At 44.7% G+C, this 71,065-nt stretch overlaps 2 protein-coding genes and 1 long non-coding RNA gene across 3 annotated transcripts in view; 1 reads left to right on the forward strand and 2 right to left on the reverse strand.

Moving 5' to 3' along the window:
* Nucleotides 1-12,163: 12,163 nt before the first annotated feature.
* Nucleotides 12,164-20,004, forward strand: LOC123637797 (F-box/LRR-repeat protein 21). The gene is made up of 6 exons (XM_045550845.1): nt 12,164-12,242; nt 13,106-13,236; nt 14,391-14,754; nt 15,220-15,342; nt 18,316-18,487; nt 18,830-20,004. The coding sequence occupies exons 3-6, from the start codon at nt 14,392-14,394 to the stop codon at nt 19,471-19,473; spliced, it is 1,302 nt and encodes a 433-aa protein (XP_045406801.1). The 5' UTR covers nt 12,164-12,242; nt 13,106-13,236; nt 14,391; the 3' UTR covers nt 19,474-20,004.
* A 4,283-nt stretch (nt 20,005-24,287) lies between these two features.
* Nucleotides 24,288-32,459, reverse strand: LECT2 (leukocyte cell derived chemotaxin 2). Its single transcript, XM_045550846.1, has 5 exons — nt 32,405-32,459; nt 31,074-31,175; nt 29,476-29,572; nt 27,403-27,548; nt 24,288-24,592 (listed from the first exon to the last, which is right to left on the reverse strand). The coding sequence occupies exons 2-5, from the start codon at nt 31,117-31,119 to the stop codon at nt 24,426-24,428; spliced, it is 456 nt and encodes a 151-aa protein (XP_045406802.1). The 5' UTR covers nt 31,120-31,175; nt 32,405-32,459; the 3' UTR covers nt 24,288-24,425.
* A 37,519-nt stretch (nt 32,460-69,978) lies between these two features.
* LOC123638849 overlaps nt 69,979-71,065 on the reverse strand; it is a 1,721-nt gene continuing 634 nt past the window's right edge. The window contains exons 2-3 of the long non-coding RNA XR_006735492.1: nt 70,232-70,889; nt 69,979-70,030 (exon numbers count right to left, since the gene is read on the reverse strand). This is a non-coding gene — a long non-coding RNA (uncharacterized LOC123638849). The remainder of the gene's footprint in view (nt 70,031-70,231; nt 70,890-71,065) is intronic.

A 71,065-nucleotide genomic window follows, 5' to 3' on the forward strand; every position in this document is an offset into this window, starting at 1 on the left:
TAAAGCTCAGACTGGCTCTGCTCTGCTCACGTGCCTGCCCTCTGGACCCATCTCTGTTGCTAGGACGGGGCACCATTGCTGGCCAAGTGTGGGTCATTTGTCCACCGCCGAAATTGGCCGGGGAGGGATCTTCTTGGTTCCTGCTCTGTTGTCCATTTTCTGGCTACAGAAGAAACTGGAAAGAGTTGGGGTGGCACAGGTGAGCCCCAAGCCTTTCCAGACAGCCTGTTTCTCCACGCCTCTGACAGATTAAGAGACAGAACCAGAGAGGCAATTTCATCTTTAAAGCAAAATTATTGCCATGTGCTTTGCTCCTCTATCTGCCGTGTCCTAGGGGATGACAGCAAGTTTCGTTACTTACTAGGAAGGTTTCTATTTCCCAAAGCCAAAGTGACATGGCTGGATTGTGACAAAGTGCGGGCTAAAACTTACACCGACTTCTCCCACCTGGGGTCCTCTCCACACCACCACGCCGTCTTTCTTCTGTCGAGCGGAGAAGGCTGATTTGTCACTGTGGTGCCTGCGGTCACAGGGCTACTCCGGCTTAGAGCAGGTGACAGGTTAGATCTGCCTGGGCCCAACTCAAAACCCTCCTTATTATTCTATACGATTTGTATTCCTAGAATGTGGGCATTTTTAAAGCATCCTGGCCTAAAAGCTCAGGCAAATATCACTGCTTCAGGCTAGGAGGAAGTGCAGAATGATCATGCCGAATTCCAGCAGCTTTTGCAGGTGTTATCTGGCCATTTTCAACCACACACAAAAGTTAAGACGTGGAATCTGTACTGAGATGCTCACAGTTACCACAGGTCAACAGTTAACTTTCTGGAACCTCGATTTGTTCTCCTATATAATGGGAGAGTTAGACTAAATGACTTCCAAGGTCCTCCAGGACTCTGTGACCATGATCAAGGCATGTCAGAGTTCCTTTCAGACTCTAGACCTGTGGTGCAGAGTTTGTTTCAGTAAGTAGAGAAGCTACTTGCTATGTGTGGAGATGCTTGGGGTGCCGGGGTTGTGCGTGTCTCTCCTACTCGACTTCATCTTCAGACGTTGGCAGTCAAACTTCTGCCCCCCCAAACACAGACACTAGGCCTGGCGCGGTGATTCCTGAAATTTCACCGCAGACTCTTCACTGACTTTGCTTCTGGTTTTCATCTCTCCAAAAAGACATGTAACAACCTTGGAAGCAGCAGCTTGTTTCAGCTGTGATCAGAGGCTTTCCTGTGTGCTAGTTTGGAACGGAAGCAGAGTAACGGTTCTGGGCACCTGAAGAGGAGACTTAGGGTGGTAAGGGGCATGTCCTTAGGAGACCAGGGCACCAGAGCCACACGCTGGTCTGAATGTGCCCAGTATGCGAGGGCTCAGGCTCACGAAGAACACTTGTCTTGACACGGTAAGTGTGGTCAACACGGCGCACTTGTGTCATCACACTATGACCTCAGGAACACACTGTTGGTTAACCGCCAAGAGTGGGCCCCACTTCCTCTCAGCTCTTTGCCCGAGTAATCTGCTCAACCGTGACATGCCCACAGAGACAGGAAGGAGCAAGTGAAGTCAACTGAGGTGACTGACTGGCCCAGGGTCACCGTGGGACTCTGCAGATAGTCTACAAGTCATTCCACTTTTTCCTTATGCTAATAAGCCAGGCAACAATAGACTTTCCAGGGCGTCAATGACACCCTGTAAATGTCAAACTGCTACTTGGGCTTATCTTACATTTTGGGTTCCAATACAAGCGTGTCAAAAGCCAGTGAGGTCTTGAATCCATTAAGCCTTCTATTGCTCCCTGTTATATAATAGTGATGCAGAACCACATGTAATTACTGTGCTCTTTTTTGGTAACACATTTTAAGATGTTCGAATGAAAGGTATTATTTAATACTTAATTTCTGAGAAATATAAAATGTATAATGATTATATGCTGTCTTGTAGCCTAAAGTGGGAAAGTTCTATCTGTAATTCTAGGTGAGTACTTGTGCTGCTTTACCTAGGGGGGACTGGCTAGGGCAATGGCAGTGACAGGTTACACCTACCCGTCTGCCCACAGACTCTATCATCCGTCCATCTGTCTGTCTGTCTATTTCTCTCTCTCTCTCTTTCTTCAGCAGTGAACAAAACAGACAAAAACACCTGCCTGCCTGGAGCTTTCCCTCTAGAGGGAGGGACAGATAAACAAAACATGCGGTTGAATAGTGCAGGGGTCTCCAACCTATGGTGAGTTGCCTAATTATTTCACTATATATTACAATGTAATAATAATAGAAATAAAGCGCAGAATAAGTGTAATGCACCTGAATCATCCCAAAACCATCCCCCACCCCACCCAGTGCGTGGAAATATTATCTTCCATGAAAACGGTCCCTGGGGACCGCTGATATAGTGGCTAGTGCCAAGGAGAAAATAAAGCCAGTGTCATTTGAGTAAGGCGCTGAAGGAGGAGAGGGAGCAAGCCTTAGAGACGCCTGTGGAAAGAGCATTCCAGGTGGGGGGATAGTGAGGACAAAGGCCCCAAGGCAGGACTGCACCTGGAGGGTTTCAGGGACAGCAAGAACAGGCCCCCATGGCCGGCACAGAAGGAGGGAGGGAGGCAGGAGGTAGCAGAAGATGAAGTCAAAGGAGCAGGAGTGGAGACGAGCTTGGGGGAGGCTTAGAGTCCTTCTGAAGACTTGGCTTTTACTCCGGAAGCTGTTGGTGGGTGTTGAGCAGAGGTGTGACACGAGCTGACAATTGATCATGACTCCTAGGGGGAAATTGAGAAGATACTGCAAGGGGCAAGAGTGAGGCAGAGGCCAGTTGGGAGGCTGCGGCACACTCCGGGTGAGACAGGAGGAGGACTTGGCCCGGGACAGTGGTGGTGAGGGGGAAGAAGCCTTCAGAGTCTGGACGTGTTTCGAAGGTAGTGCAGAGAGGCTTCGCTGACCAATGGGAGACAGAATGTGAGAGAGGACAGAGGAGTCAAAGATGATTCCAAAGTTCTGGACCCAAGCAACTGAACACGTGGAATTGCTACTTACTGAGATGGGAAGACAGCGAGAGAAACAAGTTTTAAAGACGATCTGGAATTCTCTGTGGACCTGAGGATGGGAGGACTCTCAGAAATCTAAGAGAAGCGGAGTAGAGAGTTGGATGTAAACCTCTGCAGGTCAAGAGAGAGGTCAGGGAGATGTGGGGTTGGGAGTCAATCACATAGAGATGGGGGTTGAAGCCACGAGATGGGATGGCGCCCCAAGAGAACGAACACAGAGAGAGAGAGAGAAGTGCTCCTCAGATGAATCCGGGGGGTGCTGCAGAATTTGCAGGTTGCAGAGGGGAAACCATCAGTCAAGGAGAAGACTGGCTAGAGCACAGAATTAAATAGTGCACCCCAAAGCCATTTTAGATTAATTGTACTCTGTTCAGAAGAATGGCTATGATTTGGCCTGAGAGTTAGGCAAAGCCGTGCTAAAGAGGATTACATTACATCATTCAGTCACGGAAATCTATCTGGGTATACCTCCCATTATTTTTCTCCTTTAAAAGAGGCTGCACACGAAAGTTTAAAATTCAAAGCACTTGATTTAAAAACCATTTGGAGATTTTTTCTGTATAATTCAGGAATATAATAATTATAATTCTCGACATGTTTTTTTAATGGAATAATACTGAAAAGAGTTCTGTAGGAAATTTAGGTTATGGGAAAATACGTTTTGTATGATTTTCAGAATGTAAAGGATTCTGAATTTGTGAAAAGGATCTTTTGCTCAAATTTGTTACATTTTGTGATTGAGTACGCTCCAACTCAATCAATTAAAGAAATTGAGAACAATTAGGAAAAATACTAGAGACGCTATGGATGTTGTATAAGCAATGCTGTGATATATTCATTAAGTTTCTAGCACAATTTTCTGGCTAGGCAATTCAAAGAAATGCAACTGAACTATTAAAGTCAGGGGTCAATGAGGTATTTGCACATCATCACCATGGCTTATCAAAGACAACATATATATCTAACATTCTACAAGTTTAATGTTAGTTAATTTCCCTGCACTGAGAATGAAAACTCTGTTCCAAAGGAAAATGCGTCAGTATAATAAGAGTTTGGGTTCTCTTCTGAAACACCTGTATAATTATCCTACTAAAAGCAACAACACATTTTTAGGATATGACTCAGTAGCAATTTGCTCTTAATGAAACACACTTCATTCAATAAGGGACAGAATCATGATGTCCTTTTAAAGATTTGAACAGTTCCCTATAGGTAAGAATGTGTGGTAAGTGTTGATAAAGGGAAATGAACAACAAAGCTTTTAATAAAGAGAAAACCTACTTTATTAAATATAGGCCAAAAATGTTCAACAAGGATTTAGGGATCTAAAATATACTTTTTGACTATGATTCAACCCAAACTGAACATATATGCTGAGAATCTTCATTGTGGGAAGAAAACATTTCCAACTCTCACACATGAGATCTGGTCCCTCCTTCGGGGAAAATCATTGCCCTAAACACAGAGCGTCGCGCATACTCAAAAGACTGGAGTTTTCCCCGAAGCCCAGCGTAGCGCCCACATCTCTCCAAGGGCCAGATATTCAAGTCAGGCAGGTGGTCTCACTTAAATTTTTATCCGTGCATGTTCTTTACAAATTTTTATTTGTACATGTTTTATTTCTATATACCTCATCCGATTTTTCTAACGTTCAAATAAGAATCTTCATGAAAGATTTGAAGATGTCATTCTCCCTGTAAGTGCTGTTATCATTTTACTCAACACACGGAGTCCATATGGGAATTGTAAAAGTCAGACATTCTGTCCTCTATTTTCATCTATTTTTGTATTAACTGTAGCTACCACCGCCATCTAGAAGACTTAGTGGTAGGTGTACGTGTGTTCAGAGATGGTACGACCAGCAGTAAATACTGTTGCAAGCACCTCGCTTAACGGCACAGACAAGCGTGTGGCCCATAGTTTGCTCTTCTGCACTGGACTCTCTCCTGGATTGGCCTTGATTGTCTGTGGGTCTGTTTTCTTAAAGTCTTCTTAATAACTTGTTTACAAAGTGTTGCCCTATTTCTGTTGATACTTGATTGGTGTGTTTGCTGGCAGTCTACTACCGTGCTTGGCATTTTAAATATTGCTTCCATCAAGTATTAGAGTATTTTTTCTATTTCTTCTGACAATTATTCTACTTCATAATTTCACTATACTTGACTTGCAATACAATATATTCCTTCTATTGATAAAAATCTTTTTTTAAAAAGATCACTTTAGAACTTCCTCTTTCTAAACCTGGCAAATCAAATTAAACTACTATGAACTTAATTTTCAATCTTAAGATATGGCAGTTTTCAAAGATTGTGAATTAACATAGAAGAACTTGCCATAAACCATGAAATTAGAATTTAGTACCTTGAAACAGTTCCCTATTATTTGTAAGGAAAATATTTCAGTGTTAAAATTTTCCTTTTGTTCAAAAAAGTAAGACATTTTCATTTTTGGTAATGATTACTTTCTGAAATGCCCTTTAAAATGGTTGATCACCAGGACAACCGTAAAACATGATCCACTAACCTACTTTTATTAACGGATTTGAATGACTGATCCTGTTTCTCTCAATGATCCCAGATTTATGCTGACCACCAAAGTAATAACACAGAGTTTTGTCTTTCATAAACAAAATGCAGAAAATTATCTCTAGACTAACACAGTGTTCCTATGAAAATTTTAATTAAACCTGGCAATAAAATCATTTGCTTTTTAAACAAAATGTATTTGTAGAATTACTTTCCTTGAGTCGCAGCTTTTAAAACCAAGTAATCTACAAAGTTGGAAAACATGATTCAATGTTACATTTGATTTTAAAGATGGTGCAATGTAAAAGCTTTACTACAATAGTGAAAAAGCAACAGATTAAAAATCATTTTTCCTCCTCCTTTTAAAAAGTGTTCAGTTCAGATCCATGAGGCTATGTGAGACCTAGCTACATACATCGGAAGAGCGTGGTGTTAATGAAATCTTGAGCTCCATGTAATGCCTTTGATTTTATTCACTCTTCAAAACAAGGTAGTGGCCTTGAATCAGTGTTGTCAGTGATGACTCAGCCTGACCCATTTAGAGATGTTTATTTCATAATTCCCTATTTACGGGGCTTCACGTTGGGAATACAGTGCAAACGGAAGCAAGTTCTTCCACATTTAGAGACACAGTAGCTTGGATTCGTGATTTTCAAATGGATAGCCTAATCTTTGAGTAAAAGTAAATATTTCCTTTACTAATTTCCTTTAGGGAAAACTTAATCTAAAGGAATATAAAGTGAGAGCTGTATCTCAAGAATCCTGAGAGATTTTTGCATAGGCAAAAAAAATCTTGACTTATTTAAACAATAGGCTATATATATTTTAAAATAGTAAAAACCAAATTCTTAAAAGGAAAATACAATAAATCTTCAGATCATAAATAAGTTCATTGCAGGCTTAAATGGGACAAACCAGAACAAACGGAAATCTTAGAGTGTCTTTTTATGCCAGCAATGTGTTTATTATATTAATGGCCAAGGGGAAACTGTGGAAAGTATACTCGAACTTTTCTCTGGGAAGTAGACAATGTAAATATTAAGCCAAATTAGATATACCTCAAGACATATTGCGGGTTTGGCTCCAGACCACCTCAGTAAAAGCAAATACCATATGGAAGTGAGTCACACACACATTTTGGTTTCCCCGTGCATGTAAAAGTTATGTTTACGCTATATTGTAGTCTATTAAGTATGCAATAGCATTATGTCTAAAAAAGCAATGTACTACCTTAATTTAAAAAGACTCAAAGCTAGGCACAGTGGCTCAAGCCTATAATCCCAGCACATTGGGAGGCCAAGGCAGGCAGATCACTTGATGGCAGAAGTTCGAAAGCAGCCTGGGCAACATAGTGACACCCCTGTCTCTACAAAAAATTAGCTAAGTGTGGTGGCACATACGTATAGCTCCAGCTACTCGAAAGGCTGAGGCAGGAGGATCGCTTGAGCCCAAGAATGCAAGGTTACAATGAGCTGTGATTGCACCACTGCACTCCAGGCTGAGAGACAGAGCGAGACCCTGTTTTTAAAAAATAAAAATAAAAAGACTTTATTGCTAAAAAATGCTAATAATTATCTGAACCTTTAGCCAGTCATGATCTTTTTGCTGGTAGAGGGTCTTGCCTCGATGTTGATGGCTGTTGAGTGATCAGAGTGGTAGTTGCTGATGGTAGTGGACTGTGGCAGTTTTGTAAAATAAGACAACAGTGAAGTTTGCCAAATTGATTGACCTTTCCTTCCATGGAAGATTCTCTGTTGTATGTCAGGCTGTTTGATAGCATTTTATCCATAGTAGAATGTCTTTCAAAATTGGAGTCAATCTTCCCAAACCCGACAGTGCTTTACCAACTAAGTTTATATAATATTCTAAATCCTTTGCTGTCATTTCAGCGATGTTCACAGCGTCTTCACCAGGAGTGGATTCCGTCTCAAGAAACCACTTTCTTTGCTCTTCGTAAGAAGCAACTTAGCGTTCAAGGTTTATCATGAGATCAGAGCAATTCAGTCACATTTTCAGGCTCCACTTCTAATTCCAGCTCTCCTGCTATTTCTACCACAGCTGCAGTGACTTCCTCCACTGAAGCCCTGAACCGCTCAAAGTCATCTGTGAGGGTTGGACTCAACTTCTTCTGAACTCCTCTAAATGTTGGTATTTTGACCTCCTCCCATGTTTCACAAAAAAAAAAAAAAAAAAAAAAAAAAAGTATGAAGGGGTCTGTGTGTGTCTATACGGAACTATGTCCATGACATTGTAGGCAACAGGGGAGGTTCCAGAATGTTATGTATAGTTTGATCTCACAGTTTTAAAATAATTATCACTTTGTTCCTAACATTTTCTTTTCTCTAGCTTCCGTTATTGTAAGAATACAGCGTATGATACATCTTGTTAGGTCCAGCGCCGAGAGAGACACACGAAGCCCCATGTGTAGCAAAGTGTTGTTTATTTTGGGCATCTGGGTGCAGGTGGGTGGAGGCCGAAAGAGCCTCCACCTGGAGGTAGGGGAAGGCCTTGGGTTTATAGAGGGTTTCTCCGGGGGGAGTGAGTACCTGGGCCAGAACAGCCGCTGCCATAGACATTTTTTAAACCGCCAATTTCTGGGACCCCTGGGTCAGGCTCATGCTGCAGAGATAAGGGAGGGGGTAGCTTCGTCCTCATCAGGGGACAGGAGCGGTGGCTGCAGCTGTCTGTTAGGTTTACAAGGTCTGGGGACTCTCCTGACTCCTGCAGCCACTGTCTTACACACCGTAGTTTTCTGTTAACCGCACTCCGTCTATACGTACTTTTCGAGTTCCCACCTGGAACAAACCTAACACATACATGTAACATACAAAACATGCATGAATCGACCGCTCGTTATCGGTAAGGCTTCTGGTCAACAGTCGTCAAGGGACGCTGGGATTTTCTGCGCAGGGGTCACCGTCCCTAACCCCGCATGGCTGCTGGGTCAACCCTTTAGTGCGTCGCCAAAGGGGTGCGCGTCCCAGGGCGGTTAGAGTCTAGAAACCGGGACTGTTGTTCACCGTGTTTAGAGAGGACAGCCACCTGTCATAGGGGCGGGCAGGCTCAGGGAGTTAGTTGAAGGAAACCTGCCACCTGCCACCTAACTCCAGCCGGCGGTAACCTCACGACCCCAGCGGACTGGGGGGCTCCGGGGGCCCCAGGCGCGCGACGCGACCCGACCCCCTTCCCGTGGTGGGAAGCGGGCGCATGCGCAGAGCTGGGGGCGGGGCTGCCAGCGGGGGCGAGAGGGGGAGCGGGCGGGGAGGGGCGAAGGGGAGGCGGGGAGGGGAGGAGAGGGGAGGGGAGGGGAGGGAAGAGGGGGGCGAGGAGGGGAGGGGGCGAGCGGGGGCGGGGAGGGGCGAGGGGGGGCGAGGGGAGGCGGGAGGGGGGGAGAGGGGGGAGGCGGGAGGGGGGCGAGGGGGGAGGCGGGAGGGGCGGCCGGGCCGAGGGTCGCCCGCGGGCGGTGCGGGTCAGCGGAGCCGGCGCGGCGTCCTCCCTCCGTGCGCACCGCCGGGCTCGGCCGCGTGTCCAGGCGCCTCTCGCGCCGGTCGCGGCCCGACGGGACGGCCGGACTCCAGCCGCGCGGCCTGGGCGTGGACGGGCCCGCGCGTAATCGCCGCCCCTGGGCCTGTGCAGGTAGCGTTTGCTTCGGGGTGACGCCGCGGGCGGTGGCGCCGGTGGGGCCGGGCGGGCGCGCGGCGGGACAGCGCTTCCTGCGACCCGGGCAGGCGCGAGCCGCACCCCGGCGGCGTGGGGCCGTCGCGGGGTGGCCGGAGTCACCCGCAGCCCTGGAGCCACCGCACCCCGGCCCGGGGCGCCCCGGGGTCTGCTTGGCTTGGGGCGCGGGGGTCTGCGTGGCGGTGCAGCCCCGGGGTTGGTTGTCACCGTGTTGGGTTTTCTGCGGTGCGGAGCCCCGGAGCCAGGTTAGCTGGATTCATCTGTGGAGGGTAAGGACAGGGAGGAAGGCTTGGATGCATCCTCACCTCCTCTCCCAAGCCTGCATTTGTTGTTGGAAATGAACACTGAGGATAGTTTGGGGACAATGTGGAGAGGGACACTGCTGGCTCGGGTGCCCTCCGCTCAGGGACTTTGACAGATCGCCCGATTCAGGTGTGCGCCTTGCTCTCAAGAGGCATTTTCAATTCCACATGGATTTTGAAAACTTCAGTTGTCATAGGACTTATTTTAAAATGAACAAAACTATCCTAAAATTGAAAGTTTTCTTTTTATGTAGATATATCTTAATGCCACAGAGACTTGAGAGAGTTTAGAAAATTGCTAAACCAGTGATAAAATGTGAGAATACCAAAAAGATGGCAACCGCTGCTTTAGAAAAGATTTGTTTGACATACATACTTATCTTTTGTCTCGTTGGAAACTGTATATTTTTATTTGATTTTGATATTTGTAAAGAACTCTAGCTGTTAAACTTAGAACTAAGAGTCACGTGGGCTGCAGAGCACATGAGTCTTTTTGACAGTCTCCCCAACAAATTATGTTTTGTCCTCTGCTTGGATTATATTTAGTGGAATGCACAACCGATTCTTTCGTGTGTTTTGAAGCCACGTTCTGGAGCAAATCTTCAGCCCACCTGTGCAGTCTGTGTGTCTTCCTCTGCGTAGCACCGAGGACTAGGATTCCAGACCCCTGGCAGGGCCATCTGCCTGAGGCAGCAACCTGATTTCTCAGTATGCAGCTTTAGAAAGCAGATTAAGTAAAGGACATTTGATCATTATTTCTGTTCATTTATCTTGCTGCTTCTAACAAGTTTGGCCTTTTCAGAGTGTTGAATCTTTATTCTGTTATCTGTGCATTTACATATTATTTCTATTGTGACAATTGAAAACTTGAAACTTTTTAAAGTAAATTCTGTGTATTCATTTAACCAGTGTGGAAGAACATGGTGATGAGGTGGAAGATAGTTGCTTCCATTTCGGTTACTGGGTTGGCTTTGGTTGTTCAATCAGTCTTTTCGTCTATGTCTTTGATAATCTTGCCCTCAAGAATCCTGTGGGCGATTTCTTAGATACTTTTAGAGAATCCTATTCACAGGATCTACCAAACTAGTAAACATATCACAAAAGGAATTTGGATTAAGGTGGTTAGTGAAGCCACTAAGTGACCTTTGAGTTATCATCAATTCTTTGCTAAATGCAGATAAACCTGTTTCATACGGGAATTGTGCTGAAGACCAGGGGCCACCTTGCTCATTTCTCCCTTTTGGAAGTATGGCTTATCACTCGATGGTGTCCTGTGTTCTGGTTTTGTCCTCGACTGGTCCTCAAAATTCCATGTAATGACTCTGAGACAGCAATTAAGTTCCTTCAGCAACCAAGGAAGTAATTCGCCTGATCCTGAAGACTTTGATGAGCTGATTGAGATAGGTTACTTGTGCCATCTTCTTATCAGTCTTAGGCAGCAAGTCCCTACTTGCATACCCTTACCAGATTATGTCAGTGACCTCTAGCGTAAAGAATGGCCTGCAGACACAGAAATTAGCCATGTGTGTAACTCAGTAGAGAAGTTTCTGCAGTAAATAGAATTGTGTGTCATCTGATTGAGGGAATACAAGCCACTGGATTTGTCTTTGTCTTGTTTGGTGTTGCTGTGAGAGTGCCCCAGAGATCCTTCCACCCTGTTCCTGGAGTGTAGAGGAGGGAGAGCCAACCTTGGCATTATCTGGAAAACAGTGGTTTGGCCATCAGTGGATCGACAGGTGGCAGTGGGGAGACCAAATGGTGGATGCTGAGCCCAAATACCTCTCCCTTGTATGTCCTCCTCTGTTTTACTTTAGGGGTGAGATTCAAAGAGAAATTGAGAACTGGCAGGTGCTAGACAGTACAGATTTCAGAGCAGTTTTTAGCATATTTATAGGTTGCTTCGTTTACCTCCTCTGTGTAGTTGAGTTTGGTTTTAAAAAGTAGTAGAAGGTATTTACTTATTTAATTTTACATTACAACATGTATTCATGATGCCGAGGTCATGAATTTTATCCTGGTATAGACCTGTTACTCTTCTGTGTCCATAGACTTTGCTCCTAATTTTGCCTGAAATTTGTCAAACCTCAAGGAGAGTGTGAAGAATTAATGCCAATTCTATCAATATAAATGAAATTTTTTAAAAGTCAGAAGCATATGTTCTATTCACAGCAGACTAGACAAACCATATTCATATTGAAATGATAAAACAATAAAATTTATAGGTCTGCCTATTAATATAACTATAATGATGTTATGTGCTGCTAAAAGCTGAAACTCAAAGGTTTACACAGCCTATAAACAAATAAATATACTCACGAACTGCCTTACATTTTTTGTAATATTTCTCTATACTCGTTAATTAAAATGAATTTTCAGAGCCCTTTGTTTGATCCACAGCCTTGGTAGAGCTTCAAGTGTAATTTCTGACAAGTGTTGAAATATTTCCACTAACCAGGCTAGTTTTCTTATGGACAAAAAATAGTTTTGAAATCAATAATTTCCTGACAGAATCCTTCAGTGTGTCTAGTGATGTATAAATATCCTAAGGATAAAAATTATTGGATGTTTATTTGTATATTCTGATGAATGTGTTTTTGTGGTATTTTGCCAAGATAGGAAATGAAATCAAATGGGTGTGGCTGAGTACCCCGCAGCAGTCACGTCGTTCCGTTGGTTCAGAGTGACCCATAACTTGGAAGCCTTCCTTAGGTAAGACCAGGCTTGACAGAGAAATGATCAGTTCTCAAACAATCACGTATATTTAGACTAGACTGTTTATATCAACATTTTCAGCTAATAAAGATCAATTTGTCTTAGATTCTAAAATATATATTATGATACACATAGCCATAAAATTATTTTATATGAAGGTTATGATTTACAGATGAGTTTCATGCTCTAAAAATTAATGTATATGAGGAAAAAGAAAAAACATTATTTTTAGTAAATTATTGGTATTGATATAATATCCATTATTTATGGTGATTCTGCTATCGGTGAATTGGCAATTCAATGATTTTACTAAAAAATTTAAATCAATCCATGTTATATACAATGAAATTTAGTATACAGCACAATTCCTTTGTTTAGAACTGCAAGGCAGTGCTCTAACTCAGGATTTGGGTGAAGTCTTTGTTTTATGTTTGGCTTCACGGCTTTTATAGTGAAGGATTATATTAGGGCTAATTGTTTTGTAGTAACTCAGTGCAATTTTAACTATCCATTTTGTAGGTTACCAGATGAAACAATTAGAAGCAAAATGTCAAAACAAATGTGCTCCACAGCTGAGTTTAGAATCCAGCATCTATTCCTTACCATTTTAGGGAATTAGCATTATGGAGTAGATCAGCCCTTTTATAAGAGCATATCTTTGAATTGTTGGTAATCAATAGTTTCATGTATTCTACATTGTATTGCTAGACAAGTTCTAAGTTACACATGTAAGTGGTTTAGTCAAACTAAAATAGTCTTTAGTAGCTCTTTTGCCTGATGCTTGAGATACAACTTTGCAACTGTTTTTCCTTTCCATTTCAGTTTTCCAAACCCTAAAGATGACTTTTCATTTTGTTCAGTTGCTTTATAGGTCATTCCTGCTTCTGGGATCCAACTCTATGTTGTGGTTAAGAAATGTTTCACATCAGACAGAGTGAATTACAAAACAGAGAAATTTACATATTAAATAAATATTTCATTAGATTTGAAGGTATGTTTCAGTTATGACACTGAATCTTCCCTGTGTATATTGCTGATACTAAAAGGTGAAAGGAGGGTTAAATGGTTAAACAAAGTTAAAGTTCAGAAACTCTGTTACCATTATTTTGCCTTTCAAATAATTGTATACTTAAAATACTTTGGATTCTTACATAAAATATATGCACAAGATGACCATGTATATTTGGATATATCTGTACTTCAAATTTGTTGGAACACAGATCTGTTGTGTGTTAAGCTGGCTAATAGCTGGAGATTCATTACTTCTTTTCAGAGGGGAGGAGTGCTCATTCCTTTGCTGTTTTACTGTAACTGGAGAGGATCAGGTGTGTTACTTGCACAAAGACTTTGTCCCTGCCATATCCAGCCTCTCTAGAGCTCCTATGTTCAAGCTGTCATCTGAGCATGGTTGCAGATCATTTGAGTTTTTGTTAGAATTGTGTTTTGACTTAAGGAATGAAAATAGTTCAGAAAACTGCATTGGGCAATTTAATACAGCACCACAGACTGGAACATTTATTAAGTACTGACTATGTGTTGGCACTTAAAGTACTTTAATCCTCACAACAGCCTTATGAGATAGGTACCGCTTTCATCCCTGCTTTACAGAAGAGGAGACTTAATTTGCTCCAACAAGATTATATAGGTAGTGACAGGGCTGAGATTTATCCATACCTGTGTTTTTAATTGTGTTTTACTGTCTCCCAGGCCTCCCAGGACTTCCTAGCACAATTAAAAAGTGATACTTTCTCCAGTGTAGGAAATAGTAATATACGTTAATTGACCATGAAAAAACCTGGGACACAGACTGCTTCCTTGGATATTTCCTCTTGGAAGCCTCCCCTCCTGCCTCTTCCATGTGCAAACGCAATCAAATGCCGTCATCTTTTTCTTCCACTAAGACTTGTCCCAGCTGAGATCACAGCATTTATCACTCTATTTCACCATTAGACCATATAGCTCTTTGAGAGCAGGTTTGCACTCACTTACCTCTGTATCCCCAGCACAAAGCAGCACCTATCAATGCATGAAAGTGGGAGATTACTATTAAAATTGTATCAATTAAACTGCTTTTCATGTTCAAATGTTATTTTATACAATTAGAGCCTGAAAAAATTATCACGTAACATGTTTTAATGTTTACAGAATGAAGAGGAACAATTTGTCTCTTGTGGATAAAATTGTCCAGTCTTCACCAACAGCAAAACAGCCAAAACTGGTGTTCTACTCTTGTCTCAACCAGACTAAGACGTACAGTGTTCTAGACTGGGGGAGTTTGCCTCACCATGTGTTGTTGCGGATTTTTCAGTATCTTCCTTTAATAGATCGGGCCCGTGCATCTTCTGTGTGTAGGCGATGGAATGAAGTTTTTCATATCCCTGACCTTTGGAGAAAGTTTGAATTTGAGCTGAACCAGTCAGCTACTTCATATTTTAAGTCCACTCACCCTGATCTCATTCAGCAAATTATTAAAAAGCATGCTGCCCATCTCCAGTATGTCAGCTTTAAGGTAAGAAAAATAAGCATTAAATAGGAATAATGACTTACATTTGTTAACAACATATTTGGGTATCTATATCCTTATTTTAAGGCAGTCAATGAATTTTGCAGAATTTTTATCCCAAACGGTTTCCTGTTTTTCTGTAGTTATTTATATAGATTGAGGTGTAGAACTTGAGCTGTAATTGAATAACTTCAAATTCTGTTTCCCTCCTTTGTATGCCACTGTGAAAATTTAGGTAATTGTGGAAGACTTGAAAGTATGAAGTGCTTGAAAAGTTACTTTGTCATCTGTTTTTCACTTTAGAGTCTGAGACATTTTGTGTAAAGAAAAAATGCTCATTTATATTATCGCTTGAAGGTATAAATAAAACTTTGCAATTGAATTCTATTAAATATTAAATAATTATATTGCCAGTAACTTTAGATAAATTATTTTCAGGAAGTTATTTAAGATTAAAAATTATCTTTGCAGGTTGATAGTAGCACAGAGTCAGCAGAAGCTGCCTGTGATATACTTTCTCAGCTGGTAAATTGTTCTATCCAGACCTTGGGCTTGATTTCAACAGCCAAGCCAAGTTTTATGAACATGTCAAAGGTAAGGATGCCATGCCTTATTGTGAGCTGTACTAAAATCCTAAATACTGCCAAACTAAGCAAAAACTATTCTTTTCCTGAAGAGAGATTATTTCCTACTTGTAGTCAAAGTATTATTTAAAGCAGTTTTCTGTTAACTAGCACTTACTTTTGCAAAAATAGTTTATGCATGTTTTCATTCTTTAGATCTATGTTGTAATTTTAGTAGTTGTTTCCACAGGTGTCATTAATATAAAACTTAGATTTTTTTGCTTACTATTTTCAAGTGTTAGTTTATGTATTAGTAATTAGTTTGAATATAGAGCCTGTAGAGGCAATACTGGATGTTTTTCCTATGATTCTGTAGCCCCTCCATTGGAGGTAGAACAATGTAACATTCAATTAAATGAACTATACTAGTTAGAATGGTGTTTGGGTTTATATGGCAGAAACTCCAAAACAACAGTGGCTTAAAAAACATGATTGAAGTTCATTCCTTTTCATTAAAGAATCCATAGATGAGACCGTCCATAGCTAGTAGGAAGTTGTTAGGAACCTGGATTCCTTCCAGCCACTCCACTGTTTGCCAGGTGTTTCCTTCATTTTCATTGTCTAAGGTGGCTTTCAGAGCTCCAGCCATCACGTCCTTGTTCTAGGCACTCTCATGGAAGACGTGGAGCAAGAAGGGTGTGAGTTCTCTTCAAGGACCCTGCCTGTAATACCACGTATTGTTTCCCTTCACCTCGCAGCCTGTGGCCACACCAGATTTCAGGGAGGCTTGGAAACCTTTTAGCTGGGTGGCATTGTCCCTGGCTAAAAATTGAGACTGGATTACCGAAGAAGAAAGGCTGAATGGCTGTTAGGAAGCAAACGGCAGTTTCTGCCACAGAAACTAATAACTCTTTTCTCTTCATTTAGGCCTCGGCTTGAAAGCCATCTCCTCGGAGAGGCCTTCCTTAACCACTCTTGCTAAAACGACACTTCCTCCTGCAGTTACTCTACTATGTTGCAGTATTTTATCTTCTTTCTATCATTCCTTGGTACTTGAAACCCCCTTATTTTATTTATTTAACATGTTATTCTCTCCCCCCACCTCCCATCAAAACATAAACTGATTGAAGGTGTAGATTCTGCCCATTTTATTTACCATTATAAACCCAGAATTAGAATAGTACCTGATATATATGGTAAGCACTGAATGGTGGTTGTCGGTAAAACTGGCTGATAGTGGAAACTTTCCTATAGAAGACGAGAAAGGAATAGCAGCAGCATCTCTCGTAAACTGGGTCATGGCTCTCTTTTAGCCAGCGTTTCTGCTAGCCTGTTTATCTTTTAAAGAGATACGCTGAAAAGAAATGGGTCATTTGAGGATTAGAATAACATAAGTAATCAGATGAAAACTTAGTACTTCTAAAGAGTTATTTCCTTGTCTGTGAGCTATAGAATTAGATTAGCCTGCAATTCTTAGATTCTAAAACTTATCTCTGATGCTGGATGTCAGCTCCAGGGCCAGCTTCTAGGCCGGCTGATGCAGTCACCAGAGCTAGGTACCGGGAATTAGCAAGCTTCATTTCAAGCTCTGCCTCCACAGTTTAAAATGAGCTCTGTGGCTTCTGGCAAGGTTTGTGGATCTCTCCGAGACTCAGTTTTTTCATTTGTAAACTAAGTAAAAATAGGATAAAAGTACAGTATTTTGCTAAGCGTAAAAAGTGCTAAAAATATATTGCTATTATAATGAAATATGTTTAAATTTGTCCTTCAGGACTAACAGACTCAATTGAGAATTGATTAAAGGGAAAATAAACCTTGTATTTATATTTCTCTAATAATTTTGGCTCCATAAAATTTAGTATAGACATCTAGCCCTCTACCATTTGAAAATTTATAAAAAAAAAAAGCCAGTTTACAATTAGTATATATAAATGAATTTTCTTATAAGTTAATTAACATTTATTATCAATTGGGTCATTCTAATGGGGACAATAGAACCTTTGGTAGAATCCAAATTGATTTTGAAAAAGGAAAAATGATCATGCGTGAGTTTGGTTTCGAGACTTTCTATCCTTGCCAAAAATCACTGGATCTAAAAACTTGTGAAATCCTACTCATTTTGAAGTCAAACTATAAATAAGCTTTAGTTCGTCAGTCTTTGAGGCATACAAAGATTAGCATCTACTTTGGATAATTTGCTAGGAAAAGCATGCCGCTGAAGATTGTGACATCTTTTTATTCATTTATTCATTCAACAAATATTTATTCACTATCCACTGTGTGCCAGATACTATTTTAGGTACTGGAAATACAAGAGTGAATAAACAAATTAAAAATTTTATTTCTTCTAGGACAGGAGTGAGAAGGTCCAGACAGTAACTATTTCAGGCTTTGAGGGCCACATACTCCTGCTGCAGCTCCTCAGCTCCGGCACTGCAGGGTGAAAGCAGATGTAGACAGTACACAACTAAAGGGGCAGGACGGTGTTCCAATCGAACCTTATTTATGGACACTGAAATTTGAGTTTCCTGTAATTTTCACACATCACAAAATATTCTTTCAAATTTTTTTCCAACCATTTAAGAATGTACAACTATTCTTAGCTTGTGAGGGATACAGAAATAGGCTGTGGGTCAGATCCAGCCAATGGTCCATGATTTGCCAACCCCTGATCTAGGAGATACATATAATGGTAGTTTTATGCTTTTAATATTAAAAATCAATTCCTTAATATTGAAATAAATAGAAGGCATGTTTTTATGAAATCTTTGAAACTTTTTCCTTTATTATTGTTTCATTTATCAATTATGAAAGTATAAAACTATTCTTTGTCATCAAAATGTCTTCTGCTGGCTACTGGTTCTGTGAAAACCGTAGTACGTGAATTGCTCTTACTGTGTTTTCATTAGCATGTGTTGATACAAATTGCTTTAATGAATTCTTTGATTAAAGCTGTAAATTTTTAAATAATGTTTTCATGATTTTTTTCTTACTGCCATGCAAGTCTCATTTTGTGTCAGCACTTACAGTTGTTTTTGTCAACTCAAAATCGTTATCATCAATCAAAATTGAAGACACACCAGTGGATGATCCTTCACTGAAGATTCTTGTGGCCAATAATAGTGACACTCTAAGGCTCCTAAAAATGAGTAGCTGTCCTCATGTTTCATCTGATGGTAGGTTATGTTTTAAGGCTTGAGTAATTTTTTTTATCACAGTAATAGTAATAATGCAATTTCTTTTTTAAAATTGCATACTTATGAAACATAAATCATCACAGTAATTTTTTTTGAAAGAAGTCTTAATCTGCAAACTAGATATAGTTTAAATGGTTTCTCATGAGAGTATTTACACATGCTTTTTATTATATATAATTATATATGTCTTGGCAACCATTATCTCAGACATAATTAGATATTTATTTTAGCAAATAAGAACTGATATAAAATTTAAATTTACAAAATGTCATATTGGTATCAGTATGATTATTCTTAAGACACTTCCTCGGTCTTCCGCAGGAATACTTTGTGTAGCTGATCACTGCCAAGGCCTCAGAGAACTGGCTTTGAATTACTACATTCTGAGTGATGAACTTCTCCTGGCGCTTTCAAGCGAGACTCACGTTAACCTGGAACATCTCCGGATTGATGTTGTGAGTGAGAATCCTGGACAGATTGAGTTTCATCCCATTCGGAAACACAGTTGGGATGCACTTATCAAGCACTCCCCTAGGGTTAGTGTTGTCATGTACTTCTTTTTATACGAAGAGGAATTCGGAACATTCTTCAAAGAAGAAACCCCTGTTACTCATCTTTATTTCGGTCGTTCAGTAAGCAAAGCAGTGCTAGGACGGATAGGGCTTAACTGCCCACGACTGGTCGAGTTAGTGGTTTGTGCTAATGGTCTGCAGCGTCTTGACACTGAGCTGATTTGTATAGCTGAACGCTGTAACAACCTGACAGCCTTGGGCCTGAGCGAAGGGGAAGTCAGCTGCAGTGCGTTCATTGAGTTCGTGAGGCTGTGCGGGAGAAGGCTCACCCAGCTCTCCATAATGGAGGAGGTTTTGATCCCCGATGAAGATTATGGCCTAGAGGAGATTCACACCGAAGTCTCCAGATACCTGGGAAGACTGTGGTTTCCCGACGTGATGCCTGTCTGGTAACTGGCTACCAAAGGTTCCGAACTTTTTAAAAAATAATATTGGTCAAGTTAGCTGCTTTCTGTCTATGCAAATTTAAATTTTTAAGAGGCATTGCTGAAATATTTTAGGTCAAATATTTTATCATTTGCAAACTGTCTTAATGGACTGCTGCAGAAACATTTGAAAAAATATGGGAAATGTGAAAAGCCGGGTATCTCTAAAAATAGGGCACAGGCTCTGTATGTGGATGAGATGGTTGAGATGCCAAAAACTACAGATGGCTTCTGAGGAGATTCCTCAGCCTTCCTTGAAGGCATACTTTAGCTTGCTAAACGAAGGCGTAATACTGAACCGGGATCCCTTAAGTTATATCATTTATCATGTTCTATTGTTTTAACTCTATTTTATCTTGATATCAATATATTTTATAAATTACATAGTATTAAACACTAAGTGTAAAATCAAGGTTCAGAGACAGATTTACTTAATTACAAAATTTTTAACATCATATAAGATCATGTTATGATTTAATAAATAACTCCTAATTGCCAATGTACTTGAATTCTACTCTATTATGTTAACCTGGGAGATAATGGGCACTAGATTAAAATTTTTAAATGCTAATTCATTTTATAAAGATACTCATATGACAAGAAAAAAGATACCCATCGTGATTGTTAATTGATGAAATACACGAGGCAGATTTTGCAGGGTGTGTTTGGGAGGGAGTCAGCGTCTACTGACCTGCGGCAGATCTGGGGCTGTGCCGAGTCCTTTGCTCAAGTGACCTTGTAATTTAACTAGTGGCACAGGTGGAGCTCTTCAGTGGCTGCCTGTTGTCTTCAGGAGGAAGATACATCCTTAAAATGACCCACAAGGTCTGGCTTCTCCCTGCTTCCTCGGCCTCATTTCCACCGAGCTGCCCACAGCCCTTCTGTTCCCCCAATGTCACCCTGCACCCCTAGTCACAAGGCCTTCCCGCGTACTCTTCTCTCCACCTGGCTTACCCTCTCTGCTCCCTCAGGTCTTTCCTCTCCATGTCACGTCCTCACGGAAGCCGTCCTTGACACCTGGCACATTCCCTGTTCCTAGATCAGGTCCCTGTTGTGCGTATGCTCAGCACTCTGTGGCTCTTCTCTGTGGCACTGATCACTGCTGTGATGTGTCATTCACTGGTCTCTGACCCGTTCTTCCACTGCACTGGGAGCCCCGTCCATGCAGGGTCACTGTTGGTCTCTGTCACTGTTACGTCCCCCGCATCCAGCATGCTGGTTAGTTAGCATACAGTAGGTACTCAGTACATTTCACTGAAGTACTGTTTTTCAAACTTGTTTCCCTACGTCCTCCCCCAATATCTTACATTTCTAAGAAACCAATTAAACTAGAAAAAAAAATAGAAAATGAAATATGTTCATTATTTTCTAGTTTTTGTATTTCACCTATTAAGCAATTAGAATACCTTGTGATTTGTAAATGGTTTTTTAAAAGTAGCACCTTCAGTCCCTTTATTTAGACTGTGTTGTGCCTACATTCTCGCCACGGTGCCGGACTTCTCACTGTGAGCTCCGTGAGGCGTCTCATTCGCCCTTGTGTTCTTCACTCTCAGAACAACACGAGCTATGTTAGTAATACTCAATAGATGCTGGCGGAGCTGAGACTACTGGTTAAAAAAACAAGTCTTGAAGACTGAGTTATTACTATTCGGATCGTATAATTCATACTTTAAGATTTCAGGAGGGTACAGAAGCAGCGGGTAATAGGGCACTTAAAATGTGATTAGGATAACAGAACAAGCATGGAAGAATTGGCTTGGCCGAGGTGGAGCTGGGGTCAGAGTAGCGGTGGGGATTCTGCAGGGCTGCGGCTCCGTTACCTCACCGTGATGCACACCTGCACGGCGAGGCGAGAGGATGCCAGTGGCGTTGGCGCTGAGGACAATGGAGCAAAACAGAGAGGGGCTGGAGGAGAGAGGTCGGGGGCGTTTCTCCCCGTAGCCCACTAGCACGGAGAGATGGTGAGTGGATTGGCCCCTTTGTAGGAAATCAGAAGTTGCTGCTCTAAACTGCTTTCTCATGGCCCAGTAGTTGAACTTAGTGGACTGAGCACTACAGTGAATCTTAGAGCAAAACTCAGAGTAATCTAGGTTCATTAACTCATGTAAATTAACCTGGTTGGTCTGACTTCCTGGGTTCATAAGTGGAAGAGCAAAACATTTTTAAGACAGCCAAAAACAAGATGAGAAAATGCCCAGTATTTTTAACTTCTAATGAAATTAGAACAGACATTTCTAATGAAAATGTCTCTATTTACTTTGGAAGTCTATGAAGAGTACTGTTTAGAGGAGTCTTGATAAATTAGTTTGATATTAGATGGATTTCAAACTTTCGTCTTTGAAAATTATTTAGTTCTGTAAGCAAACTCGTTCATGTTAAAAATATTTATTTGCATTTGTTAGTGGATTCTGGAAAAGTTTGGATAATTTTATGGGCAAAAAGTAAATGGAGAGAATGGGGGGAAGGTCCTCTGGTAGGTTGTACCAAAGAAGCACAAAAATAGGAGTTTCAGATTTTTTTACATTTTCTTATGAGCTTTGCTGGCTTCGTGTGTGTTGTACAGAATATGCGAGAGAAGTCAGGAGGCAAGGCAATTGTTAAGTGTGTGTGTATTGCTGTCAGTGTGCCCCTAAGTGTGATAAATGTTGTGAAATAGATATGAGAATTCTTCCCTCTGTAGGCCTGGCCTTTTAAATTGTCCACTTTTCTTCTGTTGAATTAATTTCCTGCAGATAAAACATTTTCAAAATAAAAATTGATATTATTCACATTAATTTGTAGCTATCAAACCTGACAGATTATCTGATAACCACAAATTTTGAAGTATCTATTGTAATAACTTTTACTAAGGAAAAGTAAGTTACTCAGTACTATTACTCTTCTGTCATTCGAACCTTTGTATTAACAATATGTTGACTTAAGTTTAATGTTTTGACATCCAGACTTAAAAGTTAAGGGGGAAAAAACCCACTCTTTTATAATGCACCAGAGGGCGCTGTATTCCAGTTCTTCCTGAGAGAGAAATCCTCCGGTCCAAAGTTTGCACGTCCGTTAAGCAGATGGAGAATGTGGGGCAGGAGACGACATTCTCGTTCCGCCTTGGGGAAGCTCTGCATTCCAGATAATGAGTCTGGTTTTTGAAACAATATCCGTCTCCAACTCTGCTTTCTGAATAATCACTTCAGAAGGTTATTTGGAACGCTAAGCATAGATTTCATTGTGCGCGCATTTTAGAGCTCCTTTTGAAATTGCCTTTAAAGCTGGTATGCCATTTCCTTTTTTTGTGGCCCAAATGGGAACACAGCCTTTATCTTTTGAAAGCAAATTTAATTTTTGGAAACAACCTGAGGTTCTGTGGTACCAAGATGCATGATGGAGATAATCAAATCAGACAGTGCTGGATATAATTTTTTTTTTAACCAAAAGAAAAATTCTTCACTTGCTAGTTGTGTGTAAGATGTCACGACATAGTAGAGAGTAGTATGCAACTGGGTGTGAGAAAGTGCTAATTGTGTGACGTAGACTCTCAACCGTCTGAGAAGCGTCATTAACTCTTTGCTCCTGGCCACCCACAAGTCCTGTTGCCTCTATAACATATTATTCGTCATAATAAATACCCATGATATCACCTCCGAACTGTAAACCTGCAGCATTGATAGTAACTTAAACCTTTCTGTGTGGTCCTTCCCTAACCAGTCATGAGGTAACTAGTATTCCTTATTTTCTTGCTTTCCTTTTTATGCAATTTATTATATATGTGTGTGTTCTTTAAAATTTTATTTGATTTTAATTGCTTTGACTTTATGAAAATAGTATCATGCTTTATGTGATCTTTTGGACTTTTGTTAAAACTGTGTTGCTACAATTCATCCATTGGATTACATTTGACTGAGGTTCATTTATCATGACTGCTGTATAATATTCCATTCTATAACTTTAACACAATTTATTTCTCCGTGTCACCGTTGAAGGGCATTTGGGTTTTACTAGGTTTTGCTATGACAAATAGTGATATCATGAACATTCTTATACATATGTCCTGGTATATAAAGATAGCTGTTTCTCTAATGATAAAGTTCAATTAATGATGTTTTTCTCTAACATAGCTATGCATAGGAATGGAGTCATTCTACTAAAGTTTTCTGCATTTCAAAAGAATTTGAGCAAAAATTTATGAAGAAAGTTTCCAGGGTGATTAATTCAACTTACTCATTCCTTACTTTTAGTCTGACTGACTAAAATCTAGGGAGCCAGAATTATTTCTGGTTCTTTGAACATTAGTATGATCTTGTTTCCTCTTAGTACCTGTTGCCAACATAACTAAGATAGAATAATATATAGATATACAATGATGTGTAGAAACAAGTAGCTGTAATGTACATATGGCTAGATGAGACCAACTGACCCAGTTTCATGAAATATTTCAGATAAATGTAGACCTGTTTCTCATTCTAGTACTTCCTGTAATACAGTCTCCCTGAAATCTAGAATATGTTTTCTTAGACTGCCATGGTTCATTACCTAGGAAACCTGTTATTCTTACAGAGCGTGGAGAAGTATGGATGGAAAGACCAGCAAATCCTTTCTTATCCTGGAAAGCAGCTCTCCCTCCAACCAATTTAACAAACCTAAGGAATTTTCTGAGAATCTTCACTACCTTAACTCAAAAGTAGCCTCAAATTTATTCAATAATTAGTTAGTAAGTATATACTACATCTAGCATTGTAAACCACTCCCCATTCTTGTACCATGGAAACACCCAAACATCAAAGAGACAATGAATTGAAATCAAAATACTGTTTTATGTCTTGCATTTATCATGTTTCTATTTGAACATAAATTTCTTGAAAAGCAGGATATGCATCCAGGATTTTAAGAGGAAGATTTTCCATTTAGACGATCTGGTAATTTGTCTTCCATTCACAGGTATGCAGTAGGATCACTTAAGTCACAGTTCTCGATGTGCACGTGCGACTGTATGCCGGGATAAACCTTCTGCAAGGGCAGTACAGTTCCCAGTTTTTCTCCCTTCTTGATAGAACCTTTATACTTAATTGGCTTGATGTAGAAAACTTTGATACAGAAACCTAAAAGAAAATAAGTATAATTATTTGTTATCTGGGCTTCAGTAGCTTTAAATCAGAAATTTTAAAAATAACAGAAATGAACCAAAAGCAAAAGAAAGGGTTGAATCCATTCATGGGAGGAATAGAAGAAAATGGTAGAGTCACATTAAAAAGGAAGACTAAATTATAAGATGCCAAAGGGAGAATAGATTCAAATGAAAACTTAATAAAGGCATTGAGGAACAATAGCAGGAAAACACTAGGTGGTTGGGAAAATTGACCTAGAATGAGGTCAACTTCAAGACATATTCTAATAAAGCTATTAGACTTTAAAGACAAGGAAAAATGGAAATGACTGTAACAAAAATACAGCCTTCCTAAATATAAAAATAATTTAAAAATGAATAAATTAAGACCCACCAAGTAGAGGAATAGAGAGTGCAATATAACAATTATGACAATGTTGGAACCAAATATATGAGTCATAGCTATAAATGTGAATGGGCTTAACTTGTCTATTAAAAAATTTTCCTATTGAGTTTAAAAGCAAAACCGAATTTTATGCTGTGTGGAATAAAACACAGTGAGTGAAAGGGTTAAAAATAAAGACCTGGACAAGATTGGTGAAGCAAATGGCAGCAGTAAGAAAGCAAGGGTTATGTTCCTGGTCCCAGAGAGTGAAACTCAGGCCCAAAGGCATTGAAACAAGACAAAGGAATTTGATGTATAATGGTAAATGCCACGGTGCACAATGAAGATGTAACAGTTACAGCTATCCATGCACTAAATAATGCAGACATCATCTGTATAAAGCAGAGACTACAAGAAATGCAAGCAGAAATGGATAGAAACCCACGAATAATAGGGGACTTTAACACACTACTCTCAGGGCAAGTGGGTCAAGTGGGCAAAAAATGAAATAAATAAGTAAGGCTATAGAATCGTGCTGTCCAGTGTGGTAGCCACTAGCCACATGTGGCTATTCAGCACTGGAAATGTAGCTAATCAGAATTGAGATGTGCTCTAATGGCAAAATGAACAATGGATTTTAAAGACTTAATATTTTAAAAATGGAAAATATCTCAATATTTTTATAGTAATTACATTTTGAAAAAATACTTTGAAGATAATTGTGTTAATATTAAAATTAATTCTACATGTTTCTTACTCCTTTAATATGGCTACTAGAAAATATAAAGTTACATGTATGGCTTGTATTATATTTCCATTGTATGGTACTGCTATAGAAGATTTAAACAATGTTTATCAGGGAGGTTTTATGAATTATGCATTAAAAGATGTGTAAGACCTCTACACTGAAAACGAATACAACAGCTGCTAATAATGAAAGAAGATCTGGGTAAACGGAGGATATAATACGTTCATTGATAGGAGGACTCACTACTTTAAAGACATCAGTTCTTCTCAATTTGGTCTATATATTCAACGCAAACCCAATCAAAGCCCCAGCAGGATTTTTGGTGGAAATTGACAAACTGATTTTCTAATTTACTTGGAAAAGCAAATGGCTAAGAATCACCAAGATTGCAATCTGAAAGAAGAATAAAGTTGAACAACTTACACTATCAAATATCAGATTATATTTTAAAACTGCTGTAACTAAGCCAGTGTGGTGTTTGTGCAAGAATGGAAAACTGATGGAACACAGTAAAGAGACCAGAAACAGACCCACGTGTATCCAAGTCTGATTTATGAGTGTGGTAGGGAAAAAACGTCTTGTTAAAGTAATGGTGCTGGGTCAATTAGAAATCCGTGTAGAAAAAAAAAAATTTGAGACAGAGTCTCTGTTGCCTGGGCTAGAGTGCCGTGGCATCAGCCTAGCTCACAGCAACCTCAAACTCCTGGGCTCAAGCGATCCTCCTCCCTCAGCCTCCCTAGTAGCTGGGACTACAGGCATGCGCCACCATGCCTGGCTAATATTTTCTATATATTTTTAGTTGTTCAGCTAATTTATTTCTATTTTTAGTGGAGACAGACGGGGTCTTACTCTTGCTCAGGCTGGTCTCGAATTCCTGTGCTCAAACGATCCACCTGCCTCGGCCTCCCAGAGTGCTAGGATTACAGGCATGAGACACCGCGCCCAGCCTTAGAAAAAAATCTTGATCAGTGTACCTCATTTCTTACACAGAAGCCAATTTTAGTTGGATTACAGATCTAAATATGAAGGGTGAAACGATAAAGCTTGCAGAAGAAAACATAGAAGAATATCTTCATATCTTCCGTGTTGGCAAATGTGTCGTCCTCCTGGTGTGGGTGCTGGTTACCCGAGTGTGTTCACTTTGTGAGAACTCACGGAGCTGCACATGTACTGCCGTGTGCTCTTCTCTGTGTCTGTTAGACCTCGGTAGAAGTGAAACAACCGAACAACAAACCCGGTACCTGCAGTACCAGGAGACTTAGCCTTACCTAGAACATAGAGGCTTTGAAAATAGTTCACATCCAGCTCTTGCAGAAATGCCAACATTTATGGTTTGTGGGATTTTGGTAAATGAAAGAATCTATCCATTATGGTTATTATTGCTGAAAGTGGTTTTGTTTATAGGTTGTTGAGCAAAACCACATGGGCCACAGGAAGGAACACCTTCAGTCAGCTGCAGAGTTTGGTGGAATGTGTGCACAAAGCAGGGTTTATCAGGGAATGTGGTGGAACATCTTTGGAAACGCATCGGCTAGTTTGGTATACTCTATATCCTCTCTGTTCTAGGCTTTATCATTTTGAAAGACGTACAAAACTTCTGTGTATGGAAACTGCGTTAAATAAGCATCAGCATCTCTAGTAGCTGTCCCGGCATAGACTTCACCTCTCTTACCTCTTCCAGATATTCGAACGCCATTATTGATAGCATTTTTGTTTTTATAAGGTTTCTCCTGGCCCATGATCATTCCAGTAAATGGTGCGTACACAGTAGATCCCGCAGGGCACAAGACATCCACACCCTGGTGAGTCCTCTGATTTCTGGGATGTAAATAGGAATGAACACATTGAGGACCCACCCTGGAAACTTTACTGCCCAGGAACTTGGTGTCAGCCCACTGTTCCCAGACCAGGGCACCAAAACGTGAACCTGCCAGAACATACTGGGATATCCCAGGATTCCTCACTCTGTTTAGCCCAATTTTAACCTCCCTCCCTGCAGGTGGTAATAACCATGTTGTAAAGACTAAAGCATTTAAAATAGTACTTGGTACATTGTAAGCCTTGAGCAAATATTAGCTAATATTATTATATAGCCTTTTGGGGGAAGTGAGGCAGTGCATGGAAGTAAATCGTATCTGAATCTTGACTTCTTCAAGACCACTTTGGAAAGAATTGTCTTTTTATGGGAACCTATCATAAAAGTATAGTTACCCTAGTCTTATTTTTCTCTCAGTGATCTAGAAAAGTGATTGTGAACATCTTTTACTGTATGTGGTATTTTAATACTGCAGTCCCCAACTCCCGGGCTATGGACCGCTACCAGTCCATGGAGTGAGCAAAGCTTCATCTGATTCACAGCCGCTCCCCATCGCTCGCATCACCGCATAAGCTCCGCCTCCTGTCAGATCAGCTGCGGCATTAGACTGTCATAGGAGCAAGAACCCTGCTGTAAACCGCGCACGCGAGGGATCTAGGTTGCTGTTCCTTACGAGATCCTAATGCCTGATGGTCTGAGGTGAAGCTGAGGCAGTGATGCTAGTGCTGGGGAGCGGCTGCAAATACAGATTATCATTAGCAGAGAGGTTTGACTGCACCGTAAATGTAATGCACTTGACTCATCCCAAAACCATCCCACCCTCCCCCAGTCCTTGGAAAAATTGTCTTCCCTGAGACTGGTCCCTGGTACCAAAAACGTTGGGGACTGCTGTGTTAGTATAGTGAGTGATACCCCCTGGGTTTATTAAGGTGTATGGAGCACAAACAAATGATTCTGGAGTGAAAGGTTTCTTGGGTTTGTCTCCAGCGACCCTCAGTTCCTGCTTTGCTCTGCTGTCACTGCCTGCTGGTACCTGGCTCTCCTCCCGCCTTGCAGACTGCCGTCTGCACAGTCCGAGTGACCGGGATCGGTAGGATTACGTGTAAAGCAGCACTGAGCAGGTTCCAAGCAAAGAGCTAAGAAGTTATGTTACAAGCCAAGTGCTTAAACTTTCAGGTATGAACCAATTGAGTCTTACTTTGGGCCAGAGGATGTTTTCCCAGACTTCGCCTGTTAGTCCTGTTTTGGGTATCTGAGGTTGCTTTGTGAGTAGTAGCTGTGCGTGTGAGAGTTCCCCGCTAATCAGGGTGGAGGTCAGTGATACAGCTGGACACATGGCTGTTTCATCAGAGAGCGACACCCCTGGGCTAGTGCCGTGTATTACTGAAAATTCCCAAGTGTGTCCCTCCTTGTCTGGAAGAGATGGCGAAGCTCTCCTGCCTGCTTAGGTCAGCCTGTGATATTCAACTTCCAGAGCCTCGCTCAGTAACACCGAGGTCTGGTGGAAGAAAGTCCGAAAGCCCGAACCCAAGCGTAGCCTTCACCACCTCCAGCTGTGCTTGGCAGGTGCCGTAGCTCTCTGGTGCCTTGGCTCCAGTTCTTCATCTATAAAACGGGATAGGAGTGGCTGGCTCGCCTTGGGAGCAACCGGGCGGGACAAGTCAGTGTGTGACAACACCCAGAGGGACAGCGCTGTGTGTGTCCCCTTCCCTTTTCCTTATTCCGCGCCCTGATCCCAACTCAGAGGCCACACTGGAAGCAGAGTTCTTAGAAACTGCTCCAGAGACAGGGGTGAAGCCAGCTACACCTGTGCGTCTTCACGCTGTCAGCGGGGAGATCATTGTGAGCCCTTGAGGAGGCCTCGGGCAAGGACAGGAAGCAAAGGGGTTGGGAGTGAAAGTGCCTGATGGTTCTTGCGACCCCCCTTACCTTCGAGCAGAGTACTGTCCACAGCCGTGGCTGTCGCATGCCCGGACCTCGTTGGAAGACTTGCCGGCGCACATGTTGGCCCACGGCCCAGCCAGCGCTGAGAAGGAGACACGTCAGAGCAGAGCTCCTGGCCTCAGGTGTTTCCAGTCTCCGTTTGCCTTGTAAGTCTCCCAGTGGACCCTGAAAATTCTGTTTGCTCTGAAGTTTTCCCCTAACTTTCTGCAGTTTATGGGAAGGTCTTTCTTACAGAAGTTTACACCCTGATCAGATATAAAATTAGCTTTTTTCCGTGGCCACAGAATTCTCTTTTATGACATACAGATGATTTGTAAATGTGTTTGTTTATAAGCATTAACTTCCATCATTATACTTTGCTTCAGATAATCCACTAATAAATGGTGTAAATTGTACTTTTCAAAGTTTCTCTGCTCATCACCTGGCACAGGGACCACTATGTTTAGGATCAGCAAAAAATAATCAGACAGCATGGCTCAAAGAAGTATTTCTAAAGTCACTTTGAAATGGTGTCTTACAGTTAGTTCTACTAATCAAACCCAAGCAAATGTTTGAATTAAAGGAGAAACAAACTCTGAATGAGCCAAGTTTATTTAACATTAAATAAATCTCTTTCATATTTGCAGACATGGAAGAGGGAGATTCTAGGAAATAATCTAAAATGTCAAACAAATTTAGCTTAGAGTGAGGTGAGGAGAGAAGGCAGGAAAGAGAGTGGAAACAATTACATGAAAAATTATAAAGCGTGGCACAGGGACTGGCTGTCAGGGTATTTAATGCAAACTCTGTGTTAGGCATGACTTGTCTCTTTGATAGAGTAAGCACGTAATAAATGTTCAATTGAATTAATTTTCCTGGATTTCCAGTGTTAACAGTTACAGAGAGATACAGTTAGCAAACTCAGCCTTTCACTTTGCAACAAACAAAAACAGAAGCAAAAACAAGAGCCTGCTAATTTGCTTATTGATTTAATTGAAACACATTTTACGCGTCACTAATATGTGTGCTGCTATTAAGAGAAGCTACTGAATATGGCCAGTGAGTGTGTTCCTTAATATACTTTTAAAAGGTGGCTTTCAGAAGTCTTAGACCTTGGAGCCAAGCTTCAAGTCAACACTTTGATGGAGATATAATACTATACCTTTGGCAACTGACATCTATCCTTGGGAATTGAGATGTGTATCAGAAAATTTATTAATTTATTCCCTTTTCGTATTAAGGGTGTGTTCCCTTTGTCCTAATCCATACCAGTCTTTGTGTCAGGAATCTTCTAAGTCAAATTTCTATGCAAACTTTTTATTTTCTCATTTTGTTCCAGTTAAATCCCAGACCAAGATCAAAAGGCATTTCTTAAAGTCTTCCCACTCCACTTTTGTGTTTCCCTCATTAAAGAACCAGAACATTCGGGTAGAAATGATTTAGAACCCCCGACCCTGACACCACCACCATGCGTTGCTCCTCTCCCATTTTTAATAACTGAATCTGCAAGTCTCTGTTGATTGTGCTATTAATGACTTTAAAATCTACCCCTAAAATCGTTTTTAAAAGTTAGCCAAGATTCTCAAATTGTACTTTTGACTTACCAGTGGAAGCCACAACAGCCAAAAGGAGGACTCTTGTGGAAAACATCTGGGTTTTGCTTCCCGTCTGTTTCTTCCTCTAATTAGGATTGCCCCACGCTCTCTCTGAAGAATGTTCAAGTTTGAATGAATATTTTCTAGCTATTGAGCCTTAGAATTAATTGTTCATCTCTCATTTCTTTAGTGTGAGACACAAAAAATACTAGAGAATGGAGCAAGTCAAAGCCTAATATTCCACGGATAGCTATTTGCTTTGCATGTAGGACCTATGTAAAAGCCTTTGATCCGAAGAGGAAGGCAGATTTATTGGAAACACTGACTAAATATTAACAGAAAATGATAAAGCTAAGTGCAGGTGGACAGTCTGTCTGGGCTGTGGCTGGTAGGAAAATATTCACATGAATAATGGAATAGTTGCTACCATCTTTCAGTAGATCTTTCATTTTATGGACTTGGATGCAAAAATCCACATAACTTTGTAAGGATGCGTATAAAACTTCAGAGACGTTTAACTCTTCCAGTAGTGTACGTCTCCACTGTCTGTGCTCAGTCTCACATGAAGGGCGTGACCATATCCAATCCACAGATCCATCAGCTCCCCAACTGTATGTATGTATGTAGAATGTGCATATGAGGTCTGGAAAGTATCCAACCATGTGATATGAAAAATATAGACGTTTATTGAAGAAGATACAAGATACAAGAAACATTGTACACAGTTCAGTGACACCTCAGTCTCCTTCAAAGTAGGCACCTTGGGACGTCACACAGTTCTCCCAGCATCTCTTAACCTGATTCGTACACATTCAGCATTCTCAGGTGTTCTGCTTGTTGTGGGCCTTCCAGAAGAACATGGATCACTTTCAACAGATTCTGGACCATCTTTGTAGTGTTTGTGGCACACTTTTGTTTGTGCTGCATTCATGGCTTCATCCCTGAAAGCCTTCTGAGTCATCCGAGATAGTTTCCGTGGAAGAATGTTCATGCTTAACGCAATATTTGAAGCAGACTCGTTGCTCTGCTGGCTTGGTCATTTCAAATGCGACAGCCACACAGTACTGCGCAGGCGTACTCAAGGGCATCTAACGCTCCATGGACGAGCACGGGGACGGCGTCACCGTTTGCGCACGTGCATTGCAGTCCACTCGCCTTGGCTGCCGGGTTCTCGTTGTACTGACGATGGCTGGATACTTTCCAGACAGACCCTGTGTGTGCACGTGTAGCACGTAAATGTCCTCCCTCTTTCTATCTATTGCGCACTAAAGGTAGGGGCCAAGAGGGGGAGATTGCCTCTGGCAACTCGTCAAATACAGCTCGTCACTGCTAATACTTACCCCAGGTTGCTCCCAGGAACTCCTGTGAACTGACTGCCTCTCGTCTCTGGCAGACCTTTTGGCCAAAAGACACTAGTGATGATCATTTCCACAAAATGAAATAATGTTACTGCGGCCAATGACTTAGATTAGACATGAGCTTTTCCCAGTAAAGGTTTTCTGTATCCCACCGGCTACAAACATGCAATCAAGGAAGACTACAACTACTTGTTATTTAAATCTGTTCTTTTCAAGTGAGATTCTCTTGGTTTTAAAATCCCGTCTGAGAATTTTGTATGGGAACTGACCCTTTGATGGTAAGATCCCAGCAGGTACCCAGCCCCAGTCCATAGACAGCCTTCACTCTATCAGATACTTACAGAATCCCGGTGGGCGTATTCCCTCACCCGGTTTCGCCCTGTGCAAGCACTTTGACCAGCGGAAAGCAAATAAGCCAGGGCCACCTAGGGAAACACAGACTTAGGTTACCCCAGACCATGGTAAACAGCTGTATTGGCCCACTGAGCTTTGAACCCTGAAGTTACACCACACACAGACATGGCCAGACTGTTGCCAGAGGTTACAACACACACATTCTTGGCTCCATTCTCTGACTGACTCAGTGCCGCAGAGCATGTAAATGGAGCAGTAACCCAACCACAACAATGGAAGAAATGATGCTAGCCAGTTCCAGGAGGGGATTAAGATGCCTCTCCTGCTACTGATAGCTCCTAACAGAAGAAACTATCAGCAAGAATGACTGTCAAAGTCGGTCACAACACTACTTCCCCGTTCAACAGCTAGGTCCATCCCACACTCCATGGGCAGTGTGTCCACCACTGAACACAGCATGGCAGGAACTGAGGATGGGCAGGGAGGCAAACAAGTCAGAAAGACCGAGAACACGGTAGGGATCCACCCTGGAGGTGGGAATGGGGGTGAGACAAGGGCAAGGTGTGAGGGTGTCCTGCAGCCGCTGAGCCTGGGAAGCCGGGCAGCGGGCACTGGGAATCACAACATTCCCCCTGTTGCCTGTTCCCAACAATGAAGATGGAGTGTTTGAATTTCATTCAACTCTCGGCAGATCTGGAATTGCTCCAGGAATATTACTCTTGGATACTACGAGAGAGGATAGGGAAGTCATTATTGAACATTTAGAAACATTAGTGCAATAACTAGATACATTCATATTTTTATCTCTTTTCAAAGTTTACTTTGAAGTGTTTTATGAGAAGGTATACCAGAGATATACAGCAATCCTTTCCGTTATTGCTAAATAAGAACTATCAAGAAAGGAAATTTGGTTGGGTGTGTTGGACATAAAAGAGAGAGAATGTGACCTTCAGAGTAGATCACTCGACCTAAATTGAACTGTGGCCAGACAACAGGGTAAACACAAGTTTTCAGAGAAAATATAACAATCCTAGCCTAGAAACATCTCTGTGATTCCAAATTCAGATAATTTTTTCTGTTGGAGATGTCTTCTCTCTACGATTAACAAAACAGTACCCATCTATATTAGCCAGGGTTCTCCAGAGAAACAGAACCAATACGGGGTACACATAGGTAGATCGATGAGAGTTATTTTAAGGAATTGGCTCATGCAATTGTGGGGGCTTCGCAAATCCCAAATCTGCAGGGCAGGTAGCAGGCTGGAGACCCAGGGAAGGGTTGATGTCTCATCTTGGAGTCCAAAGGCAGTCTGGAGGCAGAATGCCCTCTTTCTCAGGGTCCCGCCATCTTTCTTCTCTTACAGCCTTCAACTGATTAGATGAGACCCACTCACATTATGAAGTGCAATATGCTTTACTCAAAAAGTCTACTGATTTAAATGTTAATCTCATCTAAAAAAAATACCTTCACAGCAACATTTAGACTGGTGTTTGACCAAATACCTGTGCACTATGGCCTCACCAAGTTGCCACATAAAATTACCCGCCACACCACCCTGGTTCCTTTGCTTCGGGAACTATACCCGGTGACTTCAGTGTTAAAATGCAACAGAAGCAGAGCATGGCATGCTGTGGCACCTTCATGGGACTTCAAGAAATTTCATTTTTTTGTTGTTTAATTTATGGAAGCTTTATATACCTAATGACAATCTCATTGAGAACTTTTTCCTTCTGGTCTGTCTGTTCAAGTTAAAACTTTTGATGAAGAATTAGAGGAGAAATAAGACATAATGAAAAGGGTTAAGCCAGAAAAACATCCTTCACTCCCACATTTGTTAGCACGTTTTACACTTGTGAGCATTCTGCACATGTCCCTGTATTTTCCCAGAGCCAAACCGGACAGAAACAGAAGGGCTATCCAAAAAGAGCGGAGAGTGGGTGGCATGCTAGAGCAAGCAGAGAATCCCACAGGGAAGACAAGTTCGGGGCAGCCCACAGCCCCACAGTTTCAATAACAAAGAGCAGAGGCTGTTCCAACGCATCATTTGAGAACAATGGAAGAGGGATTGCTCATCCGAGATCTTTGAAACAAAAATCACCTATTAAATGACACAGTGCTTTTGTTGATCAATATCAAATAATTTGGAACATATTTTCCATTATCAAAACTTCCAGTTTGTCCCTTTGTTCCCCAAAACTTGAAAACTTCACTTTGCCAAGGGTAGAAGGATTACATACAAATCCTTTATTTAACAATTCAGGGGACTTCATTCCTTGGTGTGTTTCTTTTAAAGAGAACAAAGCACCTTTTGTTTCTGCCTTTACTGCCTCATTTGTTCCTGCTCCTTGCTTGTGCCAAAACTGCAGCTCACACATGTTAAATGGTGACTGTTTGACCTTTATCCTGGGGAACCCTCATCTACATGCATTGTCCTGTCTCCAAGGATAGTCCTGCTGGGATCACTTCTCATTCCCACTCTCCGAGAGTCACGGGAGCTCAAGGTCTGGGTACGTATGGTAGAGGTGCTTCATGTTCACTGAAAGCGCAGAATATGCAAAAGCAAAGACCCTGCTCTGCTCTGCGAGAGGCTGCGAGTAGGAGAGTCGGAGGACCTAACCATAGAGTCTCGCCAGAGAAAGTGGCATGTGAAGGTGAGGGGCAGTTTGGGACACAGCTGGACACTAAATGGCAATCAAGGAACAGTTTAAAGCAGGGACAGGATATGTTGGGGAGCTTATATAGAATAACCCTAATCTTTCTTCTGAGATGAGAAGAGTAAACGTGAGGGTGGTAAGGAAATCACAGTGAGCTTGAGGTTAAACGTGGTTTGCACTGGACACTGCAGCTGATGGATGGGAAATGGATAAAAGAATTGCCAGGCTGGGCCCCAGGAAGCCAGGCCCTGCCACCCTCTCCAATAGTGTCTGGCGGCCCAGTGGTGGGAGCACAGGGCAGTAGCAAGGTAGCTAAAGTACAGGGTCAGCTAACTGGACCATGAGTTCTAGGCTGGATAAAGAGGCAAGAAAGAAGCCAACTGGGAACATGGGAGATGTTTGAGAAGCAAAAGTCATGAATGAGGTGAGCTTTGGCAGGACTTCTGTGAATACACTCTTCCTTTCCCTGGATCACTTCCCTGCACCAGCCACCGCCATGCATCCTTCTCAGATTGGATGACCTTGAACACCTCATTTTTTCCTTTCCCTTATATTTAAATGCCCTTCCCATCCTTTAAGGTTCAGTTGGAGTCCTCCTTGCTCCATGAAGTTCTCCTAGCTGTTTTGAGAGCTGTCTGCACCCCTTCTCTAAATTTCCTCAGAAAATTTTGGGGGGCAATTAAATTATTTCAGAATTATAGTCTTATATTGCATCCTTTGTGTAGATGCCATTTCTTTGTGAGCATGTGCAACCTCTCAGAGGATAAGAATTACAAAACATATATTGTTTTTATTTCCCTACCACGGTCAAACACTATTTGAACACAAACATAATTTTTTTGAAAGTATTGGTTTGATTTTTTCCTTGCTGATTTTCCTGAGTTCTACACAAAAAGTATTGGTTGATTATCCAATGAATAAATGACATTACTACCATACACTTATTTTGAGACTCTTTGGTGAATTTTGTCAGAGTTTTGATATTTGAAAATTTGCAATACGTGTCCCAGTCATTCATGAAAAGTTCAGAATATCTTTCAAATAACTCTTATTTCTAATATTTTTATCTCTACAAACCACGTGATTCCAATAACATATTCATGGGAGAGGAGATCCCAAGCATTTATTTGCACAGTTATTAAATTATGACAGAATCAAAAGAACTAAGATTTTCTCCAGACGTTTTATATTTCCTTCGATTAAGGATCGAGTAAGTTTGCACTTTCTTTTAAGCTGGTGGCAGGCATCTTGCAACAAATAAATATGAAGCGGTAGGTTACGACGAAGAACATTTAGCATATTGTACAGAAGACAACTTCTTTTCATGGACCAAAATGGGTGCCCAGGGGTCAGCTATGCCTCTACCGAGATGATGGCCTTGGGCAACGCACTTCCTCTCTTTCTCTCTCAGTTTCTCTGTGGCGAGATGCACGTGCGGGCTCCCAGCTTGGACAGGTAGAGCCGCTTTTTGGCCCCGCACCTGCCGGTCTGCACCGCCGCACCGCGGCCGTCCACTAGTGGGCGCCGGTGAGCAGCCTGCAGCGCCCCTGCCGCCTCCCTGCAGAGCAGCCACGTGCATTTCCAGCCCCAGCCGACGCGCTTGGGTCTGAAATGGCCAGGATTGTGAAAGTCTTTGGCATAATCCGACTCTATCAGCTATTCTCAAGGTCTGCCCTGGCCGTCTGGTTTTGAGTCATGCCCACACTAGAAATTTGCGGTGTTGCCACCACGTCCTGTTGCCATCGAAACAGAGCTCATCTTCTGTGGAAAGTGCTGACGCTTCCACAGCGCTGCTCTCCTTCCTAATAGGGCAGCTAATCTCTTTCCACACGCTGAAGGCACGTGTGGGCCTCCCGGGCTCCGGACACATTTTCACAGGCAAAAGCTTAGAGATGACAAGTGGCAGAGCTTCGACGCAGAGGGACGGCTTAGGAGTCAATGCAGCCAAATCCTCTCCTTTTGCAGAAGCAAGTCCGGTCCAGAAGGAGGGGATGGTTTACAGCCGTCCAGCCCCTCCACGCCCGAGGCAGGGCTGGGACTTAGAGACAACTGGGAGGCAGAGGCAGAAGCAAAAAGGGACCCTCAGCCAGGTGGTTCCCAGTACCTCTCGTCACCTTAACTGTCCCTGTGAACCTTCAGCTGCGTGGAAGCTGTGCAGATGCATCTTGCTTCACTCTGCTTTTGTGTGCGTGCCCTTCGTTTTGCCTTTATTGGAGGCTCGTTCTGCACCAGGCACTGGGCTAAGCTCTCCGCACACGCTGTCTCGTTCCATCCCAGGCGGGGCATCCAGTGCTGCAGACGGGCCCTGGAGCCAGCAGACCTGGACTCAAGTCCCGGCTCTACTTCTCCAGAGCCACATGGGTTGGAGCAAGTGACGTCCCCTCCTTGCACCTCCGTTTCCTCTGCTGACACTGGGGGAAGAGAATGGAGCCTCCCTGTCTGCAGTGAGATAAAGCCGCTCCGCATGGGCCCCAGAAATGCTTCTGTTCTTATCAGTCTTGGGCGTTAGTTTTCTTCACGTTGATATTCAAAGAATCTTCCAAATTTTCGGTTTCACACATATAATGTGAATGAACTATGAAAAGTGTATGTAAGCTATAGATGTGTTAATAACTATATTGTTTTCACCTCTTCATACAAATAATGCTTTTTGTGAGATGAATGCATAAAACCAAAATGGGATAATTAGTCCTAAAAAACAACCTATGATATTCTTCAAAAACAGTTTATTTTCTCATGGTGACTCTCTTTGCCCCCAAATTTTAAGAGATAAAAACAGAAACAAGAAAATAAACAGCATATAAAAGGCATCATCACATTTCTTGATAGTCTTTATTTTTCTTTTTCCTTTTTTTTTTTCTTTTTTCTTTTTTTGCTTTAGGTATTGGCACTCTTTATGGCTATGACAAATAGACTTTTGGGATTATACTCTTTTTGATCTGTAGGAGATAATTAATTGCAGTTTTTTCTTCACCGAAGGGGACCGTGAAGTCTTTGATCGCCAGCATTGGTTAATGTGAAGGTGTTTCTCAGAACCATGCGTTAGAACTCCATGATAATACACCGACATGTTGACAAGCTACATCAGTCCCTGCCTTCTTGACAGCCATCAAAGTTCACACATCACAACTCAAGGATTCTGCTTGAATTCTCCACGACAGGCCCAGCATTCAAAGCAGTGACTATTTGCAGTTTCGTGCTTTTTAAACCTGAAAGCTGGGATTCTAGATATAAATAGCATACACAGTTGGACAACGACATTACCATCAGGGTGAGATCACTTCCAGGAAAACACTGAAATATAGCAATGAGAATAACATCTGGAGTTTTCAACAGTTGTGTTTGATTTAGACTTGGACCTCTGACATGAAATAGAGGCTGTATTTATTAATGACTTCAGTTTCCATGCAATTCACTCATTTTAACTTGAGAAGCAAGACCTCTGCTGCCTATTCATTAAAGGTAGTATGTTTAGGGTATGACGCAAAGCTCACTTGACCTAGTAATTGCTCACTTGCCTGTTCCTCCCTGGCCCATCCAGTCCTACCTTATACTACACCAAAGGAACGTAGGCAAAGAGGAGTCCTAGGGAGGAAAGCTTGTCTTTTTATTTGTTGGTAATAGGCCAAGTCTGAAAAAAAAAAATCCATTAAATAAGATAAAACCAAAATCTCTTTATTTTGGTATCTGGATAACATTTTTATCTCCACCATGTAACAATAGAATCTCTCCACCCGCCCTGCTTTTTTTTGCTGGGTATATGGCCAACTAAAATAAAGACGCCATTCCCAGCTCTCTGCAGAGCTAGATGTGAAGATAACTAGCTTTTAGCCAATGAGCTGTAAGCAGAAATAGCACTTGCAAATACTAGAAAGTGTTTTTAAAGGCAGGCTGCGAATCCCCTCTCCTTTCCTTCTCCTTCCTGTGTCTGGGACGTGTTTCAGTGGCTGGTCAGCAGCCATCTGGACCAGGGGCAGCCTTAAAAATTGAAGATTATGTGTGTATATATGTGTATAAAATCTATCTATCTATAGTAGAACAACAAAGTAGAAAGAATCCATGTCTCTGACACCATGGAGGGTCCCACTAGTGCTAGACAGAGAACCCCCAGACTACTGTGGCAAATGGTGCACAAACATTAATGGGCATAAAATAAAAATGTACAGTCTTATGATTTATCAAAAGAGAAAACTCCATGTAACTACGACTTGATCAATCTTTGTAAATATTGCAGGTGCACTCGAAAAAAATATATCTTTTGCAGTTTTGGTATGCAATGTAGAAAATTTGTCCATTCTGTCAGTTGCTGATCATGTTGTTTATATTTTCTGCATCTCTGCTGGATGTTTATTTGTTCTGTCAGTTATTGAAATTGTTATGTAGCAATTTTCCACTCAGTGCTCATGTCTGTTTCTCTGAGTGTTGGCAACTTGATTCATGCATTAATATTTTGAGACTCTTTTATTAGATGCATACAATGTTAGAATAGTAATATCATCCTCTGAATCTATTTATTTTTTGAAAGTGTCACTATTTATCTCTGATAATGCACTCTACCTTAAAGTCTAATTTATCTTTGGATTTTAAATAGCAAAACCAAGTATATTTAGTGGTTTCCATGTTATATTTTTCAATCCTTTACTTCCAACCTTTCTGTATTTCTATGTTTTAGATACATCTCTTATAAATAGTATATACTTGGGTTTTGTATTTTTTAATCAAGTCTCATAATTTTGGTCTTTTAAATAGAACATTGCTGTGATCTGACTGTGTCCCCCAAAATTCACATTTTGGAAACTTAATCCCAATACAACAGTGTTGGGAGGTGCAGCCTAGTGGATTAATGCCACCATAAAAAAGGCTTTCAGAAGTGAGTTTGTGCTCTTCTGCCACGTGAAGACATGTAATGTTCAAGGTACCACCTCAGAAACAGAGACTGGACCATCATCAGATGATTGAACCTGCTGGAACCTTAATCTTGGACTTCCCAGCCTCCAGAACTGGGAGAAATAAATTTTTGTTCTTTATAAATTACCTGGTCTGTGATACTCTGTTACAGCAGCACAAGACTGACTAAGACAAATGCAGACTATTGTAGCCACCCCGAAGAAGCGGAATGGATCCCCACCCAAACTTCGGTTCCAATGTTGAGATTGATGACACCATACATATGCACCAAGAAGGTATTTAATATTAAAAGGTTCTTTACTTACATAGTTGAGGATGTCTGGGAGAAGAGGTCAGGCTTGGAAGATCGGTTTGAATCTTGGACTAAAAACTGTGATCTGTGAACTAGCAGCATTGGCATAACCTCCAAACATTTTTAAAATAAGATATTAATTTTAGAAAAGCTCTAGATTTATAGGAAAGTTGCAAAGATAGTACAGATACGTTTTTATTAACTAAAGCTCATACTCAATTCATATGTCCTTAGTTTTTACCTAGTGCCTTCTTTCTGCAGGGGAGCTTTTAGAAAAAAAGAATCTTAGGCTCCACCACAGACTTAGTGAGTCAGAATTGTTTCTTAGTGAGATCTCCAAGTGCATTTAAAGACACTAAAGTTTGAGAAGTGTCAGTTAGAACAAGGAAAATTTTCAGAATGAGGCATGGAGAGAAAAAAAAAGAATGAAAAATGTAGAAGAGAATGTAAGAAGCAGAGTGAAGGCAAGAGACTCAGGTCTTACGAAGCGTAACTGGAGTCTCCAAAGGAGATGAGAGAGAAAATGGATCAGTAGCAGTATTTTAAGAGATAATGGCTGAGAACTTTACAAAACTGATAAAAGGTATCAAGGCACAGACTCTAGAAGCTCTAAGAACCCTAAAGAGGAATAAAAGATCCTGGGCATATAGGTAAATCTATTAAAAATCAGAGAAAAAAACAAACAGTGATAAGTGCAGCAATAAATAAATAAATAAAAACAGAGTACCTTAAAAGGAGCCGCTATTAGACTGACAGCTGTCTTTAAAACAGAAATAACGAGACCCAAAAGCTACTGGAATGGCATCTCCACAGTGCTCAAAAACTGTAACTGCTAACCTAGAATTCCATACCTACAAATAAATATTTTTTAGAAGTAGTGACATGATAAATTTCAGACAAAAAAAATGAGAGAATTTTTCTCTAGAAGATTTGCACTAAGGGAAATATTAAGAAGCATGTTTCAGGTAGAAGGAAAATGACCTGAGATGAATGTTTGAATACGCAGAAAGAAACAAAGAACAATAAAAATCAAAAATATGTGGGTAAAACTAAAGATGTTCAACTGCATGAAACAATAATAATGTATTGTGCGGCTTACAAGATATAAAAATTAAAATACAAATAATAGCAGAAAATTAAGGTGTTGAATAAAATCATTGCATTATACAGAAAGAAACAGAAACATCAGTTAATATTGGATTTTTGGTAAGTCATAATGCGTGCTGTACTCTCTAGGATGACTATTAAAAGAATGATTGAAAAATCATATAAAACTCCCAAGCTAGTAGAGGGATAAATGTACTATAACTATAGTCAAAAAGAAGGCAAGAATGGAGAGAAAAAGAAATATAGAACAGGCAAGAAAAATAGAAAGCACTGAAGAAGATGGTAAATATAAATGAAAATGTACCATTCTTTACATTAAATAAGTTGGTGTATGTAACAAAGAGTCTGACTCCATATTTTGATGTTTGCTGTTTGTTTTTAAGCCTCACTCTTCCCTCTTCCCCTGGGAAAGCTGATGAGGAAACCGAGGTGCTCTCTGCTCTGACACCAGTTGGAGACTCAAACCACACAGCCCCTTCCTGCACGAGACAGTCCTCAGCCCAGACCAGCGCCTCCGCCCCACTCTCCTTTCCCGCTCTCTCAAGCCATCCTGGGCCTTCCGGGAAGCCTGACCAACTTTCTCTGCAGTTACGTCTAATCTGCTGTGGAAAAGATCCGCTGAGCTCTTCATTTCCATTATTGTGTTCTTAATTTTAAAATTTCAGTTTGATTCTTTTGTATGATTTTCAGTTGTCTGATAAAAGCTTTTAACCTCACCCTTTAGCTCTTTGGCTATGAACAGGATAGTTGCTTTAGAGTCTGTGTGGCAGCTCCAACCTCCGAAGCCCCTGTGGGTCTATTTCTTCTCTCTGGTTTGTCCTGTTTTTCTCTCATGTTCTCTCATCTTTGGGTGACCCTGCTTATTTTTAGTCTTGTGCTGGACATTGTATTCACAAAAAGTTTTGTAGAAACAGCGGACTAAGTGAGGTTATAATTCCAGAGAAGAATTCTGTTTGCTTTTGCCAGACTCCTAAGCGTTCCAGAAAGTCAGGGTGAGCTCAGAAGAACTTCAGAGGTTGCGATGACTCCAAGCTGAGCCATGGTCCCTCCGTCCCCTCCAAAGACCTGTCTAATTCTACTTCCCCTACGCTGAGGGTGACGGCTGGCTCTAGCGCCCTAGTCAGGTGTGCAGAGAGAGTGGTGCTGCACCGTCTGTGTGTGCCATGGTCTCCTCTCCCTCTGCCCTGTGGTCAGCTGGCTCAGTTAAATGTATCCCTCACCTGTGCCATCTCTTCACCAGAGACCCGTCCTGATTAGCCTAAGCATGGGGGTGGCACGAGCTGGGGAAGGGTTAAGTAGCCCCCAGCAAGTCGCCCATTCTCCTCCATTCTGCATGTCCTCTCTCTCCCTCACATTTCTATGCAGCCTTTTCTCTGGATTTCCCATCCGTGCTGAGAACAAACAACACGCTAATGTGTTCAATCGGTATCATATGTGGTAGCTCTGAAAGAAAGTGCCAGAACGTGTAGGGAAGTTACAGAGCAGTGGAAAGTATCCATGGCAATGTGACCCTGTTTAGCAAACATGTGAAGGAAATTTATGCTGAAATAATCAAAACATAACTCAGAGGTACACTTTGGCAGGTCCAAGTTCAAAACCAGTATTTTCCACCAGTTGACAGCAAGGCAGAAATAATATTCATACACTTTGTGCCTTGACCTGTATAGCGATAGAGAGGCAGGCTTTCTGAGACAGTGGGCAATTATCACACTGTCACATGAGTTTGAGGTGCAGCCATCACTCACAACATCAAATTTCATTCAGGACAAGTCTACACACCATTTCCCTGCAGTAAGTTGCCCTTTGGTCTCCCTAACTCATCAAGAATTTCATCTTTATTATTGCTTTTCTTGCACATTCTGCAAGTATTTTAAGATAGAAACATTTATGTGAAATCCAAAAATACTTGCTTATTGCAATCAGTATTTATAAGGAGGTAAGTCCTTGGCGCTCCTTCACCAATGATGTGGCCTTGGTGCTGTCCATTGAAGTCCCAGAGTTCCCAGCAGCAGGTGTCTCTATACACCTTGGTGCATTAGGAATTACCTAGAGTTCAAGTCTCTTGTCTAAACTTGGCCCCCAAATTGAAAGCAATAGCATGATGCAGTTTTCTGGTGGAAAATGGAAGAACTGGTATCTTAGTCTCTTTGGGCTGCCATAACAAAATGCCATAAACTGGTGGCTTATAAACAAATGAAATTTATTTCTCAGTTTTGGAGGCTGGGGAGTCCAAGATAAAGGTCTGGCGAGGGCCACCTCCTGATTCATAGAACACAGCCCTCTCCCTTGTTCTCACAGGGTGAAAAGGGCAAACAGGTTCCCTCGGGCCTCTTTTCTCATTCACGATGGCTCCACTCTCGTGACCTAATCACCTCCCAAAGGCCGCACTGGTTAATACCATCACATCCGGGATTAGGTTTCAATATATTAATTTGGGGGGCACACAAACATTCAGACCACAGCAACTGGTTTTCATGCTGGTTTTGAAATGGATGTAAATTCCATTTTCACACACACAAAATATATCTGAACAAACTAGGCATCCACATATGGGTTCTTTGGTACTTGAACCTTGGTTGCTCCAAACTTGTCCACCTAGGGACTGTGTCCTGCAAAGCTATGACGACATCTAAGACCATCTAAGTGGGGGCTTCCTAAGAAGTAGAAATCTGTAGACCAACCAGCTTCCAATGGTAAATGCAGTCTGTAAAGATGTATGTTGTTATGGCAACAAATAACATGCTGTCCTTGCTAATTGTAGATGATTCATTGGAGTACGTTTTCCTAGTAGCCTGAAGAAATATCCCAGGTAGCTTAAAAATATTGTCAAAATGTAAAAATTGCCCATTATTCAATTACCCAAAGAGCCATAGCTAACATTGTGTTATATGTTCTACGTTTTTTTTTTTGTGATTCAAATTGTTTTCACCTGGAAATATATTACAAGTAATATATTGTGCTGATGAAAGCAACATGGAAATCATGTGATCATTGAGCTGTTTAATACCTAATAAGTACTCAAAAAATATTTGAAAGAATAAAAGACAGGGACAACATGGTGTGGCTTTGGCGCTGACTCTTAATGCACACGCACAAGTCCCTTTGTTTAAAACAGGCTGATCATATCTACCCTGTTTTCAGTGATCCTTGCAGTCACCTCAATCAGAAAAGTGATTTTCAGATTTAAGGCATTCTTGTCATTCTTCTTTGTCTGTCATTCACTCTGCCGGACTGAACCCAGCTACTCTGAGACGGTGCACTCCAGGGGCTGGGTCGGGGGCTGCCTTTCCCCTTGTGGGGGCTTCGCTCCAGTGCTCAGTGCGGGAAGAGAAGCATGTTCTGCTTCTCCCCACTCCGCAAACCCTAACACGCACTCCCAGGGTCCTTGGTACAGTCCCTCCTCTTCCATCTGCTCTCCCCACATCTCCCCCGAAATACATAATTGCGGAGAGAAAGGTTTTCAGATATTCAGAACAACTAACTTAATGTGAGATCAGCAGGGATAACCAACCGTATTCCATGTCAGAAAATCTGATTGAGTCATTGTTTGGGTTAAGCCATTTTCTAATCCGTTTATCCACTAGACCTCCCACGTCGAGCGCTGTAGCTTTATTACTTCATTTTTCATGTTTCGACAGAAAAAGAAGAAGAAAACCTGGACTGTGGCTCTTGCTGTCCCTCTCAGTAACATGAAAGGGAGGAGTAAACGCCGGGGACACAGAGGCCACGTGAGGCAGAACATCACCCACTTTATCGCAGAAGCACAGGCATTTGTCTTCCAAAAGACATTCTTCCTCCCCAGAAAATCACGTCTGGAAAATTTTTCCAAACACAGTTCAAAACAATGACTTCAGATGAAACAGGCTCAAAGGAGTAAACACCAGCAAAGCAGCGGATTTCAAAAATCTTTGACTGCATGTACGCTGCCAAAGAGTTGTTTTCTATAATTGGTGCGATTTCAGGTTTAGCTCACCTTGACCGCTTCCCTCTCACAGAAAAGTCTCTGAGGGCGCCAGCCCACGGGAGGCCGCTGGGAAAGGCCTGGGGGAGATGTCTGTGGCCCGCAGGGGCGGGAAGTGCCCGAGACCACACTGGCGGCCACACCGGGTACCGCGGAGCTCTCTCCCCGGGGCCCACTCGCCCCTGCCCGGAAATGCCTGCGCACTCTGCCGTCTGACTCATCTGAAACCAGACAATAATAAAGCTATCATATCTGTTGATTAAAAATCAGCCTATCTTGAATATAAATATTCCTTTCAAGTAGCTCTATTACTCTATCCGTGAAGCACGTAGGAAGTCTGCTCTGTGTCATTTTTTCATTAAAATGCAATCCTAACGGGAGAATTCCAGCTACCCACCAACATCTGCTCCAGATTTCCCCGTGATTTATGTGACCATGTGGCCAACTCCACGTATAAATATAGATAGATTCTGAGTGGGATCTTGTCGTGTATACAAGTCCAAGTGGAAAGATAGGTATGTAATTACATCACCAAATTTGTTTTAGATCTATGAACATCATTGTTAACCAGATGTCCATAGATCCAAATTTATTATTTCATGTCAGTGAAACACGAGAGTGCTTTAGAAGTATATGTTCCTTGTAACTAATTCTGAACTTTTACATCAGTTATTTCCCTAACAACTGTGGGCAAGAGAGAAGAAACAGATTCTATTAACTCTGCTCTACAGCTGGGGGATCTCAGTGATTGCAGCAAATCAAGCAGCCAGCACCCTATTCTGTTGATTCTTAGCTTACTTTTTGGTGGATAGTCTCATCACAAAGTCATAAAACTTTTGAAATAAAATAGTACAAAGGAAATACTGGCCATATTTGATTGGTGGGGGGCGGGGGTGGATAGTGAACTGCTAAAGCCACTTAAATGTCAGAAAGTTCCATGTCAGAGTGGCCGTCTCCTACGGCTGGGAGTTTTGTGCTAGTTCACGATGACTGCCACATGGGGCACGTGGGCAGACGTGGGAGGCTGTGCCCACGTTCCAGGTGAGAGGCCATGAGGGCTGGGCCTTGGGTGCTTGGGCAGTGAGAGTGCAAGTGAGGAGCAAAAGGCTCCTTCCAGAGAGGGCGAGGGCACAGCCGAACACACCTGCCCACGTGTCACCTGTGGCAGACAGGCTGCTGGCCTCACCCCCTCATGCTGAGAGCGCTCTGCTGTTTCCCACCCTGTAAAGATTTGCTATGGTTTGAATGTTTTCTTCCCCTCCAAACTCCACGCTGAAACGCAATCCCAGTGCAACAGCGTTGGGAGGTGCGGCCTTTGGGAGGGAATTGAGTCCTGAGGGCTCTGCCCACGTGAGTGAGATCAGGTGCCCTTACAAAAGGGCTTGACAGGGCGTTTGCCCCCTTTGCCCTTCTGCTTTCTGCCACGTGAGGACGCCGTGTTCCTCCCCTCCGGAGGGCGGGCAGGCAAGGCACCATCTTGGGAGCAGACAGCGGAGCTCACCAGACGACGAACCTGCTGACGCCGTGGTCCTGGGCCTCCCGGACTCCAGAACCGTGAGAAATGAATTCCTCTTGTTTACCAACTAACCTGTCTGTGGTATTCTGTTATAGCAGCACAAATGGACTAAGACAAAATGCAACATTTTTGGAAGAAAATAGTTCTACAAGGACAAAAAATATTGAAAAAACACTTCTGTAAGCGATGGGGAGTCGCTGAAGGATTTGGATCGGGGAAGTGAGTCGCGTGGATCTGCATTTAAGATCCACCTGAAAGCAGTAGAGGAGGGAGGTTTGAATTCTGGCTCAGCTGGTCCCTTAACAGCTCTTTGAATTCGGGGAAATTAGCTTAACCCTTCTGAGCCTCAGGTTCTTAGTAAAACAGAGACGGTACTGCCTTCCTCATAGGGGTTTTGTGAGAATCCTAGTGAAAATGTCTAGGATGGTAAGTGCTTAATATGTGCTGGTCCCTCCCCCATGACCGAGCATGTGTTGATGCAGTTCAGCAAGTTGGAGGCTAGTTATGAGGTTCTAGTAATCTTCCCAGAGAGGGGAGGGCAAGTCCCGAGGGGAGGGGAGAAGATTGCAGCCAGAGGGCACGTGGGGCTTGGGCAGGTGGAGGGGCCACCTGGCAGCCGTTGTGTGCGCAGCCCTGGCGTGCCCATGAGACCCCAGAGCCCTCTGCGCTGGCCTTTCCTCGCCAGAGCCCTTGCTCCCCGCTGGTCTCGTTGCTGTCCCCGCCCCACCGCTCAGCCCCAGCGGCCAGCTGGGCTTCCCGTTCTCCTCTCTCCTTTCCTGACCCATTTCTCCTGCTCTCCCGAGCCTCTGGGCTTTGCACACAAAGCGTCCTTTCCCTCCCTCGGAGCTCGGTGTTTGCCTCTGCACAGTCAGGGTTGCTGGTCGCCCGGGTGTCATTTCTTTCTTACCAAAGAAGGGGACGTTTTCTTTTTTCTGGCTCTCCCCAGGTCTGCAGTCCTGCCGGCTTCTCCACAGCCTTAGGTCACCCACAAAATGCTCAGTGTCCCGGCCACTGCCCTGGCTGAACCCCATCTCTCTAGGCAGTGTCCCGAGTTACAGTGGGAAGAAGGGGTCACGACTGGCTCCCCCGAGGCCACACGGGCAGCATTGCCCAGGCCGTGGTCCCCCGTTTAGTCCAGGTGGAGGTGCCAGGACCCAGCTCCTTTAGAAATTAACCAGGCTGGGGGCTGGGGGCTGTGTATGGTCCCAAGAGCTCTTCCTCCAGGCCACGGGGAAGCCTCTGAAAGGGCCCTGCCCCACCCACACCCTGGGAAGAGCTCGTGGGTGGTCAGTCTACTTTGAACCCCCAGATCTAGGCCTTTTCCCCTGAACACACGGCCCCTTTTTGCCCTCCTCTCTCTCCTTCTTCTGGACTTGTGTTACTGAACAATCCCTCTTTAGCTCAGTTGATCCACCTTTTAACCCACAGCTTTGCTCTCAGCCTGGGAGCTCACCCGCCTCAGAGAGATGATGGTTCTACCTGAATTTAAGTTGGTGGATGTTTTCTTGGGCTCACCCTTTCCGAATAGTGTGCGGATCTCCACTTCCCAAAGTTATGTCCTGTGGCATTTCCAGCAAAGCTTTAGTTGACTCAGAATATACAAAGAATTTTTTTCTTTCTAGGTCAACTTATATTGAGGTATAATTTACATGTAATGAAACCCGTCCCTTTTGGGAATACAGTTTGATGAGTGTTGACAAATGTACACATCCATGTAGCCACCACCACAATCAAGACACAGACATCTCTGTCACCTCAAAGAGCTCCCTCGTGCCCCTTTGCAGTCAGCCCCCAACCCCCGGCCCCGGCAGCCACTCACCTGCTTTCTGTCAGCAGAGATGAGTTTTCCTTTGTCTAGATTTTTCTATAAAGGAGTCATACAGTACGTAAGCTTTTGTGTCTTATATTCAGCATAAAGTTTTTGACATTCATCCCTGTCGTAGCATGTTATCAATTACTTATTCGTTTTCTAACTGAGCCATTTCCCACTGTATGGAAATAACACAATTTGTTTCTCTGTTCACTCAGCGATGGACTTTTGGGTCATTTGCAGTCTGGGGTATTATGGCTACAAAGGCCTTTTCTGACTCCTGATGTAGCCTCGGGAGCAACCGCGGTTGTTGCGCTTGGAGAGCTTGAAATCTTGGCAGAGAGAGAAGATCTAGGTGATTCGATCTTTTGTTATTAGGTGTCATTGAGACATTATCGCCTGCAAGAATGCTTGGCAGCTGTGCCAGGCTGGGTGCCGTGGACAGAGAATGGAAGAGCACAGTGGCCTGGAGCCACCACAGGGCTCCAAAGCTTGCCACTGCCGTGACGTTAGTTTTTTTATTACTAGGTAACAAATTATCTCAAACTTAGTGGCTTAAACAGTGCAGTTTTTTGTTTTGTTTTGTTTTTTCAGTCTTACAGTTTCCATGGGTCGGGAGTCAGGACACAGGGTAGCTGGGTTCTCAGCGCAGAGTGTCACCAGGCAGAAACCAAGGTGCTGGCGGGGCCGTGTTCTATCCGGAGCTCTGGTCCTACTCCAGACTCATCCCGACTGCGGTTGGGATTCAGTTCCTGCCGCTGTGGGGCTGAGGCCCGTCTCCTCACTGGGCTCGGGCCCTGACCCTGCGGCCCCTCCACAGGAACTTCACCTTCCCTGCAGGCCAGCCAGAGCGTGTCTGGGGCTGCTTCAATTACGTCTGCAAAACCCCTTTCACGTGGAAGGTGACATGTCACTGGGGGTGTCCTATCACATTCACAGGTGCCACTTACACGCAAGGGGAGGAGATGACATAGTGTGTGCACCACAGCGTGGGAATCTTAGGGGCCACCTTGAATTCTGCCCACCGCACCTGGCTTTTCCTTTGACCCCCTGTTTCTCCACCTGTGAAGAGAGGGGCCCTGGGCTAGGTCCGCTCAGCGGTTCTGCTCTGCCCCAGTACTCTGAGTCTGGGGTCTCATCACTTTGTGATCATGGAGTCAGGTTGGAAGCATCGGGACCAACTATCTCATCCAAACTGTGCCTGGCAGACTGCGGTGGGGGTGTGCGCAGAGGCGGCTGAGTCTCACTGAGAGGATGGAGGGCAGGGGCAGGGGCAGGGGCAGGCCAGACTGTTTGTGGGACAGATGGTCCTGGGGTCATTTGGGCTGTTCACATATGTTCTGTTTCTTCCCATCTGAGCAGCACACGGTGGGATTGTCCTTCGCCATCCTCCTTGTCACAGACTTGTGCCTCACGGTGGCCAGGGAAACGTGAGCCAGTATGACGTACCCGGTTCTGAGCGTAGGTTTGAAGAGCCAGGGTATGTGTGTCATCCCCCCACTTTGTCCTCTGCCGGGTGATGGGCAAGGTTTGAGGTGGCGGCTGCTTCATCAGCTGGGCGCCCGGGTGAGGCTGAGGCAGAGCAGACCTCCAGGCAACCCCCCGGGGACACGTGGCACAACTGAGAAGCAAGTCTTGGTTGTTCACAGCCCCTGAGATTTGGGGCTCTTTGTTACTTCAGCGTCACCTAGCCTGTCCTGGCTGACGCGAGAAAGGACACTATGGCGGTTAATCTTGGCAGCCACCCTCTCTCTTTCTCTGGGAACTCTCAGCTGAGCCAGGCTCCGACCCCGTGGCTCCTGTGAGATGTGGCCACGGGCCCAGGCTTCGTGGAAAGCAAGCGTGTTGCCGTGGGGTCATGTCTGAGTCCGTCACTCACACAGAGCTGCCCGGCTGCTCCCAGAGAGAGAGCGCTCCCTCGCGCCCTGGGCCCTCGGATTCATGAGAAATACACTATTTCTGCTGGAGAACAAATACGTGCAATTAGCACATTCAGGGGGAGCTGCCAGTCGGACATGATCTGGACATGTCTTGATGCAGCTCACTTGTCATCTCCTCCCGAAAATCCCAATTCCTGCACAGCCGCCGCGTCCCCACTCCTTCCCTTTCCTACACCTATAATTTGTTTGTCAGGCGCCGCCTGCAAAAGGCTACTGAACCTTGCTCTCTCCTGAGCGTTTGGAAACTCTGTCCCTTCTTTGATGTCTTCTCAAATTGCAGCCTCCTTCCTGGTTGTCCAGCTGCTCCCCGTGTGCTCCCGTCCTTCTCTGGGGGTGCGCCCTGCAGGCCCCTGCTCAGCGCTTGTGTCCCCCTCCCACCCTTCACTGATGGCTGCCGTGTTGGCACTTCCCCCTGGCCCACTGCAAGCTGTCCTTCAGCTCGGGAGACTGCCGCCCTGCTGCACAGCTTCCTGACGGGCAGATGCTGGGCCAGGTTGTGCTGCCACACGGCGACCACACGCAATGACCCAGGCTCACTCCAAAGACAGTGCAAACCGTTGTCCAGAGAGGTGGCGGCTGCAGGTGGGGCCCACGGTGGGGACACAGGCAGAGACCACCCTCAAGCAGGTTCTGCAGCTGGGTGGGGCTGTCACAGGAAGTGATGCACAAGAGCAGGCCAGGTGTAAGTCATGCCACGGTGCGAAGAGGAAAGAAAGAAGATGGAGAGAATCTGACGTTATAAAACGACGACAGCTGACAGTTAATGCACACTGGCGATGCACCAAGCGCTGTGCAGACACTTCCCATGGATTATCTCCCACAGTCTTCATATGTCACAAGAGGTAACCCCAGCCTCACGCCCACATGCCTGATGAGGAAACGGGCTCAGAGAGTTTAAGTACTTCACCTAAGGCAGCACAGCAAGTAAATAGAACAGTGGGACAGGGTCCCCAATAGCCAGCTCCAGAGCCCAGGCTCCTATCCAGGAAATGGCTTTGCCTCAAGGCAAGGGGAGGAAGGAGCCCCACTGGCCGGAGGGCCACCCCCGGCTGCCAGTATCCCTAATGATTCCCCTGTGAGGAGGCTCCCCACCCAGGCCCTTCCCACCACCTGGTTGGGACTTGCTTCCTGCTGAGATTGGCTGCAGGGACCCTCCATAGGATGCAAACTCAAAAGCCCTCATTTGAACTCTTCCCTGCTGGTCCTAGGAGCCTCGGGGGCCAGACCCGCAGGCCCCGGCCTGGCTTGTTCAGCCAGAGGCAGCCGAGGTGAGCTGGAGTTGGCAGCCGGCTGCAGGGACCGCCTTGACTCTCAGAGCGGGGGGAATTGAGTTACTGCATCAGCTCCTCTGCTGCCACCCTGCAAACTGTGACCTCCCTCACTCCTTCCTCTGTGGCGTTTCTCTGCCCATAAATGAAAAGGAGATCGCCTCGCCGGTGCGGGGGCTCCAAGCAGACCCGCATCGGAGGCGTGGAGGGGCAGAAGCTTTCCTCGCCATCTGTTTCTCGTTGACTTTCGCGGGCTGTGCTTAGACAATGGGGCAGTGTGCGGCCTGCGCGGGGCGTGTCCAGCTCGCTGACCCTGTGGCCTGCCGGGTGGCAGGCCGGGGAGGGGCCCTCCTCCGCCTGGCTGGCCCGGAGGCTGGGGAACTCGCGTTTCCTAGAGTGTGGGGGTGTTTCCCCCATTGGGCCATTTCTTCTTCCTTTTCTTTCTAAAAAGATGGTGTCAGCTGTTTTCCCAAGTCTCCTGGTAACCTCCTCGTAAATGATATTTACTCTGTGTGTGTGCGTGTGTGTGTGCCGCGTGTGTGTGTGTATGCGTGTGTGTGTGTGTGCGCATGTGTGTGTGTGTGCTTTAACAGCGCAAATGTGCTCTACATTGAATTCAGAAAACGTCAAAGAGTAAAAAGAAACAAAACCCAGTAACAGCCCCCCTCCCAAGAATGTTGGCACGAGTCATATAAGGACCTAACGTACGCTTCTGGGTCGGACCACGCACTGAGCAGCAGATGACCTCAGCCTGCGAGTGACACGACCCTCTGAGGCAAATTCCTTTGTTGACAGCATTTTTACAAAGGAAGACACTGCGGTTTCGGAGGGCAGGACGGCTGCCCAAGTACCTGGAGAGGTGCCGTGGGGCCAGGACTCAGGCGCAGGCTGGGTAGCTCCGGATTCCGCAGCTTGTAACCCGCCCTCCGCACTCCCTGCTCATGGAATGCAAGCGAGTCTGGGTCCTAGTTTTCACTGAGCAGCAGATAGCGACTACTTTCCCGTTTAGTCGCTAGTCCTGTACACGTGATTTTAACGGTTGTGTATATCTCATTGCAGATAACCTATTTTGCCAACCCCCTGATTTTGGATTGTTCCAAATTTTGCCATTACCATCCTGAGATGATCATTCAATACAGATATCCTCACGCCCACATCCATTGATTTGCTGGTGGGGGAATTCTGAGCCAATAGGCATACATACTTTAAAAAGTTTTGAAGGATGAGGCACATTGCCTTTAAGAAAAGTTGTACTCCTTGCGACACTGGTAGCATAATCTTTCATCTATCAAATGAGCAAGACCTTGAACTCATTTTTTAGTGATCAAAATAGTGACCTTTTTTGTTCATTAATTGTCAGTTTTAACTTATTCCACTGTAAACTCGCTTTTCATGTTCTTTACCCGGTTGACTATTATGTAATGCATCTTTAAATTGATTTGCAAACGCCTGTTATAGTAAGGATGTTGACCCTTTGTCACTTGTGTTGCCAATATGTCTCTAGGTTTGCCACTTGCCTTTTTATCTTGTTTGTGGTGTTTTTGCATTCTTGTGAAATAGAGGTTTTAAAATGTCACACAGCTAACCTATCAGTCTTTCTCTTTGCACTTTGTTGCTTCACTATTTTATTTTTTAAAGTTTTCTTCTGTCTCCCCAATAATATTAAGTCAGCATTACTATTAGATACAGATATGATCCAATCATGTAAAATTGAAATTGTAGTTATTTTATTTTATAACACAACTATAAGAGAAAGAAATGTGTTTATGTTCATTTTTGAGTTTGATTTTTTTAATTAATTTTTAAAGCACAATCTCCCAAATATGTATCGGGGATAGCAAGTGAGTGGTGCATGAACTGCCACGTTGCATTTTCCCCAGGCCATTTATCACTCATTGATTCCCTACATTCTTTCCCACGGAGATCAGATGGGGCTCAGAATCCTGCTTAACACAATAATCCTTAACACTTCCACTGTCAGTACAGTAACTCTTACAAACTGTCTCATCATCCTTGATGCTCAGCAATCACCATGAGTAGAGCCACACGGCATGATACTTTAAGTGGACATCGGGCATGGCAGATAAGTCCTCCTAAACTGTGGAGTGAAAGATACATACGGCCCAAGTAATTAATTAAAGTTCACGGTCCCAGTCACTAGCGTGAGTCTATTTGAAGCCCTTATGTAGGTAGCTAAGGATGTCTCCCTATTGCCTTTGCTATGAAGGCTGCAAAATTCCTGGATCCCAACTTTCTCCCCTCAAAACTTTCCAAAGGCTGCTCCGTATAGGTGGCAAAGGGAAAGTCTGAAGTCATTCTTTGTAGGACACTTTTTTCTTCCTTGATGCTTATGATACAAAAGTAAATTATTCTTATAATAAAAATAGTTTGCTAGAATGTGTTTTAGCCCCTGTGTCAGGGGTCTTCCATAGGTCTATTGCTATATTTGGAAATTCACTAACATGACTCACAAAACTCAGCATAAAGTGTACTCCTGGCCAAGACTGCTCAGAGCAATGTGGGTAGGGTGTACCACCTGCTCATAAGGGGAGGGGCACCGCAGGGTCTGGGGGACCCATGTGCAGGCCCCTTGTGCTTTCTCCCTCCCGAGTGGGGTCACACGAGCTCTCTCTTCCCCAGGGAGGAAAGTGAAACAGTGCGTGTGTGATGTATCTACCCAGGGAAGCCCACTAGAAACGAGTACCCAAGGTTTTTTATTGGGGTCTGACCACATAGGCACTCTACTTAGTGTGTCCAAAATTCCAGGAAAGTAGGTGTCGAGCATAAACCATATTGTTTATTTAAAAAAAAGCAGTTTAGGCACAGTGAGCCCCCCTCGTCATTTAGGGGAACTTTTGCATCCACGCAGGGAGCTGCTTAAGAGCCAAGCAGGTCTCAGACGCCAGCAAGCAGCCCTTTCCCAGTGTCACAGTCTCAGGCCTGTTTGGTGACCTCTTTTCTGGATAATCCCTTTTAAATTCATTTTTATTTAGAATGCTATGGGTCATTTCAATTTGATTTTGATTCCATGTGACTTTTGCATACTAAGTGAAATTTTCTGTACTTATCTCTTTGATTATGGCTTTTGTTCCAATTGTATGACTTTCTTCCTTAAGCAGCTCTATAATCCTTGGGTTTGGCAGGACAGAGAATGAGACCCGATCATCTGTCCTCCCTCATCATTTCCGTCACATTGCTCTCTGACTCTCACTCTTGTCCTCCACCTGCTGAGTCACTTTTCAATGGTATCAGCTCTGCTCCTGGTTGACTGACTGGCATTTTGTTTTTGTTTTTCCTGATATTGCATTAAAAGCATATATTTAACTGCTAACCTGAGTGCTTTTTCAGAACTTTCATAATTTCTTTCTTCCCGTCTGCCCTCCCCGCTCCACTCATGCTTACACGGTGGAAGATTGATCTAGACCCGTTAATTCCAGTGGGAAGGTCGTGGGGCTTGTGCTTGTTACTGCCTCTGGCATCTTGGGTGTCTGTCAAAAGCCCCAGCAAATGAATAGCTGAGTAGAAGATTGTGGTGTGCAGCTTTTAGCCCTGTTCCTAGTGACCACAGGTTTTCATTTACTGAACATCTGCTAACCTGAGATGCCCCTTCTCCCACCCCACCCTATAGCTCTGACAGCTGCAGGAATGGAGTGTGTAGGAAGCACAGGGCCCCAGCAAGTCCCCCCCACCCCGCCCCACCGCCGGCTCTGCCATCCGTAGGCTGTGCTGTAGTGTGGCATCTATGCAACTCACCTCCTGGCTACTGCGGAGTCCCCAGTCCCTCCACAGACACACCTCCCAGGCCGTGAGGAGAGGGGGTGGTGGAGCCAGAGAGAACCTGGGACAGTGTCCCCGAGTTTGGGATGGCTCAGCCCTGTGTTCCTGGTTTTAGGGCCAGGTTCCCTGGAACACAGTGTGGGTGGTCCTGAAATGGCATTTTTAATCCTGTTTTTTGCTTGACATTAGGTTGAATATTGACCCTAATTCATAGAATGACATTTTTATTGTTTTCAGTGTTGCGTTAGCTATTTGCAGAAGTTGGGAGCAGCTCGGTAGGGGGCTAGTAACCAAGCACTGCTTTAAAACTAAAGTCCTAAGGAAACTTCTAACTGAGGGGCCATGGAGGATCACAAAGCATTGATGAAGTGCGATAAGCAAGCATCAGAGATTAGAGTCTCGCCAGGGAGGTGGGACGGACCTCGTGGAAGATCACCAGGCTCGGCAGACTGTGCGTTGGGCCGGTGCACCGGGAGTGCGGTGGGCCGGGAGTCGGGAGCTCTGGTCGCCCGTTCCTGACTCCAGCATGGACTTGCAGTGTGACCCTGCACAGGGCAGGCTCCCTTCTGGAACTCTCTTGCCTTGTTTACGGATGAGGGGATTGGTCTCGAGAGTCTCCAACATGCCTCCAGCTCCAACATGTATCGTCTTTCCCGGCTGCTGGGGTTCGGGGGCTACTGCGGAAGGAAGGAAGCAGCTGGCTTCGGGCTGAGCAGCTCTCGGGGCCAAAGGGACAGAAACACAGATGTCTCCCAGTGTCCAGCCTCAGTGCCAGGGCATGCCCAGGGTCCCACCAGATGGCTGCTGTCTCTCGCGCCCACTTCCAACTTCCACAGCTTGTCTCTGTTGGATTTTCTTAGAGGAGATGACCTAGACCTTGTGAGATGTTCCAGTTTATGGTCCAAATTCTCATCTGTTCAGATCATCTTGCCTGTGTGTGTGTGTCTCTGTGTGTGTGTCCGTGTGTGTCTGTGTATGTGTCCGTGTGTGTCCGTGTGTGTCCGTGTATGTCTGTATGTGTGTCCGTGTGTGTCTGTGTGCATGTGTGTGCGCCTGATATGGCAGAAAATGGATTTCAGCCTTCCTTTGGAAACAGATCCATTCTTCCTTTTGTGGCTGAGTCATAATTTAGCCACAGGAGTTGACGTTGCTTCTTTCTGACCGTGAGCCATGAGCCTTTCTTTCGGCCATGTTTAGACAAGGGGTCTAAGCACAAGTGACTGACTTCTGATGCATCAGGGTGTGCAGGACTCTTCCAGCTCCCTAGACCTCAGGACCTGGCCTGGAGCCTCCTGCGCTGTCCAGGTGGGGCTTGTCCTGTGTTCAGAGTTCCATGTTCTACGCTGCCTGACAGGCGGGCTGAGTCAGCTCCTGGTGAAGAGCAGGGTGGCACCCTGCGGTCTGGCAGGGCTGGTCTCGGGCGTGGACCCACTGGGGCAATGGAATGAAGACCCGGGGCTTCAGGCACTCCTGCACCCTGACCTCCCCGCAGGGGGACGGCTGGCTGCCCTCCCGAGTACCCCGTAGGCAGGAGACCTGCTACCGGCTATTCTGTCTCGCCCCAAACTAGGACATCTCCTTGCCCCAAACCAGGGTGGGAGGGGCAGTCAGCTAATTAGCAGATTAGAAGACACTGCCAAAACCAAGTATCTGAGTTAATGCAAAATCCACTTGAGAGGCATAAAGAATGTAATTGGCCGTTGACACGCAGACAGAATAATCACACGCTCTCCGCACGCTCTGCCTTCCGGCTGCCCCTCCTTTCCGGACAAATGGCTTATACTTGTCCCTCCACATACACCCACAATTTAGGGAGAGGAGAGCAGGGAGAACTGCTCTTATAATTCCTATCTGTGAGCTGTCGCCAGAGGGGACAGTGAGGACATCCCGAAGGGTCTTTCTCTGTGGCTTCTCTGGACGTGACTGCCTGAACCTCTGGTGCCGACAAAAAGGCCTCACTCCCCGCTTTGCATCGCCACAGCCAGCGCCAGCACACGGCTTCGTCACTGCGTCTGCCTCACGGTCTTGGACTTGCCTGTGGGCCTGTCTGTCCCTCGGTCTGAACTCCTGGAGGCTAAGAACCATGCCCAGTCTCCTCCTCAGACACAACCTAGGCAGAGTGGTGCTCAGCAGTGACTTGCTAAGCCAAATAATAAAGTCCACTTTGCTAGAAAGCTGAGAGGCTGATACTCCCAAGGAGACAAGCTGTATCTGAAAAAAAAAACCAGCATGTGTGCATTCAGTTTATATAATTGATAAATATTTATTGAGCATCCACTATGTGCCAGGCATTCTTCTAGATATGGGGACATAGCAGGGAATAAGACAAATAAGATTCCTATCCACAAGGATTTTAAATATAGTGGAAGAGAGATAATAAACAACCAGCAAAACAAATAGGAGGAGTTGTTGTTAAGGGAGTTAAAACAGATGACAGAGAGTGATTGGGGTCAGGGAAGACCTCTCTGTCCCCTCTAAAGTGATATCTGATGACACAAAAAAATCAATGGAGGAAAGCTCATTCCAGAGGGAGGCGACAGCTAGTGCAAAGGCCCTGAGGTAGAACTAAACTTGGCATGTTAAAGAAACAGGAAGAAGTCCACAGGGAGCACAGAGAGGGTGTGGGGAGGGGATGGCATGAGACTGAAGTGCAGGCCAGGGCTGGACCACACACATGACTCTAATGGCATCAGGAAGCCACTAAGGTGCTGTGAGATGGATGGAGGAGGCTGGGACAGATTTGTTCATGGTGGCATTTTGAGAAGACCTCCCAGTAAAACCAGGGTGCTGTTCTTCATGCATGGGGATGACCCTCCGTTTCCACTCTCACGCTGGTTTCCAGGCAGGGATATGGCTTTTGCTACACCTGCCTTTGCAGCAACCTTGCGTGCTCAGCTCCTCTGGTGCATGTTTGGGCCTGAGAGGAATGTCCTTGGCCATGGGGCTGGGAGGAGCGGAGTGGCTCCCATGAGGACAGAAGACACAAATTTGGTCTTGAAAGCTTTGACCAACTCTGCACTGGCCGGGTCTCTCTTAGTTGCAAGTGACAGAGACACAGTGCAAACTAGCTAACTGCGGAAAGAGAATTTGTTGGCTGCCAAAACTGATAGTTCAGGGGAAGAACTGGCCTTGAGGGCTCGATGTCAGCAGGACTGTCTCTGTCACTTGGTATCTCCCAGTCTGTCCCTCTCTTTGTGTGACGTTATTCTCTCTCACTGGAGGAGAGCTTCCTCCCAGATGTCCTTAGGCCCAGACAGTGAAGTCTCTGTCCTGGGCCCCTGCCTCTGGGGACCCCATGCTTTGGAGTATCTTCCTTGAAATTTTCTAAGTTTCCTTGGGTGCCTGGGACCAGCTGGAGCCATCAGAGCCAGCCAGGCAGGGTGCCCCAAGCCCAGATCAGGACTCACACAGGCCCTGGTCCTCATTCCTTCCCTTCGGGACATCTCTGACCCTCCTTCACGTTCATTTCAACCAAACATTCTGAGCAGCTTCAGGGGTCACGTCCAAGGGATTGTCCAGCAACCGTGGGGCCAGGCCCAGTTCCAGAAAGACGGTCTGGTGAATAGATCACTCTCGCAGGACCTTATGAGGCTGAGCCGCCAGGATGGTGCTGACATGCACATCTGGGATGCTCTTGCTCCCATCCAACGCAGGTGAGTCCAGAGCTCTGGGCTGCACTGACGCTTGGGCTCCAGCTGCATGTGAAGGCCCAAGTGCCAGCCTCTCCCGTCTGTGCTCTGCTGTGCTGCACCTGAGGGTGGTGGGGGTGGTGGCAGGTATCCTCTATCCTTTGTACTCCCTGCCACTGCACCTGGGTCACCACCCACACTGCGCCACAGGTCAGAATCTCCGTCATGGGCTGTGCTTGTCTCCTTCTGGGTTTCCAGGTCATTGCTGCAAAACACCAACGAGCCATTCCAATCGATGTCCTTTCTTGCATGTGATTGATGTGCTGGGTTATGCCCTCCTGGGTTGCTTGGAATTCCTGCCGGATGAGGGACAGAGATTTCTCGTGCAGATCTAGCTGAAGACAGCACTCCACCTCTGCCCCTCTCTCTCACGTGGGCAATGCCCACACATCAGCATCTTTCTACCCTGCACGTTTATTCCCCTCTCTTCTATCCACCTGCGACTGAACGTGACCCCGATACTGCCAGGACCGAGTGGTCTAATTTCAAGGAGGTACTAGTCAAAGAAACACAGTCTGTCTACCCAAATTGATGCCAAAATAACTCAAATATTTTATTTTCCCTCTTTGAAAATTATCAAAGGGATCTAAGCACATGCTCTGCAGCAATTCCGTGCACATACCTGACAGCGCACAGCTGTTCCCGCATTCTCACCCTTGCTGCAGCTCGTCCCAAACCCACAGTCCATGTGACTTTTTGTATCCATTTCCACTCCTCCGTACCAGTGGTTTATTATGCAGATTTGTGCCGTCTAACCGTGTGTGGCTGTTAAGCCCTTGAAACGTGGCCAGTCTGAATCGAGATGTGCTGTGCGTGTGAAATACACACTGGGCTTGAAAAAGGAAGTACAGAAAATCTGGCTAATAATTTTTTATATTTATTACATGTTGAAATGATAGTGTTTTAAATATACTGGCTTGAATTAAATAGATTTTTAAGACTAATTCACCTATTTCTTTTTACTTTTGCAATAAGGCTACCAGAAAATTTAAAATTACATGTGTAGCTCACGTTCTATTTCTATTGGCTTGTCGCTGGGTCAGATCAGTGGAGACTCCTTAGAAGTTGTCTCCTCTTCTTCCTTCCTCTGTGGGTCTTTCTTTGCCCTGGGATCTTGATTCCAAACCACTAAAGCTCCACTCGGCGGCCCGGCAGAGATGAGACTCTTCTCAGGTGGGGTTGTCCAAGGGCGAAGCCCCTAGACTCAAATATAGCCATCATTTTTGTCTCATCGCATGTATGTTAAGTAGCATTTGGATTCAAACAGACATTTGAGGAAATAACTGACCTCACTGTCGGGTGAAATTGCCGTCATAAAATTTTACCGTACAGAAAAGAACATTGAATGGAGGAAAAAGAGTCATTTTTTCCCCCTCGAACTCTTATAAGTCTACGTTTCACTCTAGAGTTTAAATTGTTCCATTCCTGAGGGAGCTTCCGTCTCACTTCTGTTCTTTCCAGGCTCTGCCACGATCCCATACTGCTTAGCTGACACGACTCATATAAGACAATTAGCTCCTTTTATTATTCAAAATTGGCAAGCAGCATTTTCCTATTTCACTTTCTGCCCTTGGTGAATGTCTAGGGCAGACGTGAGACTCTACCACTCATTCCCACTCCGAGGAGACTGTCCTGACCCGCAAAAGCGAGTTCTCCCTGACTCCCACTTCACATAAAGTACGTCTGGGTGTTTGGCAAATAGCCAAAAGCACTTAATATAACCTTGTGATAGGAGATAGAAGGTACTAATAGTTGGGAATACCATAAGAGGATTTGTTCTAAGCTTTGACATATTTTTTATCTGATAATCTTTTAAGTCTTTTTTTTTTTTTTGGATCGAAAAGCAATGCACATTGACGGCTAAAAAGGAAACTTATTCCAATGTCTAAGTGTTCACATATGTGAAAAAATTGGATGTGGATGACAAGAATGCATTTGAAACAAATCATGGCTTAGAGCAAAAGAGGACCTTTTGCTTGGTAATTATTTTCCCTGGGTCAATAAGAGAACAATTTACTGTGGCTGACCGTAGTCAGAGATTTAAAGCTAACTACTTGTTGTTATCAGCTATTGTTCTGAAAATCAGAAATGAACTTGGGGAACTCTCTCAGCTACATGATCTTTTCTTCCTGTAACGCCAGCCGCTTTTCTTTGCACATAAAGAGCAGACATACACAATTTTGGAATGCATTCATTAGCATTTTCTGTCGTTTTATATATTTAATATTTCAGACATTTGCTGGTTCATGGTAACTGAGGAAGAGGAAGTAGAGTATTGTGTAATTAAACAGAATCTCAAGAATTAACGCTGATGTGTAGTGAGCCATTTCCTCTTGTTACCATAAGTGTCTAATTCATGCGTTTTTTGGATAAATGGCAAAACTGCAGTGCTCATCAGAAAATTTGAATTAAAATATAAATCTCTGAGCTCTTAGTTAACTTTGAGGTGTCATTTTATTAAAGATTTTTTGAAACGAGGAGCAGTTTGGAGTTTAGACATTCCACGGCTGTTTTATCTGTGAAGAGATGCACGGACAGGCATGTGCAAACAAAAGTTTCTTGGTGTTTGGCCCAGAAAGTTCCATTTTCCCCTCCTCTGGGATGAAGTTCCTGTGAGAGGGAGGCCTCGTCATAGAGTGGAAGTTGTGCAGTGTTTTGGAAATATTTGTTGAGATATCAGCATTTAAACAAAAGTTAGTGAAGGACGGCAACTTCGCCTGGCCCTGGCCCGAGGCCAGCTGCCCATGTCACAAAACCCCAGAGTAGCAGCAGGCTTCAGAGGTCTTCTCCCCGTCCCTCCCCTCCCTGCAGGCTCGTCCCCAGCCAAGTGTAATAGGTGGCTGTATGTTCTCGAAGATCTCAGCTGCCTCCCAGCAGCTTCTGCAGCCTGTTCCAAGCCTAATACTCAAAAGCTCCTTTGAAATGTGTAATATAAACGTACCCTCCACTAACCTGGGGCCCCGTGGGGTGCTGGCCTTAATATTACACGTCTAGGTGAGACAGAGATTGATTCCTTTCCGTCTCTGTTAAATATCTGTTCTCTTAGGTTATATGTCTCAGGGGAGTGACACTTTCTAAAATTTCTCTCGAGATCTATGGCTTGGGGCTAAGAAGACAATAATGAAAAAAAATTATCTGGCTCTTTCATAAATCCTGCTATATATCTGCTATTGCATCAGCACAAATTCTGATCGTAGAGAAGACATGAGTCTTGAATGTGACCCACACTGACACTTATCAGAACCCTGTCTACAAAACGGGCTGGCAAAGCTGTGTTAGGAACGGGTGCCGGCCAGGGCAGGAGGTGGAGGTGAAGGTCGCCAGCAACTAGAAGCAGCAGCAGCTTGGGCCCCAGAGCTCTGGAGAGGAAGGCACATCGTCCTGCTGAAAGGCACGTGGGTGGCAGCCGTGGTGAGGCGAAGTCTGCTCCCTGTGTGCTGCCTCTAGACATTAGAAGCTGGTTCGCTGCCTGAATTTTATAAGGGCAAATCACTAAATAATCTCCATAGCGTGGAGGGAAAACAGAGGAGGTATCCAAGCCCAAACGCAAGTCTCTGCATTAAAAGAACATTTATCATGGACTTGCCTTGAGGCCAGGCTCAGCTGCCAGAGGGAGCTGGAAGGAGCAATTGGAGAATATGCCCTTTGAAGTTTGGTGGTCGGTTTCTGCGGGCTGTGGTAATGACCCCATCTTGTCCCCGTGAAGAGTAAGGCTATTATTTAGAAGGGTGGGAGCCCACATTTGAAGTTCTGTATTAACATTGCTACAAATGATAGAGAACTTTTTATTTCTAGGCAACGTTTATGTTGCAGAAACCAAAGCAACTCGCCTAATGTGGGTTTTGCCCGCTCCCCTTAAAGTAGCAATTTTTTAAAAGCTTTAATTTAATGAAACAGATTGGTGTGCCAAATAATCTCCAGCGGTGGGGGGTGATGGTTTGCGAGGGCTGTCAGGCCCGGTTTGCTCTTACAGGCTCCGGGCCGGCCTGGCCGGGGGGGGGGGGGGGGGGGGGAGGGGTGTGGGGCGGGTGCAGCTCCTGTGTGCACAGAGGACAAGGACGAGCGGGACCCCACTCTGCCCTCACAGCCCGCAGGCAGTGGGATGGGTGGAGCGGGGAAGGAGGCATGCAATGTGCATCCAAAGTGGAAGGTAGGAAGGACTATGAGGAAAGTCAGAGAAAACACTGCGGGGAGACCCCAGCCAGGCCAAGGGCATCAGGTGCAGGGGTGTCTTGAGATGAGCCTGAAAAGATGAGCAGGGTGTGGCCAAGCAATGAGGGAGAAGACAGCAGATTGTGGGCGGGCATGCGGGGAACTTTGAGACGTTTGGGGAAGAGTGAGAGAGTCATCCAGTTGGGCTGGAAAGTAGAGGAGTGTTTGGAGAAAAGTCTGGAAGAGGAGTCAGGGCCATGTGTAGAGGGTCTGCTGCGGGTGGAAGGGCTGAAGCCTGCCTGGGCCAGGTGGGAGGAGGTGAGTGTGAGGTGGCGAGTGGGAAGGTGGGAACGCGTGGTAGAGCCGCTGCAGGTGGGCCTGCCTCAGTGGTTCTGTCGTGGCTGCACAGTGGAATCCCCTGGGGAACTTAAAAACCAGCGATGCCTGGAGCACAGGGCCACAGATCCTGGCTTCCTTGGTCTGGGCGGTGGCCCTGGGCATCAGGAGTTTTTAAAAGCTCCCCACGATTAGTGATTCTCAGGTGCGGCCAAGGTTGAGAACCACTGGTTGTAGCAGATTCTGATTCCATGAGGGGAGGCCTGTTCTGGAAAGCTCGCGGGGACACCAGTGATGCCGGTCCAGAGACCCCTTTGAATAGCAAGAGTCTGTAGGACTCAGCAGAGGACCCGCCTGCCATTCCACTTCTCTGGGAGGAGCAACTGAGAAAACCTTTGACCTCTTCTCATCTGGTATTCGCTGGGGTTCTGGAACCCTGCTGAGAGGGGGCTGCCACATGCACTGGCTCTTGCTGCCCGTCAAGGACAAACAGGGACTTTAAACTGGAGCACACGTTCCCCTGGCGCTACGCAAAGATGTTTCAGGGGATGTGCACGCTCTCACCACCACCAGCCTGCAGCTCCTCAGTTCACATATGCGCCCGCTCCTAAAACTGCCCAGCCCGAGCCTGCTCCTCCCTCTGCCGAGGCTCCTTCCCAGCCCCCTTTCCCAGCCGCCCTTCTCCACGCTAGCGAGACTTCCCTCTCCCCTGACTTCCCATGGGGCGTGGAGCCAGGATTCCTAACAAAGGGCAGTTAGAAAACCCAGGCTCCCAAGATCAAAGCAAGAAGTAGTGAAGGTGTTGTGCTTGGTTCCATCCAGATGAGACTCAGAGACTTACCTACCTCTCCTAGAATGAGAATCGGTAAGACAGATGGCTGTCGGGAAGGCAGGTAGTGATATGTTTATTTGAACTAAAAAATGAAGTCATGCTTTTCCTACCAAAAGTAAGTCTGCTTTGGCCAATGTTGACAGTGAGGACTGGCTTTGCAATTAGAGTGTGTGATAGTTGCAAACACTTACGCAGCCGTGTGGCCTGTTCTTATGCTAAGGAGTTTCCATGAATTAACTCATCTAATCCTCTCAATAGCCTTGTAGGCAGGTACTATTATGACTCCCTATTTGTAGAGAACATTGACAACAGGAGGGTAAGTAACTTGCACAGGGCAGGTAAGGGGTGGAGTTGAGATACAGCAGAGCTCTCTATAAACTGCATGAACTAAATCTGCAGTTCCAATATCTTGACAAAAATATAATGTAATGCTCATATTCAAAATATAATACTCTGTCATCTTTTGCAGTTATTTAAATATACGATAAAAATCTTTATATATCAACTTTAAAATGTGCAAGAAGTTCAGTTCTTTGAGGAGGTTTTTGAGCAAAATTTTTGAAGATCACTGATTTTGAGCCAGACAGCCCTGGCTATGACTCTTGGCTTAGTCGCTATGCCCTTTTGCCAAATCCCACCCTCTCCGAGGCTCAGTACTTGTCAGTAAAAATGAAGATGACCATTTCTACTCAGCAGAGTTGTTGGAAAGATCAAATGAGACAGCCCAAGAAGTGGCCTGGCCTACAGCCAGCTCAGGGTGAATGGCAAGTACTAATGCGGTTGGCATCTGGCAAACTGTCCTGGCATGTGGTGGGAGCTCCATGAATGTGCACACCCTTCCTCCCATTAATGGTTCCCAGATTTGATTCCTATGGAAGCCCAGACATCTCATGGGGAAGGGGGGTAGCATAAGGCCCCCAGATTTCGTGCCTCTCATTGTCTTCCTTTTCAAACTTCCTCAAAGACAATCTCAAAATGCACCTCCTGCAAGATGCCTCCCCTGACTAATGCAGTTTCACAACGACCTTTCCCTGTTATGCTTTGACCGGCTCACACTGGGCAGTTAATCAATAAATAAATGAATGCCGGGAATGGGGCGGTGAGGAAGGCAGGTGTTTCCCCTGCCCTCACCAAGCCTGCAGTCCCATAGGGAAGACAGACATGTCACTGGTAGACGCTATGGTGGTAGAAAAATAGGGGCCAGTGAAAGCCCATAGGAAGGGCCCTCCCAGGCTAAGGGCATCAAGGAAGGCTTCCTGGAGAGCGTGTGGACTAAACTAAAACCTAATGTGCATGGGGAAGCCAGACAGCAGGGACAGTGTGTTCATAGGCCTGGAGGTGAGAAAGGCAGGCTGGGTTCCGAGAACTGAAAAGATTTTAGTCAACTTGGCCATAGAGATGCATGTTTCTCAGTCTTGAACTTGATGTCTTGCCTTTTCTTGGCCCTCCCAGACAATGATGCACGTCTGGAAAACACAAAGAATCTTCTACATCTTCTGTGTTTACCTCCATGTTTGCCTGATGATGCAATATCCACAGCTGACACATTAATAAATGTTCACTGGGTGTTGAACTTACTAGGAAAGGAGACCTCTCTCAAGCTTCCTTGGAGCTCATTTCGTACACCCCCAGGAACCCCTCTACCCCTAAAGGGGCTAACAGACTCCCACGTACTGGCCCCGGAGACATGAATGCTCAGGAAGCCATGCTCTGAGATGTCTTTCCATGTATTATTACGAATCAGGATTATGTGGGAGCAGGTCACCTGCAAAGGTGTGCACACCAGGTGGCCCAGGCTCTGGGCCTGTGGGATGGGTGAATGGCAACAGCATGGCTTGCCTCAGCAGGCGTTTCCTGTCCAAGACCAGGGAAGGACACAGAGTCAGCAGCAGGGGCAAGAGAGCAGGGTGGTCCCTTCGGACTCTGGCTCTGTCACAGACAGGCCAGACCCAGTCACCAGCAGACAGACTCAGCCTTTCTTGCTGCCCCAAAGTAGCCCTTGCCAACCACCTGCTCTCCTTCTCTTCTCACACCCTTTGGAGCTTTCTGTTCAAGTCCCCAAAATTAACTCCTACAAATGACTCAGGGAAATAAGCTCTGGTCACCAACAAGTCAAAATCAACTGAGACTGGATCTTTCTTTTGAAGGCAAAGATTCTCGGTGAGATTTCAGAGCATTCCTAGTTGCAGGATTTTCCTGGAAATCCACAAGTGCTCCTTGTGTTCTAGAGAGCAGGAAATTCCTTCTTATCCCATCCACACCAGCTGAATGCTATGGTTGGCTCCAAGGTAGTCAATGATACCCACTGGACAGGTATACTTACTCCCTCTCTGCCTGCTAGAAAAGGCCACATTTATGTCGAACTAATTTATATGTTGTCAGGTTTAAAAATTCAGAGCTGATGTCCCCTGTGGTTGTGGCAAGGAGGTTGGTCAGCAAATGGAAATCAGCAGGAGACTTTCCCAAAAGTTAGGCAAGGATGGAAGCAGAATGCGAGAGGCCTGGGCTCAGGTACACAGCCGAGGTCTGAGCTCCAGGTGGAGCTCCCCACACATGGAGACCGGCCACGTGAACCGTGCCAGAGCCTAGCGTTTCCTAAGGGCACCTCTTTCCTCTACTTGACGCAGGCCCGACTGGCCTTAACAAGTGCTCCAACATGCCTGATTGCCAAGATGCCTTCCTGCCCTGGCAAACCCCCTCTGGGGCCGGTCACTCCTCTTGTTTGTTTCATGGGTGTGTGACCCATCTTGGTCTGTAAGCACCTGAAGTCAAGAGCAAGCTCCTCTCGCCTCTCCCCTCCGGAACTATAAAGAAGCAAGCATTTCACCAAGGGTGGGGACAGGGCTCTGAGCCGAGGACTTCACGGTACCATTTCCTTGGTTGATGCTATGTTTGCACCCAACATCCAGCCCCTGTCTTTCCTCATTGTTTAGGACTACTGTTATAGTATGCAATTTTCCACAACCTTCCTTTTCAAGACACATTTTGCACGGAGGTTCTTACGCTGTGCCGTCACCAGCTCCATGGCCTACGCCAAGTAAACACTCAACACGGGCAAATGCTTGTAGCCACGTGAGTCCTCTGAAACGAAAACACAAACAGGCCTTCTGCCGGCACCAGTAGCCACCTGCTGTTAGCTGGGGAGAAAGGACTTTCGTTCGTTTTTGTCACTGAGCTGATCCTGCGCCAACACCCACATCTGGAAGCAGTTAGGAGGAAAGGAGAGGCATGCGAGCCTGGGTCTCATGACCCTGTGGACTCCCTTTCCGCTGCTCTATTTATTAATCTACTGGTTTGCAGAGATCAGCTCGGGTCCCCAGAGAAAGTTATAGGAACTAAAGTAAAAAATAGGCCCTGACTGTCACAACACTCTACAGCAGGCAAGGTCTTATTTGTGGGGTCTCGGATGGGCTTTGTATCTAAATGAAAACGTTTTTGAAGTTGCATATTGTATCGTGCTTTACTCACCAAGCCGATCCTTTTTAGGCTCTGCCTTGAGTTGTGTGCCCTGCCCGGCTTGGCAGAACCCTGGCCCATCTTTCTCAGGGGCCTGACAGGGTTTGTACTTACTGGATGTGGACATGCAGATAAAGTCTGTTGTTTGCACATCGCACAGACCCACACCCAAATACACACTTGTTGCCCTTCCTTGCCTCCTTTAAACGAGAAGCAACTACAAAGTCAGGGAGGAGCTGGAACGAGGCTGTGTGCAGCACTAGCAGACTGTGCATTAGCCGTGCACGGTGCCCTGAAGATGCAGACAGAACCCACAAAGGCCGGGGGCCGGCCTCGGGGTGTATTGGTGTTGGAGTTTGAAAAGGGCCCACATAGAAGACTCGGATCTAGTTTTGAGCCTCAGGATATTTCGCAGGTTTCTCTACAATAGAGGAGGGGATACCAGGACGATCTTAAATGGAAAAACCGGGATGGCATTTTGCTTGGCCCTTAAGAACGAATGCAAAGAGAAACATCTCTTTCAGGGCCTTGTATGTCTCAGAAATTGTAAAGCACTAACGAGAACCAGAAACCCAGACCAGCAATGCTGTCTCTAGCACTCAGCCCGTCTCGGGTTTCTGGTTTGATGGGTTGCAGTCTACCTTGCCGACTTGGCTTCGCCCTCAACCCCATGATGAATCACCTCTTCTGGGAAGAATCTGGTTTCCCTCCGGCTCCCCTGCCCACCAGTCCCCGCCACCCTCCCACCCCCGCTGTGTGGTGTGCGGTTGAGCACTTCCCTCCGCAGTGCCTTTTGTGTACAGCCCTGTATGGGGCACTTACTTCATTGTATATGCGCCTGGCTTCCTGCGGACCCAGAGTGCCTCCCGGCCAGAAAGTGACTCAGGCGTCTCTGGAACTGCAGCAAGTAACCCGCTGCTGGCTCGTAGCATGAGCTGGGTCCAGACTGGTAGAACCAGTCAAGAGCCACCTTCTGCAACAAGCTGGTTGTCCACGCGTTATCGGCAGTGTTTTTTAAAATAATGTAAAATAACACGAGTAATCTCTAGTTAAGCTGTCACTTCAGAAACGCGCTCACTAATGTGGGCAAATCTTTTCTACGGACCCTGAGGGTCATTTTAATTGTTTTGTTGTCCTGGGATTTTGGTGTATAAAATGTTACTTAAAATGACCATGCCATTAGTTTGAAGAATTCTCAGGCACAGAGAATTGACATTTGATCAGTAATTGAATGAGGAATTAAAGAAGTTTTTTTCCTTGAATGTGCCTTGCCAAAGTGCGGTCACGTGTGGGGTTGGGCCAAGCACCAAAAACAAATGAAAACGCCTTTACTTCTTATTTTATATACTTTTATGGTGTTTGAAGAGAAACAGTGACTGCTTAGTATACATTACTCCACCCCACTGTGAGCTGCATCAGAAACGAAAATGATCTGTCTTGCCCACCGGAGTCAGACAGGCCATTCCTTGAAGTGCGAAGACTGGAGAGGGGTTGAGAAAACTCCAACTGGGTGACTGGACCTGCTGGCTCCTGTGTTGGTATGTTCAGGACCCCACCTGAGCCCAGGACCCCACCCGAGCCCAGGACCCTACGTGAGCCCAGGACCCCACCTGAACTGAGCCTGCAGGACCCTTCTGGTCACCAGGGCAGGGCTGGGGAGTGTCCCTCTGGGAGGTCCCAGGCCACAGGGAGCGGATGTCAGGGCTGCAAACTCCCTCGGGTACAGACCCCCAGGGGAAAGATAAAGATGTGCTTACCACAAAGTCAAGGAAGTAATTCCGCTTTTGCTCGTGGGCAGCATTTTTATTTTAACTGAAATTCTAGAGATTCCATCAGAGGAAGATCTGAAATGAGATGATTCCAAGGGAGCAGGGAGTCACCGCTGCTGAGCAGCAGTGGCATCTGGCTGATAACTGACCCCTCCCTGGGGCAGGAATCGTGTCCGCCTGTCTGGGAGGCACCGGCTCGCTCAGCCTCACCGCGCAGCAAATACAAGGCCTTCTCCTATGGGCTGGGAGCGGCAATGGTGAGTTTGTCGAGGATTGCTAAACAACTCCAGTTGATCCACTCAAAGGAACCCTGATTCATGGTCATCTAAACGGCTCCCCAGCCTGTCTGGAGTTGGGGACAAGCCGCGGTGTGCTTTCCTCTCCAAGCCTGGTCACTCTCCGGCGTGGCTGCTGGGGTCTGGGGAGGGTTTGCTCGATGAACACATGTGCAAGGGACGAGGTTTGAGGGTTTTCAAAAACTACGCAACTACACTGCCTGGAGGCGCCATGGCACGTCACACCGTGGTTCCGGCGGGACAAGCAGCAGGGGCTGGGCTGCCTCTGTTCAAAGGCTGGCTCTTCTGCCCGCTAGCTCTGGCACTGCTCTGGAAAGTTCCTTCACCCCTCCCGGACTTGCCTTCTTCATCTGTAAAACAGAAAAGATGTCAATTCCCAACCCATACACTCACTTTAAGGATGGAATGACTGACTCCATACGAGTATTTAGAGCAGAACCTGACCTCGGTGAGCGCTGCTTTTTCTTTGACAGGCTGGTATTCGGTGGGCACCCGCACACACGTACCTGTCGTCCTCTTCTGCCTG

This window comes from Lemur catta, chromosome 5, assembly GCF_020740605.2.
Source record: "Lemur catta isolate mLemCat1 chromosome 5, mLemCat1.pri, whole genome shotgun sequence".
Lineage (NCBI taxonomy): Eukaryota > Metazoa > Chordata > Mammalia > Primates > Lemuridae > Lemur > Lemur catta.

What these genes read in the sequence shown, in the direction of transcription:
- LOC123637797 (XM_045550845.1), top strand. Translation starts at nt 14,392, where the DNA reads ATGAAGAGGAACAATTTGTCTCTTGTGGATAAAATTGTCCAGTCTTCA. An exon ending in TCCAGTATGTCAGCTTTAAG is followed by an intron (nt 14,755 to 15,219) that starts GTAAGAAAAATA and finishes TTATCTTTGCAG; the next exon opens with GTTGATAGTAGCACAGAGTC. An exon ending in TCCTCATGTTTCATCTGATG is followed by an intron (nt 18,488 to 18,829) that starts GTAGGTTATGTT and finishes GGTCTTCCGCAG; the next exon opens with GAATACTTTGTGTAGCTGAT.
- LECT2 (XM_045550846.1), bottom strand. Translation starts at nt 31,119, where the DNA reads ATGTTTTCCACAAGAGTCCTCCTTTTGGCTGTTGTGGCTTCCACTG. An exon ending in GGCTGTTGTGGCTTCCACTG is followed by an intron (nt 29,573 to 31,073) that starts GTAAGTCAAAAG and finishes TCTCCTTCTCAG; the next exon opens with CGCTGGCTGGGCCGTGGGCC. An exon ending in CGTTCGAATATCTGGAAGAG is followed by an intron (nt 24,593 to 27,402) that starts GTAAGAGAGGTG and finishes ATTTTCTTTTAG; the next exon opens with GTTTCTGTATCAAAGTTTTC.